Source organism: Chelonoidis abingdonii, chromosome 4 (assembly GCF_003597395.2).
Source record: "Chelonoidis abingdonii isolate Lonesome George chromosome 4, CheloAbing_2.0, whole genome shotgun sequence".
Taxonomy (NCBI): domain Eukaryota; kingdom Metazoa; phylum Chordata; order Testudines; family Testudinidae; genus Chelonoidis; species Chelonoidis abingdonii.
In genome coordinates, this window is record NC_133772.1 from 125,632,718 (window position 1) to 125,704,806 (window position 72,089).

Consider the following 72,089-nt stretch of genomic DNA (forward strand, 5'->3'; position numbering starts at 1 on the left):
CATTATCTCTAGCTTGCTTGCATATATACACCTGTCCCTGGAAATTTCCACTACATGCATCTGACGAAGTGGGTATTCACCCACGAAAGCTCATGCTCCAAAACGTCTGTTAATCTATAAGGTGCCACAGGATTCTTTGCTGCTTTTACAGATCCAGACTAACATGGCTACCCCTCTGATACTTGAGTTGTAAGGGAAGTTTAACTAGAGTTTGCCCAGTTTGAAGTAGTGCAACAAAGCAATCAGCAGCAGCTGAAATGCACTAAAGAGTTATTCCAATGACAAAGACTACGATAACTAGGAAAATACTTGCTCTGCTACCAGCTAACACACATAACAAGAGATCCTGGTTTCATTTATGGAGGACCTATTCCTCCCTGCATGAGTGCTGCTAATGATTCAGTGAATCTGAACCAGAACCAAAACAGGAGTAAGTTCTGATCCAGTGATTTGAATCTATCACCACCCTGCCCACAAGATTCAAAGAGGTTTGGATTAAAGGTTCCAGTTTTGGCCTATCTCTGACTTGAAATGTCACCAATCTAATTCACCTCATGTGATTCAAGGCAATCAAGTTCCTCCCAGGTTTCACCCAGCAGTTATTGGAAAACTAGTTTTTCAAGCTCCAAAATCCACTCCACATTTAGGCCTTAACACCATGGCAGTGTCTTTGAATGACAAATGCTGGCCTCCTCTGCAAGACATTTTAGCTGTGACACCCTGATTTCAGTTAAAATTCATAGACTGTTAATTAGCATATGGAACAGGAAGTTTCTAAATAGCTCACCAGGTATGCATTTGGCAGGCTGTGCACCAAGCCAAGAGTGTGGTTAAAAAATACCCCAAATCTCTCATATCACTGAAACTTTAATAAACATTTATTTCTTCTGGGACCTCCTATGTTAACGAAACCTGTCTGCTGGTTTGAATCTTTAAAACTCAGGTGTTAAATAGTAACATAGAGGTAGAATTTCGGAAAGTTATAGCACTAGCAGTGCAGCAAAACATGGACAGTATGCATTTTGGGGCATCTATTTGACAGTTTTTATACTTTCATTAAATGTTCATTTTCTGTTGGGTTAGTTATTCCAACTCCCATAATCATTAGACCAAAGAGGAAATTGCAGCCTCAAGTGCTGCTGTTTCACTGATTCTCCAGAGTTAAAAGGAAAAAGCAGGATTAAATGGTTTTCCCAAATGTTTTTTCTTGTACTAATCATGCCGAGCTCACATTTCTGTGCACATTAAATAGTCAGATAGCTCCATCAAAACATTGCATGATTTGTTTAATACCAGGAAGCAATGTGGTTTACTGTACTTAATGTTAAGAGTGCATGAGCTATTACTTTATCAATGCCAGGGCTTTCCAAGATGCACTGAAGCTGTGCCTACACTAGAAGACTGAACTACTGTTAAGAGAACAAGTGAGACGGCATGGCTGTGAGAGCCAGCGATGCAGTGTGTCCACATGCTGAGTCACTCTACGTTTTGCTCCAAATCTGCACTTGCACTGTCGCAGATGCACTGCTGTGCTCCCAGAAAGGCTCCATGAAGCAGTCGCTTCTGGGAGATTTCAAAAGTCAGCCTTCAGGGAGACCAGGGGAATGATGGGAGAAGAGGTTAATGCCTAGAGTCTACCAGTGGGAACTCCTTGTAAATCCTTGGGCTGCAGCATTATTTGCTAGACCTTTTCTCAAAATGGAGGCTGGGATGAATCCTCCACAAGAATGATATCTGCTGGAGTTTATGAAAGCAGTTGTGAGGCATCTCAGGTGGTTGCAGTAAGGCAGTGGTGGGTGTTCCAGCTATGCTTATAGGGAGTCAGAGCCTGAAAATAGCAATTGATGGAGAAATGGCCAGGCACCTGTGATTCCCAACTAAGCTAGCTCCATGTAGTACTTAAGCAGTGCTCTCTGGGTGGAGTACTGCATTTAAGCCTGGACAAATGGATGAGCTCATGGGAAGTTTACAATCTTCCCATACTGCTGTCTGAAGGCAGCAAAAAAAAAAAAAGTCATAATTGCAAGCTACAACTCGTCAAAGCTCTTTTATCCATTGCCTGCTAGGTTTCAGCTCTGTGTCCTAAATGTGGAAGTACATCTGTTCAACATTTGGCACGTGAAATCCTAGGAAGTATGCAATGACAAAATAGCCAGAATGAGTTATCAGCCAAGGTACAAAGCAATTAAATTGGAACTGAACAGCTAACTTCACCTTGCCAACCTGTAGGCCATCTCCTTAGTGCTATTCTGTTCTCCTCATCTGAATGGCACTCCTACAATGCCAGGGCAAGGAAAGGATCACAAATATTAAGCCTCACAACCTCTCTGAATCTTATTTCATTTTACAGCTGGGGAAACTGAAGCACAGAGATGTTAAGTGACTTTGCCAAGGTTACAGAATGAGTGACTGGCAGGGCAGAGAACAGAACAGAGGATTCTTGACTCACAGCCCCATGGACTAACCCCTAGATTAACCTGCATTTTATATCGTTGTAATCCTTTCAACAATGGGCAAATTTATGTGATTACAACAGCTTCAAATGAGCATCAGCCACTCTGTGCAACTGCATATTTTTAAATGCAGCATTTCACACTTGCAGTTCATTATAATTTAATAAGACCTTTTTATTGCATGAAAGGTTAGAAGCTGTAATGCATTCATGTAATATCAAAAAACCATACAGATATGCCAATGTAATTTTGATGTGATAGCTGTAGAGTCTTGGATTTGGTACAAAGAACCTTTAAAAAAAACCTGTGTTTTAACGTGTAGCTATTTTGGTGGATTGGAGCTGGGCTGACGTAGTGAGAATGTATGTTTATATTACATGTGGAATCTTTTTAATGATGTCTGCTTATAATAAAATTATAAAGCAAAACTCATTTCAGATAGCTTTGCATGTGAGTTATTGGGGTTTGCAAAGATTTTGACTGCTTGCCCAAACTGTGGATTCTGAGCCTAAGGATTTTATTTACTACCTAACATCAAGTAATACTGTGTGTTCAGTACACTGAGAATGTCTCTTTGATCTTTCAGGAGTAAGAATATTTTCTTTCTACTCTCTGGTTGTTGGGCTTACGGAAACAAGATTTTTTTGGACTGAATTTGTGACACTACTTGAAAGCCTATTACATTGTTTGCAAACTAATATTGTTACTGTGGAAATTAATATTAGCTGCAGCTTCCTAGGGTCCCAGATGATTGGTTTGTGGGTTGTGCTGCACTTTCTGGCCTAGGAAACAGTTAAGGCCCTTTGTTATTGGTATTTACCTATTTTCTTCCCTGACAAATTGATAGGTTTTTGGAAAAGCCAGTATTGAGTTTTACCGATTTCACTCAAAATTCGGGGGAGGGTTGGAGACCTGAGAATTTTTCTCAGGGGAAGCAGGTAAGACCACGCTGAAGGGCAGGGGTGGTTGGCAGGGGGCTCTGTCTGGCAGGGGGCCAGTACTCACAGGGTGTAGCCTTCTTCCACTCCCCTTCTGGCCCTGGGACCTTCAGCATAGCCCCTTTGCTTCCTCTGTGTAGGCAGGAGAGTGTGACCAGCAGGGAGCCAGGTACCAGCAGTTGAGACCACCCATTGGCTGCAGGGAGTGGATAGTTCTTTCAGCTGCCACATGAGCACCCCCTCGCCCTTCTGAGTATTGGGAATCCTTGCCAGCAGCCCGTCGCTGGTTTTTACTACTTCTCCTGCTTTAAAAAACTTTTGTATAAAATGCAATAAATTCCTGGGAAATTAAAAAAATAAAAACCCAAAATGTCTTACAGATAGTACACTGGACTGGAACTCAGGAGATCTGGATTCTAGTCCTGGCTCTGCAACTGGTCTGCCGAATGATCTTGGGCAAGTCACTTCTCTGCTCTGTGCCACAGTTTCCCTATCTATAAAATGGGGATTATAGTCACCTCCTTTGTAAAGAACTTTGAAATCTACTCATGAAAAGCAAAAGCCTCTATTGCTGGATTACATTTTTAATCCGTGAAGGGGCCAAAGTAAAACTCTACAGTCTGAAACTTTTTGAACTTCTGGGAGATGGGTTGGGATTCAAGTTTCTGGATCTGACTCTGCCTTTATGCTTTTAGTTTTGGGTCAAATCCCAAACCAGAAGGGGCCTATTTTTTTACTCCCTTTGGGTGGAGTCCAAGTTCTCATGAGAGTAGCTGAACTGATAAAATTTCATAATTCAATATGCTAGAAAACCTGGTGAAAACTTGCAAGATTTCAGTGCCATCAAACCTGAACCTTAACTTGATTCTGAACACCACCTTCAAAAGCCACCTCCAGTTTTTGTATGTGATCATGGTGCTTTATGTACTAAAATCCTAATATTTTTATAAGTGTTATTAGTGCCTTAAGGCTAGATTGTATGTAGTGTAGTTGTAGCCATGCTGGTCCCAGGATATTAGAGAGACACAGTAAGGCAAGACTGTGGCTTTGGTTACTTGGCTGCATAGAGGAGTTAAAGGGGAGCAAGCCCTTCTTTTTGACTTCCCTGTACAGCCACATTAGTTGTGCCCACATCACAGCTGCTGACAAGTGGGAAGAGCAGGGGCTGGGCGCCCGATGTTCCCTGCTGCGGACAAACGGATGGAAGGTGGCAGAAAGAGACGAGAAGCTGGCAAAGCAATGGCTGCACTTCCCTCTATGCAAAAGAGCTAGCTGTGTGCAAGCAAAGGAGTAAGTTGCACCCTGAAAGAGAAGTGCAGTTTAATCCCCACTGCAAGACCAAGAGGCACATTAGCTGGATGTTTCTGCTGAAATGTTCAGCAGTTACATAATGAGTGATGCTGATATTTAAACAGTAGGTTTCAGAGTTAACAATCTAGTGAGATGAATGGGTCAGTTCACATCTCTCCAAGCTGTTGCCTGCAGGTTCAAGATTGCACCACTTCCTCAGCTGGTACCTGGATTATGTTTAAATCTATCTTCATACCCTTGCAGGGTATCACTTTTTTCCTTAGAATGAAAGCTTAGGTTCTGAACACAATTCAGTGGCAAGGGGTGGAATGTGCAGCAAGTTGCAGAGCTGCAGAATTCATGCGACCTAGCACTGAATGTCAAATCCAGCAGTACACACAGATGCCATAGCATTAGATTAAAAAGCAGTTCAAAACACTGAGATCCTTTACAAATAAATTAATAGGCTCAGCTACAGCAGACTGATGAGCTGGCTGCAAACAGGAGCATATCATCCATGCAAAATATAACCTCCCACCCTGTGTTTGTTATCATCATACCAGGCAATACAGACCAAGAGGTGCAAGCTGGCAAGAAGTCCAATGCCAAGACAAAAAGAAGAGACAAAACTGGACACCGCTACGTAGCCCTCCATGTTATCAACAAACATGGAATGTTATTAAATTGCATTAGAGTAGCAAACAGAAGCTCATGTCAGGATGCAGCCCTGCTGTGCTAGGTACCGTACAAATGCAAAGACCAACACTGCCCTTGTTCTGAATAGTAAGGCCTGCAACAATCTCTGTAGATAGACCCCTTGAGCCTGCATGGAGCCCCAATGATTTCAGTGGAGCTTTGCAGAGGGTCACATGGAGATCATTGCAGGAAGGGGTCCTAAACTAAGAAAAGACAACAGGTGAGTTAATATAGAAATGGAAGGAATTGGGGAGGGAAGGTGAGGGTAACAATAAAAGGAACAGGTAGTTACGCCAAGTGGCTATGAACCCATCTGGCTTTTGAATTATTTAAAGCATCTTTTGTCTGTAGTTTTAAGTTTTAGGATAAGGAAAGCATTCCTGAGGTTGGTGATCTCTACTGGTCACCTGCTTAGCCATAATATTAAACTACTGCTTAAGCCTTGTCTACGCTACAGACTGCTGCTGGCATAGCTTTGTTGGACAGGGTTGTGAAGTGATGTGACCCCTGACTGGCATAGCTATGCTGGCAAAAGCCCTGAGTGTGGATGCAGTTTTAGTAGCAAAACTGTGCTTCTGCTGGAGGTAAGAGGGCGGGGGGAGAAATCAACTGTACCAGTAAAAACTTGGAGTGCTTTACTTGTTTATTAGATACTAGCGTAGACATGGCCTTACTCTAGGAAAAGTGAGAACACTTCCCTCAAAGCTAATGCCCTTTAATGCTGATAGAAAAATAATGACACTCAATCCTGAAAATCTTAGCATTAAATGAAAACATAAAGGAGAGTAACAGGAAGATGAAGATGGAGAGAGTGAGAGTGTGCTATGTAATACACTGGGAGCAGCCAGCCTGTATTTCCCTCAGTGGCTCATATCATGCCATCAGGTCATCAGAACTCCTCATGATGGCACCGCTTGGCTCAGTGTTCTGCAACTTATCAGACTTCATCTGCATGTATTATTTGCGGAAGCATTTGGCTACCAGACATGGCACATGGCTAACAGGCAGCACTTCAGTCAAACTAGAGAAGCATGGCTATTGAACACCCACAACCCTTGGCTCCTTCCTTTTCTTAGGAAGAAATACATGTAATATTCTGGGGACCTAATCCCACCCTGAGTCATACCTGAGGGGGGAGGGATAGCTCAGTGGTTTGAGCATTGGCCTGCTAAACCCAGGGTTGTGAATTCAATCCTTGAGGCGGCCATTTAGGGACCTGGGGCAAAAATCTGTCTGGGGATTGGTCCTGCTTTGAGCCGGGGGTTGGACTAGATGACCTCCTGAGGTCCCTTCCAACCCTGATATTCTATAGTTACAGTGATTTTAATAGCACAGTCCAGGTGTAACTGAAAGAATCCATTGGCTCAGAGACAGAAGCAGGTATCCTTATTGATAGGAGAGGGAATTAGTTTACACATGCACACAGCAGTATGTTTGGGAATACATTGGAGGCAGTCTATACAGATAGGGCCGGCTCTAGCAGTTTCGCCGCCCCAAGCACGGCGGCACACTGCAGAGGGAGGCACGCCTGTGGGAGGTCCACCAGAGCCGCCTGCCGCCCTCCCGGTAACCAGCAGAGCACCCCCCGCGGCATGCCGCCCCAAGCACGCGCTTGGCGCACTGGGGCCTGGAGCCGGCCCTGTTTACAGAGGCCCTGTGGCTCTTTGAGAACAGTAGCTGTTCTCTCGCTCTCTAACTCCATCCCAGTCCCCTCAGCTCCCTGCCAATGCATTTTCATTGGTGCCACCCTGCCAGGAACATCTCTGTCCACTGCTGTACCTGGCCCCTCCACTGAAAGAGTGTTCCAGAGTATGCAGAGGGATATGCAAAATTAATACAGTCTAAGGCATGTCCCTCCCCATGTGTGGATCCCCAGCTTCAAACTGCACTCCGTTAGCATAGGCCTGGCTTGATACAAGTAATTGGATGTGCATGAGGCCTCATTTTTGGAAGACAGGATTAGGAAGTAAATGGATCAGTAAACTGGAAATAGAATGTCTGTAGCAGCTAAGATACAGGGGAACATCCAAGAAGCCATTTACAATGGACGAGATAACAATGGATAAGAATAGCCTGGAGGTAAAGAGTAAGCCGTGCACAGACTGTTAATACCCAGATGGTCTGTAAAGGGATTGGTTCCTGCAAAGTAACCACACCAGTCCCAAAATGTGTGATGCAATGTGTAAATGTACATAAAGGAAAAGATTGGCCATTGAACTTTGGATGTGTGGCATGTTCTGCCCCCTTCTCCATGCCTGAGCCTGATCAGCTCAAGTGTAATTTGACTGTAAGCCAATTGACGACACATCAGTGATGAGTTTGGAGTCAAGCTGAGTTCTTGGGAATTCAGTGAATAAGGTATCAGAGCTACACCAACACTTGGAGTCTACAGACAGGGGAGAGGATGTTTCAGAATTGGCTGATCCTCACTCCCATAGAGGAAAATCTGTGCATGGAGAGTCCGTTCCTTGTTACAATCAGAGGCACCATGTGCATCTTGTTTTTAATTAATCACTTCCTACCCTCAATGGCAAGGTTGATGCAAGCCCCATAGGGTGAGTCTGATTAGGGAGCTTTAAGGTCTTCTAGAAAGACATTCTTAACCTAGAAAAGGAACTGCTTGAGCCCTCCAGGCAGAACATGGCTTGGAGCTGCCTGGCTTCTGCTGGTTCTAGCTGCAAGAAACATTAGATGCAAGAAACTCCTTCACCTCCAGCATATCTGTCTGGTGCCCAGCTTGTCTATTTCATTATGCCCCTCATCCTGTGCACATGCTAGGATCACTCAGCTTAGCATTGCCTGGGTGCTATGTCAGCTAAGCCTTATAGAGAAGATGCTAGCAGCCTCAAAGGGATGAAATTGCTCATTAAACTGAACATGAAACAACAGTGGTGCCCACATGCGTGAGAAGCTGCCCCACTGCCCACTCAGGTTAGGCCCTACTGGACCTCCATCATGGAGGAGGGGGAATGCGGGGCCAAACCTGAGCAACAGTGATACCCCCCTGTACCATGTTGCAACACCACCACTCACTCAAGGCCCCACTGGCCCCTCCCCTCCACCACAACAAAAGGGCTACAGCGCCAAATCTGAGTGGGCACATGGCAATGACGCACACAGCACTGCCCATCTGCTGCAAAGGAGCTGGCTCCTGCACCAGGGCTTCCCCACCTAGGGGCCTGCCTAGCCTTGCCCCACTTCCAGCTGCCTGCGTCCCGTCTCAGGGATGGGGAGTGACCCTGCTACTGGATGGGTAGGCTGGAAGGGAAAGGCTGAGCACGGTGCAGATGCTGGGGCCACAGGCTGCAGCGGGGACAGCTCCCCAGAGATTGATGGTGCGTACCATGGGTAAAATTTCTGGGGGGTGCCCCTGAAGCAGAGGATCATAAAACAGCAGCCTCTCTAAGAGCAACCTATGAGGATACCTTCAACAGTAAAAGCAACACATGGTCAGAGATCAGCAATTACTGAACTGATATGTCCACCATAAAATCCAAGAGCTGGATGCACATGGAAGAATACAATCATCTTTTCGGGGCCTGAGAAAGAAAGAAGTAAAATCCATCTCTCAGTTGTCCAGGGGGCAGATCAGGCTCCAACAACAACAGTGAAGCCCAGTGCAGTTTCTGCCAGCAGCTAAAGGGAGCAGCACCTCAGATGTGACAGGGTAGACATAGCTAGACAAGGGGAACTCTCCCAAGCCCAATTTACCTGGCTCTACACATCTGGCACTGACCGAGCCCACTGGAATGTTAGAGTTTCCAGAAATGCTAGCAGAGATGTTTAAGAATTACAGGGCCAAATTCAGCCCTGACTGGATACACTGCTGAAATCAGTGAAGTGGCACAGGTCTGTAAGCCAGTATAGAATTCAGCCCATTCCCTTTACGTTTAAATTATAAAAGATAGGGGCCTGATCCTGAAAATCCTTATTGCTAATGTGAGCGGTTCTTCATCTCATGAATAACACACTGAAATCAATAGGAGTCGCACTGATTACCTTTGGAAATCAAACCTCTGATTTAGGCACTTATGGTTAAGCACCCAAACTTGAAAGGCTTGTCCTAAATGACTTCCTAAAGATCGCATAACAAGTCAGGACCTGAGTCAGGAACTCAACAGCAGGCTCCTCTTTTCCTCTAGATGTACCTATCTGCAGTGTCCTCTGTATGGTTGGACCTCTCAGCCTGCACAATGATTAGCTAGAAAACAAAGTACACAACATTCAGCAATGCTTCACCTCGGCACTGCCAGAATCATATGTATTTTTGTATCGCATTCTTATTTTAATTAACAATTACACAAGAAGAAGCCAGACAGTTATTTAGAATACAGGGCCAGATTCTCAGTTAATATTAATCACCAGAGCTCCATTCACTGTGTGGTTTAATACAAATGGTTGATTAACCTTTGAAAACTCTTTTTTATGAGGCCACACATAGGCCCGATTCAGAAAAACAAAAGCACGTGCTTAAATCCATCCCTAATTAAAGGAAGTACTTCAGTAGGTAATTAAATCCTAATGCTTAAGTGCTTTCCTGAATCACAACCATAGTTTGTTATAGAAATATGTGACAGCTTTACAGAAGTCAATGGTGCACTGTTACAGCTGACCGTCCTAGTAGCTATGTGAAGTTTTACATACCCTAGTTTCAATAATCTGGTGACTCCTTGTTGTTTTGATCATGTCATGAGTTTCTTACTGAATGATGGCCATGTCGATTCTCCATAGTCTGTAGACATTTTTCCAGTCTGAAATCTTAATTGCAAGATTTCAGACTGGAAAAATGTCTACATTTTTTACACCAAGATTCTGGGAAACAAGACAATTGAATATAGCTGCATCAGTTGTTCATTTTAAATTAACATAAAAACATACTTTCCAGCTATATTACTTTTTCAGAACCAAAGTTGCAACTTTTTTTAACAGAAGTTTATATGGTTCCAGGTTGCAGTTTCGGGTCTTGGAAGCCATTTTTTTTTTTAAGTTACAGTTCAAAATTTCTGCATTAACAACATAGTTTCTGTTCAAAGATCTAATTTCCATTGGTGTCTTGGTTTACCACTCTATAAATCCTCAATGTGCCTTTCATTTAATTTTTCCACACTTTAAATACATCTGTTCAACATTCGCTTCATAAAATATTCGGAAATATGTGCTGAAGAAATATTCACTTTACTTGTCATCTTATAAGGTAAAAGTAAATCTGTACTCAAGTTTTTTCACTTTGGTAGCTCACACTTAAACTAATTCCCATGCTTAACCTATATGCATACTTTTTCTAAGGTGTTATTTGTGGACAAATCTATTCCTAAAAATACATTTAAAAAAACCCCTAGATATAGATAATAGCCTTTTCATTTATCATAGGCATTTTCATGTATCTTCATTTTATGTTTTTTTATACCATGGATGGAAATAAGAAATGTTATATCTAATCTTCCTTACATGCATTTCAAGTATCTCAACTTAGTTTGAAGGAAACAATGGGGCTATATTTAGACCTGTTGAATGTAGATGATGCGACATCTCCTCCATTTTGGACACATATATTGGGAGATATGCTAGCTATGCAGAGAAGGGTACACGAATGTCTAGAAAGGGGATGGAGACAGTCTGCCTTTTAAAAAAAAAAGCAATTCACATGTTAACCCTACTTTTCAAAAAGTCATGGAAAAGTGAAGGAAGGAATAAGCTAACCCTACTACGAACATCTTCAATTGGTGAAAAGCAAGTACTCTTTTCACAAGGATGAATGAGAATGCACAGAAATGATGATGATTATATTATATAGCATTATCAGGCCAGATCCCCAATGGAGCTATCTCAATTTATACTGGTTCTGCTGCATACATATTGAGCAGGGATGGGTGCCAGGATATGCCCTGGATAAATGTTACTTGATCTGGCCTGTGGTTCATTAAGGGTTGTTTTCTCATAGTACAATTTGTCTAGCTGTGATTATTTCCTAAAGAAAACCAGAAACTGATCTCTTGTATACATGGGCAAATTCAGTGGAGCTGCTTCTCCAGTTTTATACCAGTGTAACAAAGATCAGAATCTGGCCCACTGCATTTGCTACAGGCTGATGCAAGATATGGCTTGCGATTTTGCACCTCATACCATGCTGATTGGCATTGTAACATCTGTCATGTAGGAAGGGACAGAATGGATTTTCTCTAACAATAGGTGTATCCTGGTACACCTGTCTTTTCTCCACACAGTCTATTTATATGATAATCACTGCCAAGAACATTCCACCCTTCATTAATGCTAAAATGTTTCGTCCTTGCCTCTGAAATTATAGGGCCCTCTTTAGGTTAAAATGATCTGCTAGGCTCAACAGGCACAGAGGCTATTCTGTATTTCCACACAGGAGACAATTGCATAAAACCAATTATATGGATGCCTCAGTCAATCCCTTCCTGCCCTGAGGTGGAGGCTGTACTCTATTCAGAGAGATTGCTACACACAATAATGTCCTTATGAACCTATGGATCTTGGAAAAAATAGGGTGGGAGGGGCTGGAACCCAGTGCACCTCCAGCATCCTCACATGGAGGGGGAAGATCTTCCCTGCTGGTTGGTGTCATTTACCAGAGAAGGGTTTTGAAAGGGCTGCAAAACTAGACCCTATGTCGCCTGGCTGACAGTACATGGAGATTGCAGCCAAAGACAATGGGCCCATCAAACTGTAGGTTCTCTCTCACACAGTGATAGGGGTGTGTGATGTGGAACATAGCATAGGGAATGGAGGAGAAGGAATTCCCTCATAATGGCAGAGGCACTGCATGCCCACAGGACAGGAAACTGTGATCTGAAGTGGCCCCCAGTTGGTGCTTTGCAGGACTGGAGTGAAAGAGCATCCAACTAATAATGGTCATTTTTCTCCCACTTGCCCCCTCTGTGCCTCACATGTAATAACTTCTGCAGTTGCCTGGCTCTGACTGAGTGGAAAGTAGGGAAATGAAAGATCAGGAACAGTGGGAGAAGCCTTTTCTCCCTGCTGTGAAGAAGCTGGATTTTTCCCCCCTTAGTTCTCCTTGCACTCCAGTGGCTGGTTTCTCTTCTGAATAGATTTCGGGGCTTGCCTCCTGCAGAAGGCTGTGTATAGTTTCGGCTAGTTCGTGCTCTTAAATAGTGATGGAGTATAGGATCTTGTCCTGCTGGCATGTCTTTCTTTCTTTGGGTAGATGATTTTTCAGACTCCACTGAGAAACCAGTACCATTCAAGCTCTTTTCTCACTGGAAGTCTTATTTTTGGGGTGAGCTGAGATGAATGACTATACTTATACAATCTCTTCAGAATGTAGGCAGTACAGAGGCCAAATTCCTCACTCCTTATTCATTCAATACTCAAGTTAAATACAATCAGACTACACAGTCCTACTACCAAGGATTTAGATATATTCTCTGGTTACCCCATTTACTGGTAGACACAGCTTCTTCTTACAGCAAAAAATGTACTTCACAAAAAGGCTCGTGCTGTTGCATGAGCACGAAGGGAAACCCCAATCTCAGATTTAACAGTCACATATGTGCTTTAAAAAATAACATTTCCTTTCAATTATGCCATTTTTATCATCTGAAGAAAATATTTTAGTTTTTCACTCTGGATGTTAAGCTGTGGTAACAGATATTTTTCTCTGTTTTGATGTGTGTGTCTTATAGTTCAGTATGGTTACAGTGCATGTTTAAAGCCTGTTATTTAAAACCGTCTGCTCCCAATAAGTATCAAAAGCTGAAAGCACCAAATTAAATTTGAGAAAATCCTGCCCAGGGATTACTGAGGGTTCCATTTGATTGTGACTGCTTGTCCAAAAGGTGGGTTCTGGGCATCAACATTTATTTTCTTCATTGGATTGGGCAACATTATGTATTAAAACTGATAATGTTCCCTGATCTGCCTTTCCAGTTTTTTGGCTTCTCCTGGTCCCTTATTATAAGTACGGTAGTCCTTTTTATTGACTCATAAAAACCAAACTTGTCTTCTGATTGAACTGGTAAAAAGTACTGGAAAGTTGGTAATCTGAACTCCACATGAAACAGCTTGCAGACAGATACTGCTGCTGTGGGAGACAAGGAGTGTGTTTCAAATATGAGTTACTTCATTTTTCATATTATACCACAGGCTGCTGTGTGCTTGCAGCATGCTTGATTGTGTTATTGAATTCCCTCTTTAAAGATTCAGAAGGTCCATTGTGAGTGAGTGCCAAAGGTTCAGATTTCTCTTTTATCTGAAAAGCTCAAGTTGTTTCCCTATTTACACCCCAAAAGCAACACTCTTGGGCCAGGCTCCACAGCCTGCCCATTCACTCAGATGCCTGTGAGCATAGTGAACCCTAAGTACATTGATGCCATAGAGGAAGAGACTTTCCCCACTTCCCCTTTTGCTCCCTCCCCCAACAGTCCCTGTAGTATTCCTCTAGCCAAACTCAGCACCACCCAGCCCCCCATTAGCATCATTTCTTCCTACAAAAGAGTTTCAACAGTAGGTGTCTTTAGTTCCTTCATGAATCACCTGTACTAGCTGAAGTGCCCCACCACAGAAAGCTCGTGACAGAGATATTAGGATGCATCTCAGACCCGGAGCTGCCTGCTACACATGACCCAGCAGAAACATGGACATGCTCTGGAAGAAAGGGACCACTCTGGAATCAAAGAAAAGCAATTTAGGATTGGCCAGTTGTCCTAACGCTACTCTGGCAAGGCTCCATTAAGATACAATGCTTTAAGTGCCTCCTCCCTGCCTATGAACCCTTCCCTATTCCCCAGTGATGTCATCTATAGGAATGGGAAGATGATCTAGGTTGGAGGTGTGAAGCCCATTTAATTTCTTATTCAAACGTATGCAGTGAAGTTACAGGTTCTGTTGAGGCACTGGAGAATCAACATTGCTGCCAGCTCACTGCATGAGTGAATATTTTAATATTCAATATTTTGCCTTACAAAATGAAATGCTGGGCCAGCTTGTCAGTTTCCCTTATTGTATGTGGATTGTCTTTTTTCCCCATTTTAACCTCGAATACCAAAAACTTTTTGGATTACAAATTACATGGAAACCACAAAAAACTTAATGGCATTAGGTTTAACTTACTGTTGTGTTTTCTTTGCAAAGCTAAACATACTATGAATTCTTTAAAAAAAAAATTTTATTGCACATTTTATGCTTCAAACAACACTGAAAGTACATGGTTTCCCCCAAAACACACGTGACTCAGAGGAATAAAAACTGCTGTTAGATTTGTAAAAAGCATATTTTTAAAGCTCTAACCCAGTGTAGCAGAAAAGTCTTGCGTGTCTTTCCTCCTTTTATATGAGAATATTAAGTGCAACCCCAACCCTTTAATACAATGTATCATCTGTTTCAAACTGGAAAGAAGTCAACTCTCTAATACAGTAAAAAAACCCATACGTTAGTTTTCTAACTGAACTTTCTGGTCTTGGACTGCACACATTAAACCCTGACAATCTGAGACTCAAGGTGGGTGAGGTAATCTCTTTTATTGGACCAACTTCTGTTGATGAAAAAGTAAAGCTTTCAAGTTACACACAGCTCTTCCTCAGGTGCATTGTATAGCTGAAAAGCTTGTCTCTTCCACCAACAGAAGTTGGTCCAATGAAAGAGATTACCTCACCCATCTTTCTCACTGATATCCTGGGACCAACATGACTACAACACTGCGAACAATCTGGCAAGCTCTGGCATTTGGAGGAGCTGGTTAAATGTTTGTAATTACACATAGCTGACTATTGCCATCAGTACGGAGGAAGATCAGTCACCTGCATGCTCTATATTCACACACATTAGTGCCACATTATGGTTGAGAATTGAAACCCATAACAATTAGGAAATTCTAAACTTGTTCTCATAGCAACTGCATCTCAGCAGCACCCAAAAACCAACTCAAAAACTCACCATCAATGCATGCACAGGATGCAATTTCTCAAACATTTGTAGTTGTGTGGATAGATGACTACAATGGAGTTTGAGGGATGACAAGCCAGTAGGAGGTTGAACTATATTTTGGATAGGAAAAAATCAAAGCTAATTTAAGTCAGTGAGATACATCAACTACAGTATAGGTCTATTCAAAGCCCTATCTCCTGTGCAACAGGGATATCTCAGTCAGCTGCCTCCACATTTGCAACCACTTTATTAAGGATTGCTATGATGTGTATTTGTCAGGGTTATGTGTTAGAAGCTGCCAGAAGCTGGGACTGGATGACAGGGGATGGATCACTCAATGATTCCCTGGTCTGTTCATTCCCTCTGGGGCACCTGGCATTGGCCACCGTCAGAAGACAGGACACTGGGCTAGATGAATCATTAGTCTGACCCAGTACAGTCATTCTTATGTTCTAGAAGGCCCTGAAGGCTTTACAGAAGTTTTAATTGCACAAGGCCTGATTTTCAAAGACCCCGAGCACCTGTCACACAATCTGAATCTCAGATGCTCAGCACCTCTGAAAATTACATCCATGAGAGCATGGAGAGAATGAACAAAAAAATACATTAACTATGGTGGGATCATTCCCTCCCTCTGTGTGTCACTCGGCCCAGCACCCAAGAGGCTAATACAGTTCCTGACTGCATGATATTTTCTGTGGCTCCCCTCTCTGTGGTTGGAACCCTGTCAGCAGAAGCAGCGCCCTGCCCTCCAGCCCTAAACATGAAGTGAAAGCATTAATGGCATTAATCCTGTGGCCCTGTTTGGCTGTCCAACACATATGAACACGAGACTCAGCCTAGGGTCATTTTCAGTTGGCTTCTCACAAAGGGAGAGAGCAAGGGGTGTATGTCAGTTGCATTATCTGATGTGCAGCTGAAGTAGTAAGCAAATTTCTTTTCCCCAGAAGCCACTGTGTCTAAATCTGGCAGATTGTGACCAAGTACATTGTGTCCTTTTGTGTTTCCCCCAGCTAGCAGGAAGTCTCATTATTGTTACATATTTTGGCTCACTCAAACCCAAATTTAGAAGGGAAACCAACTTCCAGGGTTCTTTGGTTACATCAGGGCTCAGGCCTATTCCCAGTTCCAACCCCAGCATCAACCCACCAGACAAACTTCACAGGTGGATTTGCAACAGGATTCAGCCATAAGAAGAATGGCTTTATTCAAATGGGAACTATACATACCAGTTTTCCCACACACAAAAAAAAGGCAGGGAGCCCCTTTCAAGCCAAACTTGGAAGGGATTATAGTGGTCATACATTGCCAGCTCCCCTCTCTGGATTCTCCCACTCTAGTACAATATACTATGTCTGAGTTTCCAAAGCTGTAGAGAAATATTTTATTTCCACCCAAATATGCAAACAAACCCTTTCACTGTCAGCTAAAGTGTTCCTGATACATTCTCTCTTCATATTAGGTTCTCTAAAGCCATTTTCATTTAATTTTCTTATAAAACCAAAATTCTGAGCTCCAACTGCTTCCCAGGCTTCTTTTTTAAAAATTATTTTAGTTGACAAGTGAGGGGAAATGTCTTTAAAGAGTGAACTGTAGATTCTTATCCCCTTCTCCCTCAAGCATAGCTAACCTAGAAATGATCAAAAATTTCTATTGCAGACTGCACTCACAGGGAGAAAAGCTGTAGTCATGATGGTCCAGACTGAGGCTTGGAACGCAAGGAAGAGAACAAATCCAAGTCACTGTATATTTTTCCAGTCCAGGAAATAGGGTTTATGGGAGAAAGTGGCCTTCCTCAGACATAAGTGATCAGTTTCTGTGGGCTCAGACTGCCCTGTATTATATGCCTCATTATTACCCACTTCAGAGAGTTGGATCTTTAAATCAGCAGAGTTATTAATAAATCAATTTATCAGGCCATATCTCATTTGGTTTTCCTCTCAGTCCCACTGCCTCTGGGATTTAATGGCATTAAGAGCCAAACCTGGCCTTCTGACATGCACATAAACAAGTGACATAATGCTTTCGGCAATTCAACAGTCTGGCTGCAAAGAAGATCCACAGAAAAAGGCAGGTAAGAGTGCAAATACATATGTAAGAGTGCAAATCCCTTAAATCCCTTTCTTTATTACAGACAGCGACTTTTAATATCTAATACCTTTATAAGAATTAACTTAATTAAGCCCTCTCCGGACTAGCTCACCACCATTTATGAAAGTATAGACTGGATATCAGGCCTTTAAGAGTCCCAATATCTCCTGAAACAACTTTAGACTGGAAGGGGAGAACTAAAGAGGAAGCACTGAGGGCAGGCAGTTGGACTTTGAGCAAAGCAGAGTGGATAGACAGGGTATAGGAGAAGAGACTGAATTGACTGAACCTTGGCCAAGAGGCCTCTCAGGTCAAATTTAGACAGAGTGTTCTAGTTCCTAGGCTTCTCCTAGTTGCGTCTATCACATGTATATGCAGAGAACAAATAAACCATTCAGATGCAGTGATAGTGTTTGTCCTGGGGGAGTGCCCTTTAAGGCTCAATTCTGAGGCCCCTACCTCGCATGCATGGTCCATAAATGGCATCCTCCATGCAGCATGACCTTGCACATTCAGTGTGTTCAAGGTCACGTTGTGGGAAGGACACCATTCTGAGCCCCAAGTGGCACTGAGTAGGACAGAGCAGCTGATGCTAATGGGCCAGATCTAGCTTTCAGAGGGCCGCTCACTGCCTCTGGGCGCCCTACGACTGAATGGGTTGCAGGTGCCTACTGCCACCACTGTTCAGAAGTAATCCAGCTCCAAACAATGGGCCCTTGTTTAAGCTGAGTATACAGGCATGAGGTACGAACTTAGAGGGAAATCCCAGTTCCGGAAACAAAGCCCAGTGGAAAGAGATAAGAGTCCACTGGAATTATGTGAGGGTTGAAGGAGAGTTGACAGAAAGCCTGTTGGGGAGGACTCTGCATCACTCCATGAATTGTGGCAGTTCGGCACCACTCACAACAATGTAAGCAGGCCAGAGGCACAGAAGGCATGTGACTGCGGGGGAGTGTCTATGCACAATCTGGACTAGTAGCTCAAAACTGGAGTTGAGGGGGAAATTTTCATCAAAACACTTTCACAAAAACAGGCTTTGCCCAAAATTAATTGTCACAATTGTTTTGGTTTTTTTGGTTCATGTTTCCTGTTTGAGTTTTTCCCCTCTTCCCATTTCTCTCACTTTTTCCCTGGGGGGCTGGTGCCACAGCACACAGTATGGTGGAGAATCTGGGCAGAGATGCTGTCCATAGGCAGCCACAGACTGCTATAATTTAGATAGAATGTGGACAGCCCTGAGAGCCTACTGGGGGGCTGTTCCAGATTCTGGAGCACCTCAGAGCCAAGAAGGCTCTCAAAGCCACCTTAACCCCTCTCTCCTCAGCAGCAAGTGCTGTGCTGTACTGTACTTGTAGCTCCCAAAGGAGTCCATGCTGCCCAGCGTCTAACCAGATTACTCTTGTGCCACTCAACTTAACTTCCTTGTCTGTCCATTCTCATTTGGCCAGAGCCAGAATATCTGCCTCTCATGCCACAGCACTGCTTTCCAAAGGCTATAGAATCATAGAAACGTAGGACTACAAGGGAACTCATCTAGAGTAGATCATTCCCTTGTGCTGAGGCAGGACCAAGTATACCTAGACTATCCCTGACAGGTGTTTGTCTAACCTGTTCTTAAAAACCTCCAATGACAGGATTCCACCACCTCCCTTGGAAGCCTATTCCAGTACTTAAAACTATTCTTATAGTTGGAAAGTTTTTCCTGAAATCTAACTTAACTCTCCTTTTCTCCAGATTGAGCCCATTACTCTTCCAGTCCTACTTTCAGTGGATGTGGAGAACAACTGATCACCATCCTCTTTATGACAGTCCTCAACATATTTGTAGACTTATCAGATCCCCCTCTCACTCTTCTTCTCCTCATACTCTTTGTTAACCTTTCCTCCAGTTTTCTAAAGCTTTTCTCATTTTTGTTGCTCTCCTCTGGACTCTCTCCAATTTGTCCACATCTTTCTTAAACTGTGGCGCCCAGAACTGGACTCAGTACTCCAGCTGAAGCCACACCAGTGCCGAGTGGGATAATTACCTTCCGAGCCTTACATACAACATTCCTTTTAATACACCCCAGAGTGATATTAGCTTTTTTGCAGCTGCATCACACTGTTAACTCACTCAATACGTGATCCACATAGCCCCAACATCCTTTTCCGCAGTACTACTGCCTAGCCAGTTATTCCTCATTTTGTATTTGTGCATTTGACTTTTCCTGGCTAAGTGCAGTACTTTGCATTATGGCTTCTCTCATAGCCAAGAATCACATCATGGGTTGAAGGAAGAACATTTAAAGACCTGAGACAACATTCTGTCCTGTGTTGTACCTGTGCAGCCACATGGAAATCAGAGATTGCACAGGTGTAAGGAAGGGCAGAATTTTGCTCCTAAAGTCCAATGCAGAACTTTCAAAGGAGTGGAGACATGTTCTGAGTTCTTTCTCCTGTTTTCTGTTAGGCACGAGGTATTAAGAGACACTGCTTTCAATCTGAAATCAAACACACAGGGACATCAGGGACAGGGACAGGCTGGATATTAGAAAAAACTTTCTGACTAGGAGAGTGGTGAAGTATTGGAATGGGTTACCTAGGGAGGTGGTAGAATCTCCATCTTTAGAGCTATTTAAGGTCCTGCTAGACCGTACCCTGGCTGGGATTATTTAGGGAAAATGGTCCTGCCTTTAGCAGGGGGTTGGACTAGATGACCTCATGAGGTCCCTTCCAACCTTTTGATTCTATGATTCTATGATTCTATCAAGTCCAGGTTAGGTGGAATTTTGTTTTTGCCTGTGTGTCTGCTTCTTGCTGCAGATCATCCACATAACCAGTCTGCTGAATTGTCTAAGTGGTAATTAGCACTATTCATGAAATGATAACTGCTGTGTGCATGGGGATTTGGCAAATGCACAAGAGCAAGCCAGTTTCAAATAAGAAGACTGGGAAACACCCTCTTTCTGCTCTATATACTTGGGGGGGGGATCCAAAGTGAAATCCATTCAACACTTTCCCCCCTCACTGCAACTCTTCAAATCACAAAAACCAGCAGGTGGTTTTTGAGGTGGTTCTGCTAGCTCAGGTTTGAGGCACACTGGCAAGGGAGCATAGGAGACTCTAGCATTGTCACTGGCTGGGGGTGTGGGCTCTGCGGGGGCAGGGATGAGGGGCTTGGGGTGCAGAGTCCCAGTGGTGTTTTCCATAGCTCCCAGAAAGTGGCCGTGAGGGCCCTGTAGCCCCTAGAAGCATGGGCAGCCAGGGTGGCTCTGCACACTGTCCTTGCAACCACAGATGCCACTGCTCCCATTGGTCAAGGTTCCCGGACAATGGGAGCTGCGAGCCAGCACTAGGAGCAGGGGCAGCGTAAGCAGCCTTCTTGGCTGCCCCAATGCCTAGGAGCTGCAAGGACCTAGAGGCTGCTTCCAGGAGTTGCTGCCTTAACTCCGGTGCTCCTGCTGCACCGCTAACCGGACTTTTAATGGTCCGACTGGCGGTGCCTACCGCAGTCACCAGTGTTCTTTTTCGACCAGGCGTTCCAGCTGAAAACTAGACACCTGGCAATCCTACTCTGGTCCCTGCCAAGAACTGAGCTGGTAAGGCCTGGCAGCTCCTTTTATTTGAGCCTACTGGGCTCTGATTGGCTGCTTCCATGAGGCCTCTCTAGGCAGCCTGGAGGAACCACTTTGCTGTTCCTTGCCTGTCATTTTGCTGCTTTCCAGCACAGGGCATAGTAGGACCTCAGGGCCCCTGTAGGGAGCCACAAAGGCCAAGTATGTCCAGTCACATACTTTCTATGCTTATGAATTAATAGATGATTACAGATTGAAGCTGATCCACAATCTTTAGCAACCACTTTATGTAACACACCACTCTGAAAGACAACCAACAATACTGCTTCCACCAAAATAAACCTACTTATAGAAATTGTGGAGCTAAAATATTAGTGTTGTCTACCACTAAAGAATACAGACCCCATTTACATGAAAACTAGTCATCGTGCTCAAGAGAAAGGCAGCTCTCTCTCTCTCACAAACACACATACATTTGGATGTGCTTGGATCCAGGGTTTTGATTCAGGGTACAGCTAGTTAGTCATGTTAAAGAACAATGAAATCACAGTAATACCCATTATATGGCCCATTGTCAAGGTGGAGGAGAATAATCCATAACTGTTTCATTATAAAGTAAACTTTGTTTCCAGCGTCAGACTCTCAACATCATGGAAGCTGTTAGTGCTGCTTTCTGTAATAGCAGCATTAACTTTTCCTGCTGCTGGGATTCACTCCTGTTGCCTTCTTATTTGACTTAGAAGAGGTTTTAAGATGAGAGCCGTGGTTGCTTTAGGTCTGGTAATACTCAGTAGTAAAATAAATGTTCTATTATAATGTTAAAGGGGCTTCCTACGGTAGCAACGTTACCTCATTTGTATAACTCAAATGACTCAACAGTGCTGCTGCCTGAATACAACAGACTTATGCCACCTAGGCAACTACAGAATGTGCCATACTTAGTCTGCCAGCCAGAGTGTCACCCCAGTCTCCCATCTGTAGGCCTGCCTGATGCTGGTGCCAGTGGTTTGTGGCAGAAGCTGAATTCCCTAATGGCTCTCTCCTGCTCCATGTTTGAAAAATTGCATGTCAGCTCCTCTTGACTTCTCAGTCCATGCAGGACATTCATCAGAACCCAAAGAACCACCCAAACGAGCAGGGGAGGCAGATGGGTTGGGAAGGTCATCGGTAACTCAGAGGTGTGGAGGCCCTAAGTATAGGTTGTAAGAGAGCAGACAAGAACCTACATCTGTTACTTCATACAGGAACCTGCTAAATCTCGGATCGGACTTCTACCTTGGACCCTTGCCTGGGTCTCTTCTCAGAAGTGATCTCAGTGCAAGCCCTTGTGCCATGCTCAGACAAGGACAGTATGTCTACACTGCAGCAGAGAGTGAGCCTTCCAGCCCAGGTAGACAGACTTGTACTAGGTAGTGTGCTGAAAATAGCACTCTGAACGTGGCAGGTCAGGCAGAGACTGTGGATGGCTGCTGCTCAAGCCACAACATCCACACTCCTATTTTTAACATGTTAGTTCAAGCCAAACTAGCCCAAGTCTATCTACTCAGGCTAAGAGGCTCGCTCTTGTGTTGTCTTGTGACTTCATGTCTAATGTGCTCTGCTTTTAAAGGCACTCTTGGCTGCAGTGTAGACATACTTAAGAGGTGGTACAGATATTGACTATCTGGATGCAGCATTGCCATATAGCCTTTGGGATGTTCCTACCAATTGTGTGACAATGCATTTAGGTTAATCTCCCTAGCTTTTACTGCTGCCTGTTTTAGAGAGGAAATTTGGGGAGCTTGGTTGGATGAAGCAAATTTTGTGCTGTTCTTCAGACTAGAACTTCTCCTGTATTTTGTTCAAACCAAAGCAAGCCCCCAGGATTTGAACACCTAAAATGCTTGAGGGTGTATGGAAGTGGAGTCATACTTGGAAGTGGAGTCACTGTCTACTTTTATTCCAACAATGGGCTGTACCAAAATCCTAGAGCCAAACATTTCAAAATCAGATCCAGATTTGAATTTGCAGTTTGGGCCCAACCCATATTTTGCTATTATTTTCACTTGGAGATTTATCTCCTTCTTTCAGATAACTCCCTCTACCTTCCCCAATCTTGTATCACAAGACCCCAAGTGATATCACAATTGTGTTCTAATAGACACTCTCTAAAGACACAGCTAGAGACAGTTCCTGCTCCAGAGATATTGCATTCTAACTAGATAAGACAGACAAAGGGTGGGAGAAAAGCAGTATTATCACCCCCATTTTACAGATGAGAACTGAGGTACAAAGTGATGTGCCCAGGGTCACACAGGGAGTCTGTGGCAGAGTCAGGAAATGAATCCTCATCTCTTGAACCCCAGTCCAGTGCCTTCAACACAAGACATTTTATTATTGTTAAAAATATCACATTTAATTGGGATCACTTTATACAGACACACATTCTTTGCATGACTGTATGCTTACCACACCCTCCAGCTCCTCTGGCTGAAGAACGAAAAGGAAAACAAGCCAAATTCAATGAAGTTACACCAAGGATTAATTTGGGTTTATATGTTTATTCTGCTAATAATTTAGGATAGCTCAATGAGTGAGGGCTATGGGATAAACTAAAGAAACCAATTCCTAAAACAATAAAAAAAAAGTGGGGACAGAAGGTTTAAAAAAGAACTAAACTAAACTCTAAGGTCCGTTTGGTTTGGCTTTAATCTTGTGTGCCGTGGGGATTTTTTTTCAGTTGAGTGTGAGTGCAGTTGTGGTTGAATGCTGGTTTATTTATGTATGCATGTGTTCAGGAAGTGCCAAGGGTAACTGCTCAGTGTTTAACCAAAGCACAGTAATTCCTTCAGCGCTCTCTGGTCACATGAGGGTTTGATCTCTTCAGGCCACTAGATGTTCCATACATACATCTGTCTGTTGTAGTAGTTCTAGGGAACCAATCTCCACAGTACATAATTCTTTTATTTGTGATTTGGTGTTTTCCCTGATTGACTACGGGGCATCTATCTCTGTTAGTATCTCTGGCCTCTTGGGAAATCACCTGACTCTGTGCCGGATTGTCTCCCATTCTGGGAAGAAAAGGCTTTTGATTGATACCAATTTTGCATTATTTTGTTTTATGACTCTGTACTTGTACCTATATAGTGTTCACACAGGTAAGTGCACAGCCCCCTATCATCCCACCACTTTTCTGCATGGAGGAGAGTACCTACTGGTAAACATGATGAAAGAGGAACAGCAGGGCTTGAGGGTAATTCCTCAGCTCCTGCAGTTCTACCTATCACACAGAAGCCCTTCATAGATACTGCATGCTGTGCAGATCGGGAGAGGGCAAAGCCACCCTCTGCAGTATCACTGTTCCCATTCTGCACATCACAGGGAGTGTTACTTTAGGTAATGAATATCTTTGCAGACTGAACGCCCCATGAGAGGGCAGGGTTTGGATGTAACTGTGAGGGCACAGAATGACTCCTACTGAGAGAGCCATGAATAAGAGATTGTCTGCTTCAGAGATCTATAGGATTTCCCTGAAGACCATGTGACATCTATGGGTTCAGAGGCCCAAACCTCCTGTGATTGCCAGAGGGTTAGCTCTGCCCTCTGACCCTTGGGCCAGGACAATTCAGAGGACAGTCGAGGATGTTAACCTCAGAGTAAAGGCTTTTAAAGTGTCCAAATCCCATCAAAATTCAATGATATTTAGGCACCTAAATCACTTCAGTACTTCAGAATTTTACCCAAAATCTCCAATTGAATTTGTTATTGTCCTTCAGGCTTCTTTCTGGGAAGGAACCTACATTGGGTAGTTGGTACAGTTGCGTTGTTTATTTGCAATCAGCTACTCAGGATTGCTGATCTATTGAGTCTCAATGTGCAGTCCTTGTTGCATGCAACACACTGACTATGGGCCTGTGAAAACTGCACAATCAAGCTCACCCTGATACAACCTGCAGACAAAATAACCAAGCAAAGCAGGGGGATTCCAGTGCAGCTGAATAGTTTAACAGAAACAACATGGGCTGGGGATTAACCACTTGAACAGTTCGAAGGGAAAACATTTTTAGTTAGAATTCTTAACCTCATGGCTCCTCACAGAGATTTTCTTTTCCTAATAGAAAAATGAATGTTGATCTTACAATACTTGTAGCTACAAATGAAAATAAAGTTCAGTCATGCCAGGTTGGACGGACACTCTGGTCAAGGTACAGAGCCAACTGTAATGCACACCAGCCACAACCTCAGTGAAGAAACGCTGCATCTCAGCAGATTAACCTGAGTTTGAAGGTTTTATTTGACAAGATTTTATTGAAAGACTTTTTTTGAGTTTATGGTTTGTTTGTTTTTGTTTTTTAATTTGGAGTTACAGGCTTAATATCTGTAATAAATCTGGTGTAGCAATAATCACATGCAGATTAAGTGAATTTTTAATATGTTTTCAGTGCAGAATAATTGACAAGGTGTCTTGGGCTGAATCTTCCGTGAGTTATGGGAGAGAGTTAGCCACCTGACTTGCATTAGCATCAATGGGAAACTTCACTGTCCACAGATTGGTTATAATCTGAATGTGCAACACAAATTGGGCAAGTAGGGTAAGAACCCATTTAGCTCTTTAAATAATGGTTCACGCCGTGTGCACAGTGGTAAAGATGCAGCTGCATGTATTGAATCAGTGCAGTTTAAATGTGGCTTCATAGGGGTTGGGGGAAACAGTGTTACTAGAAATGTGAAATATGCTAAAACTGCAGATGATCTGAACTGATAGTATAAGACGTGTTGTGGATCCAGAGGTGTGTTTAGATTTGATGAGTGATAGTGGCACACGCCCAAAAGTCTGTCAGCATTACCCATTACTGATTACATGTTCTATGTTAAAGTTCAGATGAATGGCTAAAGCACCAAAGTAGACCCCCAGCCCAGGTTGAAAATGTCCTGGGTTGTTACAGCTGATATTCTGCAGTGACACCTCATTTATACTGAACCTATTCTAGGTGATTATGACTGCACTTTCTATGCACCAAAAATAGATTCAAACTGTAAAGCCAGGGCATTCTCTTTATCATTGCGCCTTGTGATTGCGATTTTTGCAAGCTACCTTCACTTCATAATAAATGAAGCTAAAAAAGGTAGGTTTCATAAGGAAAGATTTTTTTAAATTTGCATATTTTAGTGAAGAAGCCTTTGTAGTCATTAAGATTTAGAGGCAGCTGTGTAAAAAACCTGTCCGAGTAGTGAGGGTTGTTACATTTTGAGAAAGCTGACTGAATTTCTATAGATATAGAAAATGGAAAGCTACATAGGTTACAGCACAATTATTTATGTAGTGTCCATTTTCTATGGGTTAAATATTCTGAGGGGAGAAAGCATGGTCAAGTGGATAGGGCACTGGGGTAGGAGTCAACAGAGTTGGGTCAGCCACCAGTCTGTTGCCCTCACCTCAGTTTCCCCAGCTAAAAAGTGGGGATAATGATACTTACCCCTCCTTTGTGCAGCACCTTGATCTACAGAAAAGAGTTAATTATTATTAAGAAGTTGAGTTTGACTTGTAAGACCCTAAATAGCCTGGCACTTTCCTGCTTGAGAGATGGCCTCTTTTCCAGGTGCTGTACTCTCACCACTGTGATCAGCAGAGGTGCTTGAGCTGGAATACATAAAGCGGCACTGTCAGCATGGCGCTCTCCATGAGAGATCCTAACTTTGGAAGCTGCTCCAGGCCTCATTCCAAAATAACCCAAACCTCTACATTTCAGACTGCTGTGAGATCTATCTATTGACCTAGGCCTTGCGGGGAGGGACAGGCACAATAGGGGCTGTCATTTATGGAGGAGGAAGTTACTGTTTGGGTTGGATTTTATTGTGGTTTCTTATTTTTTTTTTTATTTGGGGTTTGATCTGCTTGTGTTTATCATTTTGGCAAAGGTGCCTAGAGCCCAGACTTGGTGCTTGTGTATACATATGCAGAGTTATACATCAAAACAAACAAAAAGCATTATCTGACCCATATCCACACATGCACACTGTTCTATAAGAAGCCAAATGGGTTCTTAGATCATAGAATGTCAGGGTTGGAAGGGACCTCAGGAGGTCATCTAGTCCAACATCCTGCTTAAAGCAGGACCAATCCCCAAATGGCCCCCTCAAGGATTGAATTCACAACCCTGGGTTTAGCAGGCCAATGCCCAAACCACTGAGCTATCCCTCCCCCGTCAGACTTCTGTAAAGCATTTGACTTAATATTGCACAACATTTTGACTAAAAAATTACAATATAAAATTAATGTGGCACTCATTAAATGCAATAAAATCTGGCTAAGTGATAGATCTCAAACTGTAATTGTAAATAGGGAATCAAGTAAGTGTGTTTCCAGAGGGGAGCCACAGGAATCTGTTCTGGACCCTATACTAGTCATCATTTTGAAAATAAAACTCATTACTGATAAAGTTTGCAGATGACACAAAAATTAGAGAAGTGGTAAATAATGAAGAGGACATGTCACTCATTGAGAGCAATCTGGATTGCCTGGTAAACTGGATGCAAGCAAACAACATGTGTTTTAATAAGGCTAAATGTACACATCTAAGAACAAAAGAATGCAGGTCATATTTATAGAATGGGGGACTCTATCCTCAGAAGCAGTGGCTCTGAAAAAGATTTAGGGTTCGTGGCGGATAATCAGTGGACCATGAGCTCCCAATATGACACTGTGGCCAGAAGAGTTAATGCAATCCTGGCATGCATAACCAGGGGAATCTCAAGTAAAAGTAGTGAGGTTATTTTACCTCTATATTTGGCACTGGTACAAATTTGTTAGTTTCTAAAGTGCCACAAGTACTCCTGTTCTGTTTGGTGGAATACTATGTCTTGTTCTGGTGCCTACAATTCAAGGATTGTTGATAAATTGGAGAGGGTTTAGAGAAGAGCCATGAGAATGATTAAAGGATTAGAAAAAGTGCCTTACAGATAGGGGCAGCTCCAGACACCAGCACTCCAAGCGCGTGCCTGGGGCAGCAAGCCGCGGGGGGCGCTCTGCCGGTCCCCGAGGGTGGCAGGCAGGCTCCCTTTGGTGGCTTGCCTGCAGAGGGTCCGCTGATCCCGTGGCTTTGGTGGACCTCCCGCAGGCATGCCTCCAGCGGACCCTCCATGCTTGGGGCGGCAAAATGTCTAGAGCCGCCTCTACTTACAGAAAGAGATTCAAGCAGCTCAATCTACTTGTTTAACATAGAGAAGATTATGCGGTGACTTGATTCCAGTCTATAATTATCTACATGGGAAAAAAATATTTAACAGTGGTCTCTGCAGAGAAAGGTATAAAATTATCCAAAACCTGGAAGTTGAAGTTAGACAAATTCAGACTGGAAATAAGGGGAAAAAATTTTTTGACAGTGATGGTAATTAACCACTAAAATAATTTTCCAAAGATCATGGTTGATACTTCATCACTGACATTTTCTAAATCAAGACTGAATTTTTTCTAAAAGATACGCTCTAGGAATTATTTTGAGGAAGTTCAATGGTCTGTGTTATTACAGGAAGTCAGACTGTTGGATCAGAATGGTCCCTTCTGATCTTGGAATCTATGAAGCACGAGAGCCCACTTAACATAACATCTGATGGTTACAGTACCTTCTCACTGGTGAAGACTTCCAAATGTGATGATGGCTCTTCTATTGTTCTCTCCTTTTCTGCCAGCTGAACTTTTTGTGTTGCACATTCAGATTATAACAAATCTGTGGACACCTCTCTGATTTTCTTCTGCATACTATGCCATGGAAAAAACAAGATTAGAACCCACATCTCCCTGTTCAACAAGCACAGTCCCTACCACTTGAACTAAAAGAGCATCTTTGTTGGCTGTTAGCAGTATAATGCATATGGGTCACAGTTGAGTAGCACTGACTCTAACCAGTAGAGACAAGTGGTCCATAAAATACAATAGCCAGTTTGTTACCCTATGCCTATCTGCAGAGCCGGCTCCAGGCACCAGCTGACCAAGCACTTGGGTTTTGGGCTTTTTGGGGGGTGGGGAGGCTTTGGTTTGGCAGGGCGGCGCTGGAGGGTTTTGTTTGTTCGTTTGTTTTTGTTTTGGCCCGGCAGCGCTCGGGAAGGGGTGTGTTTCAGCAGCGCAGCGCTCGGACAGGGAGGGGGCGGGGGCTTGGGTGGCGTGGCACTCAGGGGGCGAGGGCTTGCAAGGTGCTCTGGGGAGCGGGGGCTTGGGTGGCGTGGCGCTCACGGGGTGGTGGGGTTCGGTGGCATGGCACTGGCTGGCGGGGGTGTTACCGCAGGGCAGCGCTCGTTTTTTTGCTTGGGGTGGCAAAAAAGTTAGAGTTGGCCCTGCATTGGGAGTTGGGCATCTGAGTGTTAAAGGCAGGGACACTTCTTAAGCTGCTTTCAGTTAAGCCTACAGCTGCTAGGGGACGTGGTTCAGACCTGAGTCTGGGTTTGTAGCAGGCTAGCGGGTCTGGCTCAAACCAGACAGGGCACTGAACCCCCAAGCTGGCAGGGAGAGTGGGCTCAGGGGTAGTCTCAGCACATCAGCTGGCAACCCCAAGGGGGTTTCTGTGATCCAACCCATCACAGGCGAATCCACCTTTCACTATCTTCCACGAGGTCAAGGTCTTCCTACTCCTCCGTCCCAAATTTCTCCCCAAAATGGCCTCGCTGTTCCACTTTAACCAGTGTGTGCACCTCCCAACCTTCAACCCTAAACCACACACCTCCCCTCGAGAATGTGTGCTCCACACTCTCAGTGTTCGGGCTTCTTATCTTCCGTGTACCCGCACCTTCTGTGTCTCTCTGCGACTCTTCATCACCACTGCTGAATGGTGCCAGGGTCGCACGCTCTCTTCACTGTGACTCACTAAATGGATCAATTGGTGTATTGCTAACTATTGTGTGCTCTCCCATGTCTCCGCATCTCTGGGGGTCACGGCCCACTCTACGCGGGCATATGCTGCTACGTTGGCCTTCCTCGTGGACGTCTTGTGGCCTGACATTTGTAGGGCAGCCACCTGGACCTCCATCCACACCGTTTTCCGCTCATTTACGCCATCACCCCTGCCACTGCAATGGATGCAGCAATTGGTCGCACACTATCCCACAGACTGTCTCTTCTAGTGAGCCCTCCCACCCACTTCCTCACTGACCACTGCTTGCTACTCTCCCACTTAGGGACCAGTTGTTGAAGTTGAGAAAGTTACTTATTGTAACTGGAGGTTCTTTGAGATGTTTGGTCCCTATCTGGATTCCAGTCCTGCCCTCCATCCCTCTGCTCTGGGCTCCCTTGCTTCCAGTAAGAGTGAACTGGAGCAGCATTGACGCATGTAGCTCCCAAGTGAGTCTTATTTTCAAACTCCTACTTGGCTCCTACTTGCAAACTGCTGTGGATTTCTTTGTGCAGCTGCCAGTCATTTAAATATTTAAACTTGACAATAAGGTCATGACTAAGTGGCTGACAAATAATGTTCGAACTGGCTGTGTCACAGGCAGGAAGAATTAGATCATTTAATGTCTTAAAGACACAGCCTCTCCATGTCCAAAACCAACCTTTGCAAAGGACTCACTCTCTGAATTGTAGCCGTGTTAGTCCGTATCAGCAAAAACAATGAGGGGTCCTTGTGGCACCTTAGAGACTAACAAATGTATGTGGGCATAAGCTTAGCGGGTTTTAGTCATCAAAACTTGTGCCCAAATAAATTTGTTTGTCTCTAAGATGCCACAAGGGCTCCTTGTTTTTTTCACTCTCCTCACGGTGGGAGACCTGTTCCTAAGAGCCCCGCTGAGGTGAGGCCTCATGGCAGGCTCCCAGCTCCGAACCAATGCCTAGCTTGGCCATCCTTAACAAACCTGAGATGCCTTCTGGACACTGAGATTCCAGGGATTGTTTTGCTTGTTCTTCTCTTTTAAAATGGAACAGAAACTAGACCTTGCAAATTTCAATGCCAATTCTGCAACTGTGCAAAACTGCTGAGTTCAAGTCCTTGTGTAAGGCAGGGATCTCTGTTAGAATATATTGTGCTAATAATTCTCTCTCTAATAACACTCAGCACTTCAATAGCACCTTTCAGCTGTAGAGCTCAGAGCGCATTTCAAAGCTCCATATCATTTTGCCCATTGTACAGATAGGGAAACCGAGGCACAAGGCCACTTAGCGAGTCTACACAGATCTGAAAATAGAACCCGCAGCTCTTGACTCCCTGTCTGCTGCATCTATTGCTTTTCCTCTGTAGGTCTCAAGGTGCCTTAGCAAAGTCCCCCTGTGGTGGCTGGCACGGTGCCAATCCCACAGCCCAGCTGTAGGCACAGAGCTTCCATTGGCCAGGAGCAGTTTGCCCTGTTCGCCAATGAGCCTTCTCCGGTAGCCACAGGAGGGATTTAATCTGGCTTTGCACAGCACAGGTCACTGCCTCCCTGATGGAGATCAGCCATCTCCCCTGATCGCTGCCAAGGCACAAACCCGACCCCGGGCGGGGCGCAGCCAGTGCCTCGCCGCAGGAATAAGGGAGCGCGGTCGCTTTAACGGCGGGTGCCCTCGCTTCCCAGCCCCCCGGGCCGGCTGCCGAGCCGAGGGGGCGGCCCGCCGGGTTGCTTCCTGCGGCCCCTGGAGGCGGCGGCGAGCAGAGGGAAGCGGGGAGTTTCCATAGCGAGCGGGCACCATCGGCCCGCCCGCCCGGGACCAGCAGCGGCCCGGCCCCGGGGAACTCCGGGGGCGGGGCTCGGCCCCGGCGGATTTCACCTCGCCCCGGGCTCCGCCGGGCGGATTAGTCTAGTGGAGGCGCAGGCGGCGGGAGGCTCCGCGTCCCCGCGAATCAGCTGGAGGACGAGGGTGAGTCTCCTTCCTCCCCCCGCCCCGCCTGCTGCTCTGACCCCCCGGAGCCAGCGCGGAGCCCCCGGCCCGGGAGCGCTCGGGCGAGCGCCAGCTGGGGAGAGGGGCGGGCAGGATGGTGACTCAGGTGAGCAGCGCCGATCTCTCGCCTCTTCCCTGGGCTCTACACGTGGCCCGGCCCTTGGCCTGCGCGGGGCTGGGTCAGCTGCAGCGCCCGGCAGGGAGAGGCTGAACCCTCCCGGGGTGACCTGGGCAGCTCCAGCGGCTGCGTCTCTGTCTGTCTGGGGAAAGAACTTGGCAGCCAGGTCCTGAGCTCCTGGCGTTACCAAGGGCCCCTGCTGCAAATTGGGGGTGTATCTTGCATGTCCCTTCCTAGTGCCAGGCCAGTAGGTAGCGCCCCTTCTTCCCCCTCCCCAAAAAGCGCCTTAAGGCCCAGGCTTTCCAAGCTCAACGGGCGGGCAGCTGGTTAATGCCTGTTGTGAGTCATCCTTGCACAAGGACTGCAGCCAAAAGTGGCTTGTTAGGCACCTGAAAGGAGCCAGTAAATATGGCCTTGAAAGCCAACTGGCTGCTGCCATTTCAGTCAGGGCAGGCCGCACCTGGCTGCGGGGGTGTCTCCCAGGGTGGCCCAGAGGATTGAGGGGGTCTGGGGTCTTCAGTGGCGGGGGGCCCCTGCTTCAGTGGTAATTTGGCGGTGGGGGGTCCTTCCGCTCCAGGACCCACCACCGAAGTGCCCCGAAGACCCGNTTGGGCAGCGCAGCGCTCAGGGGGGCTTGGGTGGCACAACGCTTGGAGGGGGCAGGGGCTTGGGCAGCACTGTGCAGCGCTCGGGGGGGCAGGGGCTTGGGCGGTGCAGCGCTCAGGGGGACAGGGGCTTGGGAAGCGCAGCGCTCAGGGGGGTGGGGGGCTTGGGCAGCGTGGCACTCGAAGGGGGCAGGGGCTTGGGTGGTGTGCAGGCTCCCAAAGGAAACAAGACAGGGACACTTGATTCTTGCCTAAAGCTGCAGTAATTTCATGGCTACAGCATGTACATTAAAAGGCTGTCTTGAGGTTAACACATAGGACCAGAAAACAGGAGATACATGTTCTATTCCTAGCTCAGTCCCAGACTTTTTTGCATATTCTTGGCCAACCTCTTTGTGCCTCCCTTTCCCCCTTTCTAAAATGGGACAATGACATTTACCTAGCGTAAAAGAGGGTGTGAGGCTTAATCCACTAATGTTTATGAAGTGCTTTGTGATTCTTGGAATAAAAGCACTACAGAAGTTGTGAGCATTATAATTAGGGCTCCATCCAATTCACGGCCATGAAAAACGCGTCACAGACAGTGAAATCTGATCTCCCCCTGTGATATCTGGTCTTTTCTGTGCTTTTACCCTATATTAAACACATTTCACTGGGGAGACTAGTGTTTCTCAAATTGGGGGTCCTGATGCAAAAGGGAATTGCAGGGGGTTCACAAGGTTATTTTAGGGGGGTCACAGTATTGCCACCTTTACCTCTATGCTGCCTTCAGAGCTGGGCAGCCGGAGAGTGGCGGCTGCTGACTGAGGGCCTAGCTCTGCAGGCAGCAGTGCAGAAGTAAGGGTGGCAATACCATACCAGTCCATCCTTACTTCTGCGCTGCTGCTGGTGGCGGCTCTGCCTTCAGAGCTTGGCTCCTGGCCAGCAGCCTCCATTTTCCAGCTGCCCAGCTCTGAAGGCAGTGCGGCCATCAGCAGCAGCACAGAAGTAAGGGTAGCAGTACTGCAACTCCGTCTACAATAATCTTGTGACCCCCTCCCCAAACTCCTTTTTGCACCAGGACCCCTACCATTACAAGACTGAAATTTCAGATTCAAATAGCTAAAATCATGACATTTACAATTTTTAAAATCCTGTGACCGTGAAATTGACAAAATGGACAGTGACTGTGGTAGGGCCCTAATTATAACCTCTACATTGACTCTAATACATCCCCTTTTCATGTCAAATACATCACTTTTTAAACTGGTTCATAGGCATGGACTCACAACAGATGTATCGTGAAGGGATGCATGCTGGCATCTTGCAATGGTGCACGGAGAATAATAACCACTGCCATACCAGACAGTCTGCTTGCATACTGGAAGTGGCATTCAATCCAGGTAACACAGACACCGGTTAAAAAGGGGGAATCACCTACCATACTGGCCTGGGACTCAAGCTATGTGGGTTAAAGTCCCAGCTCAACCACAGACTACCTGAATCTTGCTGAATCTCTCTGTGCCTCAGGTAGTCCCCCAATCTGTGAAATGATGATGATAATAATAAAATAATAATAATAATAATAATAATACCTTTGTTGCATCAATTGAGACTGTAAACTCCTTGGGGGAAGAAATTGTCTCTTATGCTTGTTCAGTGCCTCATACAATGGGGCCCCAATTTTGGTTGGGGTCTCTAGGCACTACTTTAATAATATTTTATTAATCCACATGGTTTAATGGAAGAGTGACTGCCAGCTGTCTTTTTTCACACAGGTTTGAATTGTATTTGATAGCAATTTCTGCAGGGATTTTCTTGCTTGTTTGTTCCTACCAGAAGTATTTATCGATGCTATGAGGCAATCCTGCTTGACAATCTCAGCTCAAATGAATAATGTTGACAATTTCAAATTAAGGACCTGGGAGCTCTGCCTGAGCAAGGATTGTGGGGATCAAGCACTTGATTTTTTAAAAGCAAGTGTGTGTGAGAAATCTGGGCTCTAACTTTTATATTAATTTTTGTGACCCTGCCTGACACCACCTTTTGCAGCCTCATCAAATAAGCTCTTTTTGTTAATCTTTATGTGCCCCTCTTTTGCCTCTGCCTAGCAATGCACAGTACCTCTACTGTTACAGCTCCTGGCCTTTCACACAGGCCTCAGGGCCTTGAAGTGTTGTCAGTCTGTAGCAAAGGGCATGTATTTTATAGAACTTTCGTAGAGCAGAAACATTTTCAATAATGAATACTTCACAGAGCTACAGTAGAAAATCTTGGATATACAAACAGTTTTAGTAATACATTATAATAAGTTTCCAGTTATAAATACTTTACTTTTGTTATTTATTATCTGGCATTTTAAAGCATGTTTTACAGCTATTTAAAATCATGATATTGCGAGCCAAAGCCTGCAAACCTTATTTAAGGCCAAGTCTTGTTGCCTCTCTCATGTGAATATTCTCACTGAAGTCAATAGGAGTTTTGTGTAAAGATTGTAGGCCCAGCCCTACTCACATGAGTAGACCTACTGAAGTCAGTGATGCTATTGTATGGGTAAGAATTATTCACATCATATAAGCAAAGGCTGCAGGACTGAGCCCCAATGTGCTTCGTAGAAACTGGTTATATGTATTGTCTGTTAAAAAAAATAAACAATGTATTTTATAACATAAAAAGGTATTATAAAATGCCTTGTTGATTAATTAAAAATATAGCAGCATATAACAATGATTTCATAAAAATTAATATATAAGGCCAAATTCTGTTGTCATTTACTCTGGTGTTAATCTGCAGTAACTCCGCTGAAATCAATGGTGTAGCCAAAAGCCAAATTTGGCCCATCATTCCTAAATAGAACCTTAATATTAAATTTTACTTGGGATTTCCTTTTTTGTCACAGTGTGTAAAAAAAAAAAAGTGCTTTCTTTGTGTTCTTTTTAAATTAAAGGAATCATGCTGTTTTACTGAGTCTAAAAAGATTGTCAAGTTATATGAAAAATAAATTTATTTTCTGATAAAATTGTCTATGGGATACAAAGCAAGCTGCCATCTGAAACCTTTTGAAACACTGATGCAAATTTTACTCTCGGTCACACCAATTCTAATCCAGATTAACGCCACTGTGTAAATGATATTAGATTCTGGGCTTTATATGAAAAGTATAGAACTACAGTATATTAAAAATAGTGGGGTCAAAGTGATAATCCTCTGTAGAAAAGGAGAATGTTAACAAATATCTACCAATCAGGCAACACATGCCATTTTTCAAAATGTTAATAAGAAGATTAATAGCACTGCTTTGACATCCTAAAGCCTTTTGGAAACTCTTCCCATTAAAAACACATTATAAATCATTTTTAGAGAGAAAGCAAGTCCTACTTAATCAAATAAATTACAAGAGAATCTTGATAACATTTAATGAAACATAATGTATTTAGAATAATTGTAACTGTTACTAAATTAGTCAGTTCTGTATGTCTCTTTACAAGCAGCATTACTTTGGAAGCTTAACAGCGGCCTGGAATTAGCAAAAGAAGACTATTCTTTCACCTCATTTCTGCTCATCTTGGATCCAGTCCTATTCCCAGTGAAGACAATGGCAAAACTCCCAGAAACCGCAAGAAGATTAGGAGCAGACACTTTGTTTGATAGGAACACATAACGGAAGGCCTGATTCAAACCCCATGGAAGTCAATGGGGAACTCCCATTAACATTGATGGGTTTTGAATCTGGCCCATACTGAGTAAAAGAGTCACGAAACAATGGAGGGAGCTGAGCCTGCATTGGTTCCATGACGTGCAAAGAGGCACAGAATAGAGTTTTTCCTTGCCTAACCTACGGTGCATAAACAGATATTGCAGATGGCCATGGAGAATCCTGCACATGTTTTGATCCACATCCCACACCCGCTACAAATACCAGACAAGCATAGAGGATATTGGGCATGATTGGGGGCAAAGGATGGATGTGTGTGGACAGAACCAAGCATATATTTTTCATCTGAAATCAAATGCACTAAAAACAACCAAAAAACAGCAGTGGAAAACTCTCTGTCTGTAACAAGATGCAGAGAAACTACAGCCCAATGGAAAGAAGTCCTGGGTTCTAATCCCAGCTCTGCCACTGCTATGGTTGCTTTGTGGCCTTGAGCAAGTCACTTAATTACTCTGTGCCTCCATTTTTCCATCTGTAAAGCAGGCATAACAGCAGTGAGCCATCTCAGAAGGGCATTGTGAAGATTGTTAAAACATTACTTTGAACACACAAAGTTCTATACAAATGCCAAGGCTTGTTATTTGGATCTAGACCAGGATTGGAATGTTTCTGGAGTTTGGGGATATGTTCATATCCAGAGTTTTACTTTCACTTACCTAAAGGGTACTGGGCCAGCACCAAAGTTCTGGAAAGAATTAAAGTTCTGGGTTGGTAGGATCCTTGGGGTTGTGTGGAAAAGTCCCACTGGAAACCAAGAAGCGGGAAAGGTGACAACAATATTTTACCCTTCCAGGAATTCTCACAACTGACATTAAAAAATGCAGCGATACATTCTTTGCCATTATGCACATAATCATTTTGGGGTCTGATGTTCCTCCCACTGAAGTACAAGGGAGAAATTATATATCATATACAGTGAAAATTTTGCTAACCATTCCTCCCACATATTTCATTGGGAGGAAGGAATTAAATGCCAAAACCCAAAATGAGCATACTGGACATATCCCTCAAAACCATAACTCATTCCATGGCACGGCATTCATTGTACACTCACACTGACCTCCATCCCACGCAACACAAACCCAGCAGTCGCCCTCCAATTACCAAGATAAATTATTGCTATTTAAAATTCTGACTGTGAAACTGACATTACGGAAGAGTTTATGTAGGTAAAAAAAGTGTAATCCATTATTTAAGATTCCTCCTACTCTATTTATTTGTGAAGTCCTCTTTACCAGAGTTTTGCCTCAGAGAAGCTGGCATCACTCACACACTGGACATCAGTAGGTTGAGAACACTGAGTAACATAGAGTAGATATTTGTGGGGGCCTTTATCTGATCTTCATGTTTGTGTGCACAGAACTGTTCAAGTTTGCGCCCTCCTATTACCTGCCCTTTAAATCATGCACTCCCAGGTGTTAAAATTTGCACTCACAAAGCTCATCAGGACAAGTGCAGATGCAAATTTTAATGCTAGCATGCACAGATGTTAGATATTGGTTGCACCTATTAAGTAAGGCTGATCTTTGAAAATGTAGGCCCATACAGCTTTGATTAGAAGCTGCACCAATAAGTTTTAATAGAAGCTTTTATTGTTAAAGCAGGGGGGGGAAGCATAGCATGTGTAAGCCCCAGAATGTACAACTGAAACCTTATCCTTAACTCAATACCACTTTGGCTTATATTTGCCTCATGGTACTTCAATTTTGCAGTAGTCTATTATTTATTATTAGTAATTATTTGTACTGCAGTAGCAGCTTGGAGCACCAGTAATGGACCAAAACTCCGCCGTGTTTCTCAGCCTGTTCCAGGTGGCGGCCCCTTATTCAAAGTCAAAAATTTTCACAATCCCTTTACACTTGCTATAAAATAAGAGTAAAAATGTATCAATGATAACAATGATCAGCCCACAGAGTTTGTGTGTGTGTGTTTTGAGATGTTGACAGGGAATACTTCAAGAGTACCAGCGTGTGGAGAGCCAGGAATAAGATTTTCTTTGCTTTAGATTGTCATACAATTGTCAACACCTTGTGATCCCCAATTACCTTTTTGTGATGCCCCCCTGGAGGGTCACAACTCACTAGTTTAGAAACACTGTGCTAGACACTGTAGTATGCATTTCCCTTAGCCATGCTACTTTATGCTGTGATCACATCAGATTTCACAAGGTAAGGTCAGGTCAGAATCTGGATGAGAGACCTCCAGGTGCAGGAGGAACTGGTGATGATGGTTCAGTAGATGATGCTTTTCTCTCTGACTTTGCATTTAACCAATGGCAGCTACAATACTGCTGCAAGTACCATTTTTCAGGCGAGATTTAAGCCCCTTTCTTTCCAAATAACAAATTTTAATCGTTACCTGCACATAGGTGTTCATAGAATCCCATCATTCATCCCACCATTGCAATTTCTTATTACACAAATAATCCTCTCACATAAGTGATTCCCACTAGCTTTAATGGTATTCCCTACATGACTGAGGATTTCTCATGAGATTAAGGATTTTAGGATGAGGATCGTAGTTCCTGCTTTTTCTCCCACTGAAGTCAAAGAGAACTTTGCCATTGATTTCAGTGGGAGCAGGATCTGGCCCACAGAGCTATTGATAAAAAGAAATATAGTAATCCTCTAATCTAAGGTAATATCTACAAAGGTGCTGAGCATCTGTCACTACCACTGACATCAATGGGACTTTCAGGTGCTCAGCACTTCTGAAAACAAGGTCACTCTCATTTAGGTGCCTAAATACAACATAAAATGCCTAAGTTTAAGCACTCAGGGTTTAAAATAAAAAATCTCAGCAGATGATCCACAAATAAAAGTGTAGATCAAATAAAGTGTACGTTGCTATTTTATTTTTATTTTTTAACTATTTGGTTTATTTTTGGGATTACATATTCTTGAATTTCCTGCGTCTCATTTATTTCAGTGTTGGTCTGAGGCAGATGGTGTAATTTTCCTTTAAACAGCATGGAACATCTGGAAGCTGGGCTATATGTGCCACAGGTTTGTGTTTTCTTATTTTTACAGGATCAAACTCCTTGAGGGATCACCCAAAATTCACATCAGGTTCTTGGGTACAGATGTTTACCAAGGGATCATTACCCTAGCAAATATATTTACATAAACACATGTTGGCAGTTGGCTTCCTATCAGCTCCACATCAGAGGAGGATGAATTTCACCACCACAGGGATAGAATAATGTATATGGGTAAAATGAACCTCACTGAAGTGGTTTTGGGACAGAAGGGATTAAATGCGCTAGGCACTGCACAAAACGTAGTCTTCTTGGCCAAATCAAACCCCTTTCTACAGCTCTACTATCTGAGATGAGAAAGATGTGGATTTGAGTTTAAGCACACTTTGGAGTTTGGAGGAATCCATGAGTTAAATGCTGCAGCCCACAACCAACTTCTTTAAAGTTTCTTTTCAGAGATAGCACATAGAGATGTGACAAGGATTTCCCATTAAGCACACATCTAGAGTAATCTTTAACACTAGATTTAAAGCACACACATATATGTAACAATTATAACTGAGCCAAATAAAGGAAAAATACATTAAATGATCATTCTGAATTCATTCCAAACTGTCTGATTCAATCAGACCTGATTAACCCCGTGTTTGGATTTTCTGAGTGTCTGGAGATAATAACTGAAGTGGTAGCTAAATCTATTGTATGCATGCATACTGCATATTACTGTATCACTAGTTATTGTTTATCTTGAGTTCTCTCCCCTCACACACACACAAGTTTACAAACTGATTTAGAATAATTAAGTGTGACTGCAAAATAAACAGAAATCTAGTCACTGGAGAAGTCTCCAGGCAGAAAAGAACAGGGTCACTTCTGTAAATTTGTGGTGTCACTGAAAATACACAGATATATAGGATGGAAACCAGAAATGAAGTGAAATGCACTACAGCTATAAACATATCTGTGCATATATTGTACCGATACCACATAGATACAGTAGCTTCATATTTCTCTCTTTTCTCTTACCTCTCTGAGTTCAAGGTGCCACTGAACGTTGTTCTTTCACTGTGAAATTCCATTTGTCCTTCAGGGAGACTCTTCTCCTGCATATGCCAAGATTCTATTCAGCTAAGAGCCAGTTTCTCAGGCTTGTTAATGTTTCTGAGGATGGCAATAAAGGAATAATAATAAATACACCTCTACCTCGATATAATGTTACCTGCTATAACACAAATTCATATATAACAAGGTAAAGCAGTGCTCTGTGGTGGCAGGGCTGTGCATTCCGGTGGATCAAAAGAAAGTTCAATATAAGGCAGTTTCACCCATAACGCGGTAAGATTTTTTGGCTCCTGAGGACAGTGTTATATCGAGGTAGAGGTGAAACTGGAAATAAAAATATGGACCAAATTCTGCCATAAAAACCTGCCACAAATGGACACATGTATGTACTGCCACAGTGCACCCATCTTCTAGCCATCAGCTGACGCCCACATTCTGCTTAGAACAGATTGCTCCTTCTAGAAGTATTAGAGGCTGTGAATAGCAACAAGGTCAGGAGGTGTCTTCACAATGGTACAGCCCTCAATGGGGTTTAAGGTGACCAGATATCCTGATTTTATAGGGATAGTCATGATACTTGGGGCTTTGTCTTATATAGGCACCTATCACCCCCAACCACTGTCCTGATTTTTCACACGTGCTGTCTGGTCACCCTAATAGGGCTGCTCACAATGCAGAATGCTGAGTAGGTGTGCAAGGTTTCATAGGATCAAAACTTTGGGCAATAAGCTCTTCGGAGCAGGGATCGCCTCTTTGTGTTTGTTCTGCAAAGTACTTAACTGTACAGACATGCTTTTGGGCACTTCATAAATGTAAATAATTTATAATAATACATCAAAGAGTTTCAACACTGGTATTTACTTAATATTTACTTGTTCGTCACTTTCTTCCACTTAGGAACACAAATAGCTCATTAATCCTCACAAATACCTTTATGGAGCAAGTAACTATTATCCTACCTATTTTTCAGTCTTGTGTTCTGACTACTAGACCATGGACCAGCTTCTGGCCTCTACTAAGGTTGTTCTGTGTTAACCACTTTCTTGGGGATTTCTCTGATGTGGGAGAATCCCCAATAGATGTATAGCTCCCACATCCTGCTGCCCCTGGTGGAGAGGATGTGTTGGGGGCATGGCCAAGAAAGAAGGATAAACTTAGTGAACTGCAACCTCTGGCTTGTTCCCAGATACTCTGTCCTGTGCACCTGGGACCAACTTTGTCCCTGCTCACTCCAGGACAGGCTTAACAAAAAGCTGGTTCACAGCAACCTTTATAACATCCCCATTCCAAGTGCAGCATGCCCAGTCCAAAGGATTTTGCCCTTTTATGTCTCGTTCATTATTAGCAATTATTTTGCTCAACGATAGAGCAGCCCTATAGCTAATGAGCCTCATTTTTACACAGATAAAATACCCTGTTGATTTTTGGGCAAAATGCACATGCTTCTTCATGAGATTATAAACCAATGTTCTAAATGAATGTTCTGCGGTTGCAGTTCAGCTCAGCATGTGCCATGGAGTGCTTATCTGCCCTACCACAGTGGAACATTATATCTTGTAATTTTTTATAGGGAGCAGTTGACAAGTCAGCAAAAATGGCATCACATTCGCGTGCTTGGAGTGGCAAGCCGCGGGGGGCGCTCTGCCAGTGCCGCAAGAGTGGCAGGCAGGCTGCCTCTGGCGGCTTGCCTGCGGACGGTCCGCTGGTCCCACAGCCTGTGCTTGGGGCAACAAAATTCCTAGAGTAGCCCCTGCCGTTCACTGGATCAGTCAATGGATGGTAACAACACTGAGGGAATGCTGTGTTTTGGTTGCAAATACTAATATGCAAGAAAGAAAAAATTATATTGGGGTGGGGGAACCTTATATACAGGGTCTGGGGTTTGCAAAACTCATTAACCAATTTTTATTTTCACAGCCTGTGACAAGCCAACCGAAGAAGTGTCCGCCTCATGTCTCTCCCTCATTCCAAATAATTAACCCTTTAATCCCAACATATCGCCTTAGCAGCATGTCACGAAAATGTCAGAGATCAAAGACTTGCAGGCTCTCATTGTGATGTAGCTTTTTGATTCGTAGGTGTGAGGATATGAGAATTCCGAACCGTGGGACTGTGGGCTGCTGCCATGGCCACAGCACCACCCAACAGCTCTTCTAGTGACTGGAGAATTGGAACCCTAAGCCTTATGCTCCACTACCGGTACCGCCCTCAGGGACTCGATTAGAGGAGCTCCAGAGCCCCTGACTATGCCAGGTACACAATTTAAACCAGAAGGAGACACAAGAAGTTGTCTGTGCAACAAGGTAGTTCCTGGCTTGCTGCTGCTACAGTACCTGACTCTTGCCTCGTCTGTGGTTCCTGCTTTGCTCTTGATTCCTGCCCCTGTTCTCTGGCTCTGACCCTTAGCTTGACTCCTGATTCTGATTCCAGCTCTGACTCTTGATTTGGGTTGACTCCTGAGGCCGACTCCTGCTCCAACCACTAGGTTTGGCTGCCCAAGTCCTGATTGTAACAATAGGCCCCCACCCCTCTCCTCAGCTGGCCCTCTTGCTCTTCAACTGGCCCTGCATCTCCTTCCAAATGTTTCTTCAGGCTAAAGCAGGGATTGGCAACCTTTGGAACATGGCCCATCAGGGAAATCCACTGACGGGCCAGGACAATTTGTTTACCTGCAGCGTCCACAGGTTCAGCTGATCGCAGCTCCCACTGGCCACAGTTCATCATCCCTGGCCAATGGGGGCTGTGGGAAATGGCATGGGCCGAGAGATGTGCTGGCTGCTGCTTCCCGCGGCTCTCATTGGTCTGGAACGGCGAACCACCAGCGGATTTTCCTGACAGGCCACATGCCAAAGGTTGCCAATCCCTGGGCTAAAGGATGATCTTTGCTATGTATTAATGATAGAGGAAACCACCCCTTCAGAAGCTATGCTGACACAGTAGTAATAATTAGCACTTAATAGCTTTAGATCTCAAAGCAAAGGTGAATAAGCAGAATGGTTTCCATTTTACAGATGGAGAAACTGAGGCACAGAGAACTGAAGTTAATTGCCTAATTCACGCAGAAAGTCAGTGACAAAGCCAGAAATAAAACAAATGCCTTCTCGTATTCCCCTATGATTTTCATGTGCTACCTCCCTCTAATCCACGCCTGCATAAGGAAGCCCTCAGGCTAGTAGATGTCTGCTTCATTTTCAAGCCCTGAATCTACAATATTTCAGCAGTGCATAAACTGGAACGTTGCCCACTTTTGTTCCTCGTGAGTTTTCTAATAAATTATTTTTTATTAAATCTAAAATTTATATTTACCATATATAAAATCATATTGTCAGAGATGAAAAAGCCTCACTGGGTGTTTGATCTTGTCCGCAGCAAGCAGAGTTCTCCAATAGTCATGCATCATTAACATTAAAGCGATCCTACACTGATTCTTATCTAAATCACTCTTAAGCATCACAGGCAGCATTTTGAATATTTCTTCTGAGAAAAGAGCATCCTCCTGTGTCCTGTGGGTCTTCTACGCAGCATGACAAGAGCATGCTTGGCATGGAATCTTGCCATTTGGATGTCAGACATGTATCCAGGACCTGGCAGAAAGAGCAGGAATTTCTAATCTGGTCATAGGGATTTAGTTATTTATGAGTGTAAAGTTCTAGCTAGGGAATCTATGCTACAGTTTATTCAGCTGCAGTGTGAGGGCTTTCCCTGAAGTAAAACAGAAAAACAAAACATGACAACACACAAATAAAATTGTATTCACTTTTAAACCATGACTTCTACTTTTGGAAGGAAAAGCATAATATTAACAAGTAAAGACCTTGAAATTGAATTGCATAAATATACTTTGAGCCAAACCCTGCATGCCTCACTCACTCAGGACCCCCCTTAACTATATTGTTAGTTCATGTCGCCTACTTTTGTGGGCCAAATCCTGAGGACCTTACTCAGGGCCAGATTCTCAGCTGCACTGAGTTTACACTCAGCACAGATGAGGCTAGTAGGCTACTGGGGAGAAGGAAAGATGGCTCTAAACCACTCATTTGTTCCTTTGATCCTGGGCTAGCTGTGACTACTTTAAATTATACCAAGTGTGGCCATCTACATATATCAGGAAGAGTACCATGAGCTTTGTCTGACTCTCAACGGCACCTCCCTCACCCTCTAGACAGATGACACAGAGCTGGCTACTCTACCCAATGATTCCCCTCGGCTGGAGGTATTCTTGGCCCCACCTTTAGGACAGCAATAGGTCAGCTTTGTGCAGATTCAGCAGTGCTGAAACTAGTACAAAACAGGTGGAGCTGGGGACAAGCACCTGGCCCTGAGTTTTTACTTTGAATTAGCTTAAAGAAAAGCTCTGGTCAACTTTGATGGGCGTTTTACCAGAATAGAGAGTGATAAAATAGTCACCAAGGCCCTCAGGATTTGACCCTACGTAAGTGAACAGCTTTAGAAACTACTGTATTTTCATATGCATTTTATTTTTATTTATTTTTGTTATTTTGCAGTTGTCTGGCTTTCATCTAGTCAGGGACAGTAATTTACTTTGGTCAGTAGAGCAGATGTATGAAACTGCAAAGTAATATAAGGCTATTCCTAGGACAGCCACTGTAAATTGATAGGAAATAAGAAATAATCATTCCAGGGAGCCTAACGTCCTACTTCTTGGCGCTTGATGTAAATCCCACCTACATTCTTAGTGCAATGTGCTAGGTGACACAGCTCTGTCCCCAGTGATCAGCAGCTCACATTATTAAAATAACACAAGCAACATGACCATAATCAGTCTCTGTTTCAATGTTTTTTCTGGTGTCAGAATAATTCAGATGCCCGGATGGCTGAAGCAGCTGTGCCAATAGATACGTGAGCACAGAAAAACACAGCCGTCTTCCAATTTCTGAAGGCCATTATATATGCCCTTGAGCAACTGATTTACCCATTTTTTTTAAATGCAAAAGTGGTGACTAGTAATATTTACCTTCATAGAAGTTACTTTTGTAGAGATCGGCTTCACATGAGCCCTAAGGACCAAACATCGAGTCTAGTCACCCCTAACTCATGGAAAAACCCTATTTCACATCAAGAATCTCATTTGCAAACAGTATAGACTCTGAAAACCTGGTAGAATTTACTGGTTCACATGTGGATTTTGTACCAGTATGACTATTTTGGTTAGAAGTGTGATTTTTTTCTACTGAAATTGTTATACCAGTAAAACTTTTAGTGTGGATGCAGCCATATCAGTGTAAAAGTGCTGCATACCAGTTATAGCAGTATTACCACATTTATACCGATATAATTACATCCACACTAGGAGGCTTGTACCATTTTAACTACAACTGTACAGTTAAAGGGGTAAAACGTGTGTGTAAACAAGGCCTTGGGTATGCAGTAATCAAATGAATATTAAGAAAGGATGTGAGACTCTATCCCTTCTCAGTTTCCCTGACCCAAATTTGTCACTGTCCCCTACCAAGGATAATGTCCTATTTCCCCATATTTTCTTTCAAGATAACCCTTAATATAAATGAGGGATGTTCCAGACTGATCTAAAGCCTTTGAAATCTATAGAAAGACTCATTGACTTTGAGATTCTGGCACTAGGTCTTATCCTTTTGGCCTGGCTCAACAAGACAAAAGTGAATAAGCGTCATTGTGAAGGCCCGTCCCTGTGACAGAATAGCCAATCAGAAGAAAAAGACAATTGTGATTCACATTTTTAGAACCTAACAGACTACAAAAACCTATAAGAAAGTAACACCAAACAATTAAGACCTAATTAGCAATCTAAACTTGGCCTGGGACTTGACAGGAATCTCCACATAAAAGGTACTGCATTCAATGCCCTTCTATATCACTACAGCTTCCACAGAAAGTATCAGTCACCTAAAAGCTCTTAGGCCATGTCTACAATACAAAGTTGTATAAGGTATATGTGTCACTGTATAGCTGCTGACTCTAGCATGTCACTCATACACATGCACTCTTGGGTGCTTGCATCAGCACTGTGTGTCCTCACGATGTATGGCTGCATCAGCATCAAATGCAGTGCACCACAGGTAGGTATCTCAGTGTGTCCTGTGCTGCCTTATGCAACATTATTGCAGAGCTCTGTGGGATGCCAATGGTTTGCCCAAGGATTTCTGTGAGCTAGGGGTAACGTTCCCCATGCTGATTTCTCCAGCCCATCATGCCAAACCCAGCCCATAATTTTGACATTGTTTTTGTAAACTCGCATAGTCCTGTGTGCCTCTTCTCAATCTCTGCCTCTCTCTGGCAGAGGCACACCCTCTACACCAGTGTTTCTCAACCTTTTTGATACCAGGGACTGGCTTGCTGCCTTCCTAAACTGCATCAGGGAGATCTCAGGGTCTGGAACCAGTTCACGGACTGGTCATTGAGAAACGCCATCCCACATAACTCAGGGCAATTCTCGGGAGCATTGCTAGTACAGGACGCACAGTTCTCACGTATGCGCAGAACTTGAACAAGGAGAAAAAATATCATGGAAATCTAGGACTGGAAAGAACCCTGATCAGACACCTAGTCCAGTACCCTTCACTGAGATAAGACTTAGTATATAAGGATTAATTCCTGTACACACTTACCTGAGCTTCCTTCCCCTTCAACTGTGGGGTCATGTGTTCACCTTGCTTGACTCTGGAGGATTTTATACAGTCTCCCACTGCATCACCCACACACATACACCTGCTTCCTCCTCCTCCTTGATGTTCTCAACAGGGGTCTTCTTAATGGAAAGTTACTCACTTGGGGCTTACTTACTCACCTGAGGACACTGCATTCTTTTGCACACTCCGCACCCTCACTGAGGTTTTGGGTGTGCGAGCAATGCAGGTTTGGGCCCTCATTTTATGATTTCAGTAATGTATTCCTCAAAAACAAAACAACATTGTCTGTATCGCATCACTGATCTTTCAATAATCCAGCCTTCAACCTGGGCTCACTCTCAGATGGCAAGAAGTGTGTGATCACGGCATGAAACGAGTAATTTTCTGTCACCACGGATAATCCTACAGCCTTTATACAGGTAAAATTTCCAGACTGAGTTTATGGGAAAACATGGGCTTGGGACTAAAATTTAGCACTATCATTTCCAGTTCTGTTCCCCCCTCTGCCACAGACTTCCGAGGTGGCCTTTAGGAAGTTACAGCTTTTCTGTACTTGCACTTCCCTGTCTGTAAAATGGAATAGATTATAGTTCTCTACCTCAACAGGAGCATTATGAAGCTTCACTGCACCATTTACTGTGGCTTTGTCGTAAGCTCTGTGTCCTTGGGTGCCTGCCCTGTAACTGCCCCAGCTCAACTACTGTGATACTGCATCATTTCCGTTCTTTCTGACTCTCTTAAGAACTTTGAGCTGTTCAAAAGCATGTAAGACAAAATTCCCTTGCTGAGGTCCTACTTTATTAAACAGAAATAATCTTGAACAGTCCTTCTCCTTGGCATCCATAGTCTCAGGAAGCATCTCTGCCTTAGAAGAGCTTCCCTTTCTATGAGCACCTCCCTGTAACTGAGCTCTGATGGCCTTTTATCAGGCCTGGGTACTCGATATTCAATTAACTGCTTAGCTGGACTCCTTAAATTAGCTGATAACTTTAAGATAGTCTGGGCCCACACACCCCTTAAAGGGATCAGCAATCCTGTGACACTCTGAGTAAGGGTTAATACATAGGCACACCACCGCAGGAGTAGCCCGAGAACCAGACTGGGACTCTAATGGTATGTCTACCCAGCAATGTAAACCCCTGATTTCGATACCAGGCTCCAGTCTACCCCTACTCTGCTTCCATCTACACACAAATCGTGATAACCCAGGGCCTGGACCCAGGATCCCAGGACCCCACAAGGGGGAGAGAGTCCAAGCCTGAGTCAAGCTGGGACACAGAGTTTATGCCCTATTGCTTTGCAGCGCAGACGCAGCCCCACTGAACTCATGCTCGGGAGTACACCAAAACGTATCCTGCAATCCCATGATCTGACCTTCTTTGTCCTCCTTTGTCAAGTTTGGTGGATAGTCAAGTTTTCTCACACTGCAGCATGAACAAAGGGCTAGGCAGCCACATTTTGGGAGGGTGCTAAGGAGTCCGGGTGGCTGGACTTGGGCCTGCTTCATATGGTGTAGATCAGGCACGGGGTGGGCAAACTACAGCCACAGGATTGCCCCCCTCGAGCCTCGGACTGCTCCCTGAAGCAGCTGGGGGAGGGGAGCAGACGGTTCCATCCGTATGCTGCCCTGGCTTCTAGGCACAGACACACACACACACCCGCAGCTCTCATTGGCAGGGAACGGGGAACCGCGGCCAATGGGAGCTTCGGGGGAGGTACCTGGAGGAGCGGCAAGCAGCGTGCAGAGCCCTGCATCTCCCTCCTCCAGGGGCCGCAGTGACATGGTTCCAGCTACTTCCCGGAGCGGAGCAAGGCCGGGGTTGGGATCCTGCCCTGGCCCTGTGTGCGCCGCTGCCACCCCAGAGCCCAAAGCCTTCCTGCACCCCATCCCCCAACTCCCTGCCCTGAGCCCCCTGCTGCATCCCACACTCCTTGCATCCTGAGCCCCCTGCCTAGACCCCAACCCCCTGCTTCTCCTCAACTCCCTGCCCTGAGCCCCCACCACACCCCTCACGCACCCTCTGGGGGCAGAGAGGGGGCAGAGTTGGGGTGGGGACTTCAGAAAAGGGGTTGGAATGGGGGCAGGGAAGGGGTGGGAAGAAGTGGGCCCTCATGGAAGGGGTGGAGTGGGGGCAGGGCCGGGGGCAGCGAGGGGGGTGTGTCAGGGAAGACCCAGAGTTCAACAATTCCTAACCTGAAGTTACAAATGAGTATAGAAGCTCAAGCTCTAGTTTAACAAACCCAGGGTCTGCTAATCTGAGTTCTACTAACTCAGGGCTCACATTGCAGTGTAGACATATCTGGAGTCACCATCTGGCTCCTGGTTCCCCATTTCTTCTGGGGGAGAAGGCATCTGCATCAGCCCTAAACATGACACAGCTTACTTCCCTGGTGTGCCAGCTCGGCTATGCTGGCAAACATATAGATAAGGTAGAGCCAAGGCTCTACCCACATGCACAGAAAAGGGAAGAGCAGTGTCATAAATAGATAGCTAAGGGTTAATGTTTCTTTCACCTGTAAAGGGTTAACAAAGGGAACCAAACACCTGACCAGAGGACCAATCAGGAAACTGGATTTTTCAAAGCTCAGGGCACGGAATGTTTGGGTCTGTTGTCTTTTTGTCTGGCTAACTATCGAACGAGCGGCTCTTTTCTATTCTTCAAGCTTCTAATCTTCAGTTGCAAATTGTGAGTACAAAGGAGAAAAAACATAGGCTGTTTATTGTATTTTTGTTGGATCTACATGTGTGGTAGTTTGCTGGAATGTTTAAATTGTAATTCTTTTTGAATAAGTCGGTTTATTCATTTTTTTCTTTTAAGCAATATTGATCCTGTTATTATTGTCACCTTGATACAGAGAATATTTTATGTCCTTTTCTTTCTTTTTTCTATAAAAACTGTTCTTTTAAAACCTGTTTGAGTTTTTTCTCTGGGTAGGCTAAAGGACGAAGGGAAGAGAAAATCTCTTTGTGTTAGCTTGACTAGGTTTTTTGAATTCTGCATAGCCTCAAGGGAAGAAGAGGGGGAAGGTTAAATTACCCTCTCTGTTTTGCATTCAATGGAGTTTTTAAAGTAGCAGTATGCCCGAGGATAAACGCCAGGAGGGGGAGCTGGATGAGATAAAGAGAGACAAGGGGAGGAGCTTGTTTTCCCTTTGGTGTGAGACTCAGGGCCTCTGAGTCTTGGGGTCCCCCAGAGAAGGTTTTGGGAGACCAGAGAGGGAGTCAGGCCCTGGAAATTCCTGGCTGGTGGCAGCGATATCAGATCTAAGCTGGTAATTAAGCTTAGATCTGATATGCTAGCTTCTCAGTTTATGAACGCTAAGGTTCAAATCTGAGTAGGAAGCTATGACAAGCAGTCCTTTGGAGGCTCCTGTACCTGTCTGCATTGCTTCATGCAAGGAGCCTAGCTCATGCAGAGAAGTAAGGGGGTTCCTTACGCTTCCTTCTTCCTGTACAGGGGAAGAAGGTAGCAGAAGGCTAGTCAGGGTCACAATCTGGACCTAAATGTTAGCAAAGCACTTTGAGATTACTATATGACAGGTGCTAGAAAAATCTCTGAAGAGAGAGAGCAGTCAAGAGAATTATTCTAATCATTACTAGTATTACAAATAAACACACACTTTTCTGGATATTCAAAGTCTGAATTTTGTGCCTTGGGCCCATTTCTAGTAAACGTGGTTTAAAATAAAGTGACGGAGCAATTTTCCATGACAGTCTCTAATGTTGCATGTATAGGCAACAGATTTTTGTGGTGCACTAATTAGCTAATGATCCAAATACTCAGAGCACATACATGCAACTGTAGCACAAAAATATCTGCACATGCAAACACTCAGACACAAATTTTAGAGATCATAAGAATGAACATACTGGCTCAGATCATTGTTTCATCTAGCCCAGTATCCTATCTACCTTAAAATGCTGCAATTTTTCTATAAATTCCACTTCTTCAAATGTGTCTTTCTTTCATATGTTACTTGTAAAACAAAGCTGATACAGTTTATGTTCCTGGGATCCAGTTACGAGGATGCTTTGAACTCAAACACTAGTGAAAATATAAAGTAGAGTTAAGATTCTCAGATGGTGTCATTTGGTTTGCACCAGCTGAGAATCTCGCTTGTACTTTCTAACACTGATTACCACAATGATGAAAAAACATTCCCATCACTTAAAACTCAGATAATGAATATGCCAACAGAGCATAGATTATATATGTATGAGAGATATATCAGAGGAGTTAGAGTTGGAAAAGACCTATTAGATGACCTAAAGTTTCCTAAACCATCTCCATTGAGCATAATGCTTCCATATTGCACCTTTACTAGAGTTTGCTCAATTCTAGTCTTAAATGTCCCCTGCAAGAATATTCCACTCCTGAACACATCTCACCATCAAGAAGTTTGTCTTGACATTTGGTCTACATTTTCCTTTTCTCAGTGTTATCTGATTATTTCTATCCATGCTTAGTACTGTCTGAAATAATTCTCTGTCCTCCACAGTGTTGCTAAGCTTGAAAAATAGCAACCTGTCTATACCATTATTCAAAAAAGGGTGCAAGGGGAAATAGGAGAAGCAGCAACACATCACTGACCCCTTTATATGCCATCCTCCCTTAATAACAAATTATTAATTTCCTTTTTATTTTTATTGTATAATGAAAAATATTTAGAAATTATTTTAATTTAATAGGTCATGGAGAAAGGATAGTGCTGTAACAAAAACATGAGATGTGGGCACTGACTGTGAACTAACCTACACTGGTGTAAATCATGAGCGACTTCATTAAAGTCAAAGGAGTCCACCAGTGTAAGCATCTCCATCTTGGCTACACTATGACTTGGCCTGCATCTTAACAAATGTTAACAGGACTTTTCAGTCATGTCAGACTAATTTCATTGAGCCAACATAGTGTATGTCTACACTACAGTGGCACAGCTACTGCGCTCCAGGTGTGCCACTGTAGTGCTGTAATGTAAACGCTTCCTGCAGTGACAGAAGGAATTTTTCCTATGCTGTGGTAAATCCACCTCTCCAAGGGACAGTAGCTAGGTCAATGGAAGAATTATTCCATTGTTCTAGCTGCATCGACAGTGGGGGTTAGGTCAATATAACCACGTTGCAAAGGGTGCAAAATTGTTCACAGCCCTGAGGATGTAACTAGGGTGATGTAATTTTTAGGTCTAGATCAGGCTAAAACTGAAAGCAGTCTTTTTGCTCATCAAGGTAAGACTTAAGTGAGATCAGGCTCTATTTTTAGGTCTGCCACTGACTTCCTGTGTTATTCTGAGCAAGTCACTTAACCACTGTGGGTGGGATTACAAAGATATTTAGGCCCCTAACTCCCGGGAGTTATATCCTGCCTCATTTCCCTCACTCTTCCTCACCCTGATAATGCAAGCCTTGCCTAATTGATGTTTGTAAAACAATTTGAGATTCTTGGGTTTAGTCACACTCTCAGATATGTGAGCAACATTTCCATTAACTTTGATAGGATTATGCCCATATATATCAGGGAACAGAGGGAGAAGTGCAAAGTACTAATTAGTATATTTGTATGAATATAGGACCTAATTATCTATCTCCCTGATGTACTATCCTATTATTTGTTAGTACTCCACAGAGCTAAAGTATATTTGTGGTTATACCAGTATGACTCTGTAGTAACTCCTTCAAAGTCAATGTAACTGAAAACAGAATGTGCCTTTCTGTGCAGGTATTTAGAGCTTCCATGGTACTCACTTGTATCTTGCAGCAGAAGATTCAGATCCCTCATGTTTTAGCTACTACATCAATAGAAATTGCAGGCTCTCTGAACTGGTGCAAAATTGTCTTGTTAATTTGTGGAGTTTCCACTATAATATATAGGAAAGAGTGAGATTAAAACAATTAGGGTCAAATCTTGACTACTCTAATTAGAAGAATTTAAAGGGGACCTACAGATAATTTTTTTAAATTGATCTTTTTCTAAACTCCTTTATGATTAGGCTTGGCAAAATTCAATTTTTATATAATTTTGATGGATATCTGTTATAAACATTTTTCAATTTTTACCTATTTAAATTTTCATGGTCACACAAAACCAATCTAAATTTTCACAATTGTAGGAAATTATGGGGAGAGTCAAACAATAATTTCACGACAGTAGATGCTGAGATTGAAAACGTTAAAGCTTTATAACTGCTACAATACAAAATGTCAACATCAAGTTAAAATATACAAAATAGATATCTCAAATCAAACTAATAAGTTCACAAGCAGTATTTTTCTTACTTTGCCTATCTTTTCCATTTCAATTATTATCAATGGGACTATTTTTATCAGTTTGTGTACATATGGTAAAGTCAAGATTTACTGTAAAAACGGTACAATCTAATCCTTCCCAAGCCTAGTTGTAATGCATAAAGAGGCTCTGAAAGGTGTTTTGTTCTCAAGATTACACAGACACTTGTTTTTTCCTTACAAATAGCAGGAATATCAATTTTGATCGCTCCTAGTTTTGCTGGAATCCTTGCTGGATGTCTCAGAGGAGAAATATCATTTGCGCTCATCACTGAAAGCTGTTAAACAAAACATAAAGGACCAGATTCTGTCACTCCTACCTACATCTTTCACCAAGCGTTGTGCCATCTGAGTCAATGCAACTATTCATGGAGTAAGATACTATTCAACATGAGTAAGAATTTGAACCAAGGAGTGTTAAGGAGTTTGACTAAAGAAGTTTCCATCCCTCTCAACTGCTCAGCCATTCACTCTCCTGATTCTTGTGATGCCCTCATTTCACTAGTTCTCCAGCAATCAGTCTTGCAGGCTAAACAAGATTTTCTGCTGTAAAAACATGGCTACAAAATAAACTTGCCAGGCTTTCTTTACACATAATGAAGAACAATTCCTCCTTCTCCCTTTTAAGAATTTAACCCACATGGTTTCGTTCAGGAGTTAAACTGACTTTCAATTAGATTTTTTAATAATATTTATGCCATTAACTTTAATGAAAGTATTCACATGTATGAAGTTAAACATGTGTATTGGTGTTTGAAGGCTCAAGCCTACAGTAACTACATTTTAGAACCCTCTCTTGTCAAGAGGTAGCAAGCCATTTTAATAAAATACATGTTTTTAAAAAGGCATACTTTACCCATTCAAATCATTTTTACTCCCAAACTTACACCAGTAACAAGTTGTCAGTGGGACTGGTTACATGCATAAAGTTAAGACACTGCATAAACGTTTGCAAAATCAAGGCTATACTACTGTTTCCTCTATATCTCACTATTACATGCAGTATGAACATGCCCACTAAAACATAATAGTGGCTAAATATATGGGGAGGGGGATGGGGAAATTAAACATCCATCCAATTAGGCTTCCTGCATATACCTTACCAAAAAACACCTCCCCACACATAAACCATCACTTCCCATATTTTGCAACCTAGTTTCAGTGATGCTGAGCTGTACATTCAATCCAGTTTTACACAGGTAATGTATATGTCTGGTGTGTTATTGCTGTGCTTTTAGAAGCATAACATTAGCTCTGCAGACACATATTAGTGTCTGCACTGATGGGGAAACATCAGTTGGGAAATGATACCCCCTTTGCTTCTTCTCTTCAGTGGGAAAGGCAGGATCAGCTTCTCCTTTTCTTCTATGGGGGTGGTTAGATAGAAATCAACCCACTGAGGATTGGGTCATGTGAGGCCACTCCTATTTCTTTTCTTCACTGTGGGATGGGGGCTACTCTGGCATCTCACCAGAGAGGAAAGAGGAGTTAGGTTCATCAAAAGGGGAGTGCAAGAGCACCAGGAATCTTGTCTTTACTGGCAATTTTGGGGAAAATTGCCAACTGTTGCACTAATACCAGCAGAGCTGCACCATGCTACTTCTACAGTGGGAGATTTAAATAAACTCTGATATAGAGGAAGCCATGAAGGAACACACATAGGAAAACTGGGTGTACCATGAATGGAGGGAGATGTTTGAGCACAGGTGTTAGAGTATCTATACTACCCTTTCCCACCACCACCCCCTGCTAAAATTACCCACTGTTGCCATCACCTGGACAGCTACACCAGTGGGAGCAATGGTGGGACTACCAGCTCACACCAGTGCCTTGTCTACACTAGCGGGTCTACCATTGATATCACCGGTGGAGCTGAACTGGTGGTAACAATGCTTGGAATTTTAGAGGGAAAAGGCTACAGCAGGGAAGCATGTATGGGTGGGAGATGACTGTGTGACTCAACAGGGATGAGGACAGTGATGTTGGGTGTGTCAGGTAGCAGGCATGGGGGAAATGAACACAAATGGATGTGATCTTAAGGGACAGAGTGGAAGTCTCCACTGTGAGGTGTGCACAAACTGAGCAATGCAAGGAGATTAGGGAGCAACTGTAGACCAGTTATGATTCTGTTGTCTCAGTGGGGTAAAGAGCGACTAGCACCTTCCTACCAAATATCCCCTATTCAGTTCATAACTCCTCTTGTTTGTGACTTATCCGAGTTGTATCAATAGCAATATCAGTGTAGTGAAATAACTCTCATAAATGGGGATCAAAGACAAACTGGTTGGAAACTCAAAGGAGCATCTCTCTCCAGAAAGCAAGAGAGAGGAGAGCTGGGAGAACAAACAAACAAAGGGGAGGCTACATTTGCTTTACCTGAAAATATTTCCTAGTGCCATGGCTTCTAGCTCCACTGTGGTTTGTGACAGTACAGAGGAGCTGAGCGAATTGATTTACAAATATTGCATTACAAAACATGACACTATTGGCAGAAGAAAGGATCAAATCACTATTATATGCAGTGTAGTTGTAGCCCTGTGGCTCCCAGGATAAGTAGTTGGTCCAATAAGAGACATGACCTCACCCACCTTGTCTCTCTGATCGCTTTTAGTCAGTCAGTTCTGGTTAAGCCATGAAGAGTAACCCAGCCTGAGCTGAAGCATTCTCCTAGTTGTTCTGCAGCCCTGAGCCAGCCCCGCGGCGAGGCAGCCAGCTCTCCAGGTGCTCGTCCCGCCCGCTTCCCCCAGGCTCGCAGGACACGTTACTCAATGAACCAAGGACCCTCCTCACCCACAGGCGCTGGAAATGGGGCGCTTCGGAGCGGGGCCGTCACACCTGCTGCCCCTGCCAGGACACGAGCCCTAACGCCAGGCGTGCCCCGGGCTCCTCGCACCTGCGAGCAGGGCTGCCGGAGGCTAACAGCTGAGGGGGGGAGCCCCGGCCAGCACATGGCACATGAAACAACCCCTGCAGGGAGCGGCGCCTCCCGGGGAATGGCTTAGAGCTGCCAGCACGTGGGGCGCCCTGCGGCCGGCTTAGCTCACCGCGGGGAAGCCACGCTCTACCCCAGTGTCCCTGCCCTCATCGCTGCCCCCACCCTGGCGGGGCAGAGGTCGGCGCGGGGCCCGTTGCGCCGCAGGGTGGGGTGCTGGGCTACTGCCCGCTCTGCTCAGAGGCCGCAGCCTGCGTGGCAAGCGGCGCAGAGCGCCCGGAGCCTGGCCAGAGGCTGGAGCGCAGGGCTGGCTGCAGGCTGCTAAGCCGCTGCGCCCCGGCTCGGTCAGGCCCGCGGGCCTGTCCGGCCTAACCAAGGCCGCCAGTTGAGCCGAATCCACAAAGCGCTCCCCGGGCCGCACCCTCCAAACAGCGAGGAGAGCCCCCCCCCCCAGCCCCTCATCTGCCCAGATCCAGGGGCGGGGGCCGTGCCCTATTTACATACACTGTATTAGCCAGCGGCCCCGCCCTGGGCTCTGGCAGCGGACAGCTCCTTCTCCTGCCAGCTTGAGGCCAAGCATCAGCGAGCTGCTCTGAAAATGGCCGTGCGCTCTTCTGGGGGCTGGCTTGCTTGCTTGCCCTCCCTTGACTTCCAGAGCAGCCCCCGCTAGACCCTGCAAGCGGGCACTTAACACAGTACCCATTTAAAAACTGATACCAGCGCTTCAGGTTGAGGTTAAGCATTAATCACTCTAGTTGATATATGAGGGCATGGGGAGCTTTGCAGACAAGCTTAATAACCACATGATTGATTGTTGGGTGCTCCTTGTAAAGAACCATCAGCTTCGGCAATGACTGGTACCGCTATGGGACGATAGTAACCATTAGTGAAGGAAACCCACCAAACCGTTACGGTGCATTTAGACAGTTGCAACTGTTCACAATTGGATTCTTCCGTTGCCCGTACTTAAAAAATAAAAAAAAAAAAGTTTTGATTTCTTTTTTAATCGTGTCTCGCGCCTCCTGATAAATTTAAACATCACTTCACACGCTGAAATTAGGGATTAATCGGTTACAAATTAGCACCATTTACAACACCGTATCTTCCACTCTTTCCAAACTAGTCAAACCCTGGTAAATAAATAACTGCAAACGCCCCTTTTTTTAGATCAAGGAAAAATATGTCGCTACCATCGGATTAAAGTATCTGTAAATAGCACAAAGATAAATAAAGGGGCCGGGGTATACCTGTGCAGCACCTCCGCAACTTACTTTATTTACAAGCAATCACCTCGGGGTAATGTACACTATATACAGATCTCTTTTCCCTCCAACAAGGCAGAGTGTGTGCAAGTAGCATCCTTTTGTGCAAGTCCCAGAGTCCACGACAAGGGTCCATTTGCAAGGTATCAACTATCGGAGTCCAAATCACTTTTCCCTTCTTCTTGCCTCTTTTCTGGGGACGTTTTGGAAGCTTTATTCCATTTCTGTGCGTTTTCTGACTCCTCGGAAGAGGATCGCTTTTGCCTTCTCCATTTTGCCCGGCGGTTCTTGAACCAAACCTGTCATTGCAATAAATCAAATCATTATAGTAGTAACAAACAACATTTTGTTCAGACAGGCACCCTTTTCAGCCCGAACGCGTGACACCAGTTCTGCGTGGCACGCACATCTTTGACTCGATTTGCTTTGGTTCGGTTTAAATGGAAAAGCAGAGTAATTACAATCGGTCAGGGATATTTCAAGTCTAAGGTTTGCCGCGTTTAAAGAGGGGTGATCCCTTACCGAAATTTGCTAATTATCTGAGTGATCGGTTTACTTATCCGAGTGCAGACGGGTACGTTTAAGAGCTAAACTTTTTGCCCCTCTAGTAAACCTGTTGCGTGCTCTTCCATCAGCTTGCCTTGGACAACGCGCGGCGATGGTTGCAGCTAGACTAGGAACGGAGACTCAGTTAACTTTTAAATATAAAGGAGAAAATACCTCCACTTTTTCCTCTCTTAAATGCACCCTTCTGGCCAGCTGTTCCCGGGTGCCCACATCTGGGTATTTAGTTTCCTGGAAGAGGTTTTCCAAAGCTTCCAGCTGCTCGTCAGTGAAAATAGTTCGGTGTCGTCTTTTCCTCCTGCAGTGCAGCTGGTTCAGTAACTGCAGCTCAGTCCGGGACAAGGTGCTCACGTTCATATACGGCAACATCTGGTGGGGCACAGGCGACATCAGGACTGACCCAGTACCCTCGTAGCCTAGAGAGAAGACGACCACACTATTTGCATTGGACGGAGAGATCAAGAGCAGATCACTCCGTTAAAAACTTGTTCCCCTTTCCCTCTCACACCGACCCACCGACACAACCCGAGATTCCCCTCTGAGCCCGAAACAAAGAACCCCGGTGCCAAACGATCCGAAATTAGAATGGGGCTGAGTGAGACGCGTCCTATAGACATAATACAGTGCAGGGAATTGCCAGGGTGACAGTACTTCGCTGCGATTCCTAGTCCTTTCGGAGGGGCAGAGACCCAAACGCTGTTTACAGCTGGCTCATCAAGCACACAAATAGCCAGGCACCCGCCTCGCGAACAATCTCAACCCCCCCCCCCCAGGTAAAGCGCCCCGGGCTCTCCCAGCTAGGTGAGAACGAACGGGCACCTGGGCTTGCTTACCTGTTGCAGGGACGCACGAACACTGCTGCGCGCCCAGAGGCTGCATGGCCCCACAGCACGAAGGACCCACGGGGGACGCCTGCACATGCAGCTGCCCGTAGTAGTAGTTGTTGTAGGCAATCCTAGATCCACTGACCGCGGGAAGATTGGAAGCGGGGGCCACCGCTCGGGAGTAAAATCCGCTGTAATCGGTGCCGTACAGGGAGTCCCCATGCAGGTTGGAGAACACCACAGGCGCGGCGCCCTGGTGCAGCAAGACCGACTCCTTGCAGCGGGGTCTGGCGGCCAGGATGTTGTCGATGGTGAACATACCCGCAGGCATTACCCGAACTCTGCAGGGGCGGGCAGGGAGGGACGAAACCGAAACTTTTCCGAGACTTTCAAGGGGATCAGAGCGAAAGAAATTGATCTTTTCCCGAAGGCAGCGCGCGCGTGTGTGTGTGTGAGTGCGCGCGCGCGCGCTCGCAGGAGACTGCTCTGTAACTTTCCCCCCTCTACTCTCGCCTGTTTACTGATCTCAACCCAGAGGGCTGCATGGAGTATAATCCATCTGAACTTCTTCCCTTTTTTATACCCAGGCGACGTCATCCTGGATTTAGTTCCTGGTAATAGGCAGATGACAAACAAAACCAGATTTGACTTTATTTTGGGGATGGGGGAGGGAAGAGGTGGAGCCGGGAGAGGGGTACACAAAGGAGTGAAAGGAGCCTGAGCTGTGTATTGAGAATTAATGAAATTAACTTAATCCTTTCCATTAGTGGGACTTTTTTTTTTCCTTTTTCTTTTTTTGTGAAAAGGCCCCAGATTTAGGCTTGATCTCTCCGCTGCACCGGCTAATTGCCCAGGTTAATCTGATTAATGCCATTGTGGAGAAGAGGTTAGCAGCTCCTAGCCCTGTCTATTATGCACCTACTGTCCTCGTGTTGGTTCACATTATTAGGTGTGATTTCCTCTGTCTGCGGCTCAGAGTTATTATTTATGCTTGGATTTGGTTAGGAAACACTTACAAAAAATCTTTAAAAAGAATTAAACTGCGACAGAGTTGCGCCATAATTTGTGCATGTGTGTTTCTGGGATAGGGTTTGGGTCTTGGCTTCTTTGACTCAGAGTAAAAGGGATGCGTAGTGTGCCTTGTTTTCTAAAAGCACAACGTCTCACACAGAATAAATTACCTTTTTAAAAAATTACTACGATTATTTCTTTGGACAGTTGTTCTAAACATTTTTTAAAAAAGCAAGCAAGACAGCTATTAACAGTGCAGAAACGGAACATTTTAGTAATAATAATAATCTGTCATCTAAAAACACACTGAGTGGTAGGGATTCAGAGTTGCTTTTCATTCATTAAGATCCGCTTTTCCTTTTCAGGAAAGAATCATTTATTTTCTATCCTAGAAAACACAGTCTCTGGAGCAGCGATTGTACAGTACTGAATTCTTCATGCCCATTACATGTAAAGGGCGCGATTTAATTCCCTTACACTGTTTATTAAAGACGTTTGTCTCTCCTAGTAGCTGGCTCTTGTGATTTGCAGAATAGTTGGTCTGTCACGACTGTCACTAGGAATCCACAGGAGGTAAACTGAATAAGATTAGACTATTTGCCCCATCAACTCTCTACCAAAGAAGGTAGGAAATTGTAAGCATGAAATGAAAACAAGCCATTAGGATCTGTTTACGAGGAACAAATTATTTTTACTCAACAAAGAGTGTACTCATTAATGTTAGGTGAAGCCTATTTGTATCCCTTCCCTTCAGTATTCAACCATTTCAAATTGCATATGAAAATGATCTAGACCAGGAGGCTATTAATATGAGCAAAAGGCTTACATGGTTGGGTTGTTTTGTTTGGTTTTTTGAGGGGAGGGGAAGATCTAGTATTCACTTTTTATTAATAAATCACAATATTAGTTAGAATGTTTCTTTCATTGAGCCTTTGCTTACTTTGCAGATCACTAATTTCTTTCTGGTGTTTAAAAATCAAACACACGCACAATTGCAACCAAAATATTTGACCGGAGTTCTGGCTATGAATTCTTACACACGGCGTTTAGATGTGACGTTCATGCAGATTTCCAAATGTAATGTAAAGTGAAACTGTTGCACAGAGGTAAAACCCGTAATTCCCTCGGACTGCATTGGCCTTTCCAGTCATGTTACAAACAGAACAGCATGCTGCAGAATTTCGCTATCTCAATGCTTGTTCACGTATTCGTCCTTGGTGCTTCTACTGAACTGCTTAACACTCCTTAAATCGCAATCTGAAATTCCAGTTTACACGCAGTGCGCTCTGCTGAAATGCAGAGTATCATTCCGTCTCATTCACAGATTTTCTAGGAGTCGAAGGACAGAGAAACGGAGCAATAGTGGGATTGTTATGAAACTGACAAACAGAACACTGAGCCGTCCAGTCTCGAATACAACAAGAGAAAGAGAGCGACCTCCATGTCCATCCTTTTACGTTAACAAAATACCACGTTGCGGTGTCCAGTATCTTGGGTTTTCTGAAATAGGAGAGTCCTGCATGTTTTTATGACCTCTCGGCTGGTGTTTTGTGTAATAAAGGGGGTTACGACTTGGTCCCAGCTGGTGTTTATACCAGAGCAAGTGACTGAGGCTGATGAACTTCACCTTGGTGTTGTGCGTAGTCTAAAGGTAATATTTGTACATTAGAAGGGCTGGGGTACATTCCTAAGGCAGAAGCAGAAGAGTTTTGCTAGCCTTTTCCTAATCTGGCCAGTCAAACTGTAAGCAGAGCCACAGAATTAACTAGCCTTAGCCGCTGTCAATTTAATTAAAATAATTAGCTATAAAATATTCATTTTTTCGCAGTTTAAAGGATTTCCTGCCCACCCTTATGTTAGTATGAAAAAGCCTGTAGTCGTTCATTTTAAGGGCACAATTAAGTTATGGTGGATACATTTTGATCTGCTTGAATAATTATTTCAACTATTCATAGGTTTATTTCCTCAAGGTAAGATTTTGCATCATAGGACAAGTGTGTTACGTTCATTCACAAAGTAGCCGTAATAAGATTGTAGAACCATATTTTTCTCGTTATGATCGCCCTGCTTTTAAAGTATGGGTAAGATTTATAATACTCTGCTGAATCACAATCTAATAGCACTCATTCTGTTCCTTTCTACAGACATAGTACAACATTTTAACAGAGAGCTTCCTTATAGTTTCCAGGGGTGTTGTTTTTTTTTAATTTCTGGTTAATTTTTTCCAAATAACCAGAAAGTTTTGTATTGAAGTTGTAGATGCATTTTAGTGAATTTTAAGCAGAATCTTATTTGCGTCGCGAGCGTCCGCGCGCACACACACACACACACATCCTAAAACCTGATTTAAAAGAGTTTCTCGTTTCGCATCCACTTTGTACTAACTTACAAATGTAATAATGCGTTAAACAAACAATCTGCTGTCCCATATTGTCAGGGTGAAATTGGAATAACAAATGAAACGCAAGCAAATTGTGTTGCATAGTGTTGCTAAGCGATTGTTTGTTACTATTGCATAGTCACAGCGTGGGTTGAAAGATACATCTAAAGAGGAGTACAGTATCGGGAAGACCAAGCTGTTAGATATGAAACAATGTAAACACTACACTGATTTTCAATATTATTACCCAAACACGATTTCATACAAAGCAATCACCATGCATAAGTCTATGAAAATATGCTTGTTGAGAAGTCAGTCGTTTTTACAATAGTCCTCATTGTAAAGATATTAAATAACAGATCAGTGGATTCAAAATACATCGATTTTTGTGAGTTCAGTCTATCAACTCGCTTTTTTGATTACAGCAATAAGAGCAATTTATTAGAAGCTCTGTCGCTAATAAATTGCTTCTGTGATTTAAATAGAAATGACAAAAGTTTTTCTGCCATGAAATTTCTCTCAGGAGTGGTAAATCGAGATTCACCACCACCATCTACACGCACCCCTTCTCTCCCCACTGAATGAATTCAAAATAGTCTCCGAAACTTTTCTCATTTACACTTCATAAGGATGCCAAGCCCTGTGCACTCTAGGATTATTTCTCAATCGTAAACATGTAATTATGGACCAGAGGAAGATTTTATATGTGTATTTGATGTATTCTTTTAGAAATAGGCTCATCCTTAAATTCTAGGATTGTAAGTGCCGCATAAGGGGCACCTGTCACTTTCTTTTTAAGACACAACCCATTTTACTGTATTTCAGCGTTAGTAGCATACAATAGGCATTTTATTCTCCAGGCTACTTCAAACGCATTCCAGAATTATTCGGCACTAGGACTTTGTTGTGAAGAGCAATACATCTTCTCTCCAACTTTTGGTGAACAGGTCTAAGGAGTGTTAGGAAGAGGGAAGACCCTAAAAAGGTTCACAGGACAAGTTGTGGTCGCAGACACACTGGTGTAAATCCGGAGTGACTTCACTGATTTCAGTATTCACTCCGGATGTACACTGGGCTAGCTGAGCAGAGGTTTGACCCAGGAGATGCGTATCAGAGAGACTGGAATACACAACCTTCTGAGGATGCAGGATGCAGTAAAAATGATGCCAGCTCAATTAGAGAGAAAAAAATGATCCCTCTGAGTTGATTTTATTCTAGGCTGACCAGACAGTGAGTGTGAAAAATCAGGACAGAGGGTGGGGGGTAATAGAAGCCTATATAAGAAAAAGCCCCAAATATCAGGACTGTCCCTATAAAATTGGGACATTTGGTCACCCTATTTTATTCATTCAACCTGATTTGTTTTAAACTCTGAACACAGTAAAAGGAGACCACCACCAGAGTGCCAAACATTTAATAAAATGCAAAACTTTGTAGCTAACATTGGTGTGATGACACACACACACAAATATATACCATTATTGCAATGGTTTGAACTAGCTGAGGGGGTTGGGGGGCTGGATGGATCTCTTGCAGGGTGGAGAGGTAGAGGAGCAGATGGGAGAGAAAACAAACACATGATTTATAATGCACTAAAACTTTTAAAATAAAATAAAGTACCTTGTAGTTCAGTTTAAAAAATAACAGTTTGCAAATGTTACCATTACCGTTAGTCAAACATCAGCTTTCCCAAAGTTTGTTTCAAAATGATTGCATCATTACTTAAAAAAAACCCCCACATAATGCACAATTATGATAATTTGTTCCTAGAATAAACTTATTTTGGACTGATTAGGAAAGTCAGTCATTTGCAAACTAGGCAAAACTGCTAAGGCTGTTCCTAAAACTTCCCTCTAACAATATCAGCTTCTAAAGTTTTCATTCATATAAACCTTATTAATGAAGATCTTTTATTTAAATGTCAAGGGGATTTGAAATTTAGAGTAAATTATGAACTTACATGTCTTGCCAAGTCATGGGTCAAATGCGTTTGTGAAAAACTGCTAAAAGAGCATATGGTTTTGAATTTTTCTACAATGACTAGTGTTTAAATAAATTGCTTGTACTGCTTAACTTCATGTATAATTTTGACAGAAATTGGCCTATGGCCTTTTGATATGTAAACATTTCAGGCTTTTATGCAGTATAAAAAGACACTTGCTTTTTGGGATCAGCTAAAGCAGTCACCCTGTAATTCAGAAAACTGGCACCTAACATTACATTCTTGCTACATTTCAACTTTCAAGTGGCAGCATAAAGAAAAAAGAGAGGACGTTTCAAAAGCAATGTCCATTTGAAATTAAAAACTGTAAATGAGGTGAGAATGTGCCACTTACTATCTGATTGAAATGGATAAACCATAGCATTTAAGTCCATTCCCTGTCTTCTTTTTTAAAAAAAACAACAACAAAAAACAGACAAATCAGTGAAGAGACACTTAAGCATAGCACAGGACTGACTTGTATGTCAAATTTCTCTTACAACAAAAATCAATCAGTGTAAAGCACAAATAGGTGTTGAAAAATCTCAGTATCAGTTCAGAATATATTTCCATAACATGTTTCAATGATACAGGCCATCCTGATGCAAACTAAAATGGGATTGTGTGCGTGGAATGTTACATACAACTCCTCATGTAAATATGATATGAAGGCCTTTAAATTGTTTTTATTACAAACACAACTTACCTGAAACTGCACTAGGCTGCATTTTCACTGTGCACTAGGCCATACCCTAAGCTGCTTCTGCAGTTTTTACTCAGCAAATCTCCCATTAAGTTCAGGAAGAGTTTTTAAAAACCTGAGTAAATGCTTCAGGATCTGGTGAATAGAAAATAGTGGGTGACTCAGTTCTAACTCTCCTTAAACTAAAATGATTTTGTGTGTGTATAAATCCACCAAGCTACTGAATAAATCCATTTATTACTAATATATCTGTCTCACATAAATAAACCTCCTAATGTTGATTGGATGGATAAGTCTAACCCAGTGCTAGACAGAACAGGACCTGGATAGTTGCCTGGTGCCAGACAGCTCAATATGTTTATTTCCTGTGTGCTTTAGCTGGGGCTAAGCTGAAGTTGGAAAAGGGTTTAAATGAACTATGTAATTTCAATCTGTTACTGTAGTAAAATTCATATTTATTGTATATGTCAGGTTGTCATATACAGACTTCTCAAGATACACTGCCCCTTTTGTTAGCTTGTGGAGGTCATTTTTTTCAGAATTACAAGTAGTCAACGTAGACATATACCTTGTATACAATTCAGATGCTATAGCAATTTAGAATCCCTTAATATGGATACAGTCTATGTGATGAAATCTAATTAGGGAAATAGAGTCCCTCAAAAAGTGTCTATAAATGGGAACAGAGGCAAGAGAAGGTGTTTTATGCAGGTTTCGTATGCATTTTAACACACTTCATTGTAGTTAGTAAATGAAGAAGAATAACTTTTGTATTTTGTATATTAAGAAAACATTTTTCTCTCAGTTTCATATTACATGTAAACGCTGCAGATAATTTTAAATAGGAATCTTTTCTAATTATATATGTATTTCAAGGAGACTGGTGGGAAAACAATTAAAGTCCAATCCTGTACTCAAGAAGTCAATGGGAGAAGGCCCTTAATTTGTAATTTCTCTTTTCACCAAATATTAATATTGTTGTTTGAGAGAACACTTTTTACAGGCCTAAAGAGCTGTGTTTATTAAGAGAGATTATGGACAAATGGTTTAAGAACAGTCAGAGTATGTCTACACTGAACACTAAGCCCAGGCTCTGAATCAGGTTTGAGCCCAAGCCTCCCGTCTGTCCACATACAAATCATTCTGACTTGAGCGAACAAGGTCTCAAGACCCCAGTCCTATGACCGTGCTGTGGGGTGGGTCAAAGCCTGAGTCCCACTGCGACTTGGGTCCAAGTCCTGTCATTGTGCAGTGGGATGCAGGTTCAGCAGCAGACATGAATCAGAAGGTCTGCACAGTGCAGTATGGACATGGTAGCATGGCTGAGACATCCAGGTCAAGCAGTTGTAAACGCAGGTTTACAATGCAGTGTGGACATTCAAACATGGGATTGGGAACACCAAATCCACAAGCCCACATTCAATAGGCCCGAGCTTAGTGTGCAGTGTAGACATACTCTCAGAAGTATAGTGAGATGATCTGGATTCTGTTGCCTCTTCTACCATGGACTCTGTGTGACATTGGCAGGTCATTTGGCATATGTCTACTCTGCAATTAAACGCCCGCAGTTAGCCTGCATCAGTTAAGTCAGGCTCGTGGGGCTTAGATTGCAGGACTGTAAAATTGTAGCATAAACATTCAGGTGTAGGATGGATCCCAAGTCCAAATGTCTACCTCACAATTTTATGGGCATGCAGCTTGAGTCCTGCAAGCCCAAGTCAGCTGACACAGACCAGCTGTGTGTATTTAATTGCAGCGGGGACATACCCTAAGCCTCCCATCTACATTATGAAAATCTACCATGCTAAGGGAATTGGTTATAACACAGTAGTGCCTGGTAAGACTAAAACATAAGGCTGTCTTTTAGCCAGGCCTGACCCATGCTTTAAGAATGTTCCCAGACTGCACTACAGCCCAAGACCACTTGCAAACTGAACTGCATTATAACAGGATCCCACAACATAGTCGATTGTCATAGTGTTGATAAAGCTTTAATCCTCCCTGTACTTTGGTTTTACCCTCCGTAAAAGGGGGTAATACTAATTCCTTATGCCAGGCATGTGTTCTGAGTCTGAGGCCTGGTCTACACTACNGGCAGAGGAACCACGAGACACAGGATAATGCTTATTTCTTAGTCGGAGCACTTAACACAAATCTCAGAGTTCACTGCTCAGTTACCATTAGCTTTCTGGACAAAGCCAAAAGACTATGCAAAGCAAAAACATTGTAAAACATGTAAACCTAGACTCCTGCATCATTTTGAGATTACTTTTAACCTCAGCCTTTTGCAACAGATTTCAACAAAGGGGACTGAAAGAATTAACAGTTCTTCTGGATGAGAATCCTGTTTCACATTAATTTTATGGACATGGCCTCCGCCTACACTGAATCTTTTAAATGAACTCTGATAAATCACTGACATGGTTGGTTCTGAACATGACTTGGTTCATCCCACACATTTGGTTAGTAAATCACAGTCAGTGAAAAGTGTTTTTCTCCGGCCAGAGGCCTACCTTGGCACATGACTGGCTTCTTGTGACTCACCCAGTACAGAGCTTTTTTTGCCTGTGGACAGGACCCCCTACCCATGTTTGCATAATGGGGTTGACATCTCCTCTGTTCATCCAGCTGTGTATTTGGTATAACAGACAGTAGCAGAATGCACTAGCTTGCTTGCTGCTGATGTCAGAGTGTATAGGTCTTCTGGCATTCTATCTCATGCTTAGACACTCTGGTTTAGTAATAGATACAAAAAATGTGAGTTCTAGTCTACTTGAGTTCTGCCACTGACCTGCAGCATGAACTAGAGACGTTAACATAAGAACACAAGAATGTGTCAAGCCAATGGTCCATCTAGCCCAGTATCCTGTCTTCCAACAGTGGTCAGTGACAGATGCTTCAGAGCAAGTGAACAGCAGAGGGTAATTATTGAGTGATCCACTCCTTCAGCCAGTCCTGGCTTCTGGAAGTCAGAGGTTTAGAGACACCTAGACCATGGGGCTTTTAGCCACTGATGGACCTATCCTCCATGAACTTATCTAATTCCTTTTTCATTAATTTATACTTTTGGCCTCCACAACATCCCCTAGCAATGAGCGCCAGAGGTTGACTGTGCTTTATGTGATACTTCCTTTTGTTCGTTTTAATCTTGCTGCCTATTAATTTCATTGGGTAACTCCTGTTCTTGTATTACCTGAAGAGGTAAATAATGCTTCCAATTCACTTTCTCCACATCATTCATAATTTTATTGACCTCTATCATATCCCCCATTAGTCACTCCCAGTGTTTTCAATCTCTCCTCTCATGGAAGCTATTCCATACCCCTAATCATTTTCACTGATCCTTTATGTACTTTTTCCAATTTTAGTACATATTTTTGGAGATGGGGAGAACAGAACTGCACATAGTATTCAAGGTGTGGACTTACCATGGATTTATATAGGGGCATTATTCTATTTTCTTATATCTATCCCTTTTCTAACAGTTCCTAACATTCTGTTAGCTTTTTTGACAGGTTTTTTTTGTATATGCAGTTAGGATTATGTTTTCTAATATGCATTACTTTGCATTTATCAACATTGAATTTCATCTGCCATTTTATTGACCTATCACCTAATTTTGGAGATCCTTTTGCAACTCTTCATGGTTTATTTTAGATTTATAACTATCTTGAGTAATTTTGTATCATCAGCAAACTTTGCAACATCACTGTTTAACCCCTTTTCTAGATCATTCATGACTATGTTGAACAGCACACGTCCCAGTAGAGATCTTTGGAGGACTTCACTATTTACTTCTTTCTGCTGTGAAAATTGACCATTACTCGAGGAAGGAATGAGTGATGACATTTACCCAAAATCACCAGCGACACTGTTTTGCACCATCATGCATTGGGATCTCAACCCAGAATTCCAATGGGCGGGGGCGACTGTGGGAACTATGGGATAGCTACAGGATAGCTACCCACAGTGCAATGCTCCAGAAACCGACGCTAGCCTCGGTACATGGACTCACACCACCGAATTATTGTGCTTTGTGTGGCCATGGGCACTCGACTTTATACAATCTGTTTTACAAAACCGGTTTATGTAAGATCGGAATAATCCTGTAGTGAAGACATACCCTGAGACCTTGTCTATGCTTAAAACGATTTGCCACTATAGCTATACCACAAGAGCTCGACTGGCAAAGACCCCTAGTGAAGATGCAGCTTATATTGGCAAGAGAGTTCTCTTGCTGGTACAGCTTATACTAGCTTCCCCCAGTAGAACAAACTATACCGGCAAAAGGACTTTTTGTCAAAATAATTATATATGCACTACAGCTTTTGTTGGCACAGCTATGTTGATTGGAGAGTGTGATTTGACACAGATATGCTGGTAAAACTTTCTAGTGTAGACCAGCCCTACACTATGCCAGTATCAGGCACCATTATATTAGTACAGGGGTGGCCTAACTTACTGACCCTCCAAGCTGCATACGATAACCTTCAGAAGTTCAAGAGCTGTAAGACATGCACGACTTGCCCCACGGGGCGGTGCCTGCCGGGGCGCAGGGCTTCTGCCTGGGATCCCCCTCCTCACAGGGCAGATGCTCCTAGCTCCAGCACTCCACCACAGGACAGAAGCCCTGAGCTCCCCCCGAGTCCGATAGGTGGAGAAAGCGGGGGCCGCATGGGGCTCTGCGAACCTCACTTCAACTGTAAAAGAGGCACAAGCAGCTCACAAGCTAAAGTTTGGCCACACCTGTGCTAGTATAACTGCCTCAACACTACATTGGTTAAAATAAAAATCACACCTCTGACTGACATAGTTATACCAGGATAACTTTTTTAGAGTGTAGACCAACCCTAACTTCATTAATACTGGTAATGTGCTTTGAGATTCTCAGACAATACGCTCTAGTAAAGGACTTAATCATCAGAGGTGCTGAGCACTCACAACAGCCAGTCAGCTTTGTGAGTGCTCAGCAACTATCAAGATCATCCCGGAAAGGATTTCTCTCTTATATATGCTATCAGCACTTTTACTGCTTGGTTCCCCGCTGTAGCCATTTACTTGTGATGCAGACAGTCTTCAGAAATCATTTGTAGTTATTTACTAGAGCAACCATTTTACTATTTTTAAAAACTTTTTTAAAAGTGAAGCATAACAGAAGATACACTTTATAATAATTGCTTTAATGTACACATTTTAACATATCAAAACTCGTATGCATAAAACTTAAATTTTCAGTCATTTTAGGGTCTGATCCTGCGGTCCTTACTCAAGTCAAAATTCACACTGAAGTCAATAAGGCTTGATTCAAAACCAGTGGAAGCCTGTCCATGACTTCCTATGCGCTTTGAATCAGAACTCAACTGCAAAACTGGGTCTTTTATCTAAAAAAATTGTTTACCTTTGCAAAACACCATAATACTGAAACCCAATAGGTTACTGCAGGGATAGTCAATAGGTGGGTCACAGGCCAAATCTGGACTGCCAGCTGCTTTTAAATGGACCCCAAAGTCTTTAATTTACTCATTATAATTCTTTTGTATTACTATTATCTCTGGAATCTTGACCAAGAAATTTGGACCTTGACAAAAAATAAAAAAAAAATAAAAAATGGATTACCTTGGGTTACTGTGTCTGGTTTTTCTTTGAATAAACTAAGTTGTGTGACCAGTTCATACCATGAAATAATAATTTTCATATTTAAATGTATGGAAAATTATTGTGTTGAAGTATATATGTTTGCAAAGGTCAAAAGTAAAAACTCAGTGGATATGATTATAATAGAGAAGTACATAATAAGGAATAGTGGATTTAACAAAGGCAGGATGCATCTGCAAAAGGGAATTACAAAGTAACTAGTTTGGATAGATGAGATTTTGGATCAATAAAAGAAATAACATCACCACAATCAATTTCAATGTCTGAAGACTGAGTTGGATGTATAAAACAGAAACATTGAGTGAAATAACTGACGTAGTAGAGTTGTTTCACTTACCCAGTAAAGCTTTTGTCTTTAATCCAGGTCTCCAGTTTAAATCACAGCACTGTGTCTGTCACCTTTATCCCTGTTTTAGTTCCAATTTATGTATTATGGGAAAAAGTAGTCTGTTCATAGTAATGATAGTTTGGGGAATTGATTGCAAGATCCTAACACTGGACAGCTGAGCTTTAAAAAATCCCAAAAAACTAGGTCTACACGATATTATAAGGGCATTTTTAATTTTACTGTTCCAAAGATTTTTTTCTTCAGTAATGCTTACAAGCTTGATAGTTTTGATTACTTTCATAAAAGAGAACACAAAACTTGCACATTAAATTGTGATAGCTTTAATCTAATGTAATTAATCTCCAACTATTTACCATCCAGTCCCCTCCCCAACACACACACACACACACACACGCGCGCGAGCACAATCCTTTATAATTATGCAATCCAGGACTTCCAGGATTAAAAAGAAACAAACGAACCAAGAAACCCCCAGAAATGCTCCAGGATTCTGAATTATTTGAATCCTACAATATTTCAAATATATTTGCTATTTAACAATTAAAATATTTTAAGGTAATGCTAAAAGAGGACTTTTTATAATTTGGACCACCTCTTAATAGAAAGATGGTCTTGTGGATACATCTCCTTTCCCACTTCACAATCATTATAATTTGTGATTATGCAATCTTCCTGTGGTAACTATGGCAACTGCTCACATGGACCAGTAATATTAGGAGAGTATTTATGTATGTATAGCTGGTGTCTTCCATATAAGTGTTTTATCTTCTTGATTCTCTAGGTTCACGGAGTTACTCCAGACTTACACCAGTATAAACAAAAACAGTTTGGTCTGATATTTGCTCCAGCGGGTCAGTGTGTCAGGCTAGATGTGATCCCAGGCCAGGGACTGAATTGAGATCATATATCAGCCATGGTCAAAGCTAATTTCTGTTTCAGAGATGTTACCAAATTACATCTCTTTTGTTTACACACTGACCTGGCACAAGTCATGGTTTTAACAATGAGGAGAGTTTACTGCAGTTTTTCTGTCCTGGGTTTTAAGAGTGACCCTGGCACTTAGAATTGCAATTGGAATGTTATTTGCATAGTTTTACTGTAAGGCAATAAAGAAATTACGATGGTTGTGGTATAAAATAACTTTCATCATCTCCTTATGATATCTTAAATATATTCCTCTACATGTATGGATCAGTTGTCCAGGGCAGGAACAAGGTTTAAACAGTGTCCTATTGTGGCTTCCTTTGTGAAACCCTTTTCTTTCTATTAAAGATCCTGTAGGACACCAATCACTAGAGGATGTTAGCTAAAGCT

General features: G+C 43.3%; 1 protein-coding gene and 1 long non-coding RNA gene across 2 annotated transcripts; both read right to left on the reverse strand.

The window, feature by feature from the left end:
• Nucleotides 1-9,514: 9,514 nt before the first annotated feature.
• LOC142046786 (uncharacterized) lies at nucleotides 9,515-56,629 on the reverse strand. The gene is made up of 7 exons (XR_012655833.1): nucleotides 56,551-56,629; nucleotides 40,173-40,307; nucleotides 36,826-36,913; nucleotides 35,023-35,089; nucleotides 28,533-28,668; nucleotides 15,296-15,396; nucleotides 9,515-9,578 (listed from the first exon to the last, which is right to left on the reverse strand). It is a non-coding gene; the product is annotated as an uncharacterized LOC142046786 (long non-coding RNA).
• Nucleotides 56,630-57,445: 816 nt separating this feature from the next.
• GSC (goosecoid homeobox) lies at nucleotides 57,446-59,027 on the reverse strand. Its single transcript, XM_032772070.1, has 3 exons — nucleotides 58,706-59,027; nucleotides 58,029-58,288; nucleotides 57,446-57,607 (listed from the first exon to the last, which is right to left on the reverse strand). Exons 1-3 carry the CDS (start codon nucleotides 59,025-59,027, stop codon nucleotides 57,455-57,457), a joined length of 735 nt encoding a protein of 244 aa, XP_032627961.1. The 3' UTR covers nucleotides 57,446-57,454.
• Nucleotides 59,028-72,089: the final 13,062 nt, after the last annotated feature.

Coding starts and splice junctions, on each gene's coding strand:
- GSC (XM_032772070.1), bottom strand. CDS start 59,027: ATGCCTGCGGGTATGTTCACCATCGACAACATCCTGGCCGCCAGACCC. Junction 58,289..58,705: donor TTCGTGCGTCCCTGCAACAG/GTAAGCAAGCCC, acceptor TCTTCTCTCTAG/GCTACGAGGGTACTGGGTCA. Junction 57,608..58,028: donor TAAGAGAGGAAAAAGTGGAG/GTATTTTCTCCT, acceptor TTGCAATGACAG/GTTTGGTTCAAGAACCGCCG.